At 36.0% G+C, this 72,089-nt stretch overlaps 1 protein-coding gene and 1 long non-coding RNA gene across 3 annotated transcripts; both read left to right on the forward strand.

Annotated features, from left to right (window-relative positions):
• Nucleotides 1-4,310: 4,310 nt before the first annotated feature.
• On the forward strand, nt 4,311-4,913 carry LOC124636963. Its single transcript, XR_006985168.1, has 2 exons — nt 4,311-4,524; nt 4,626-4,913. It is a non-coding gene; the product is annotated as an uncharacterized LOC124636963 (long non-coding RNA).
• Nucleotides 4,914-5,540: 627 nt separating this feature from the next.
• On the forward strand, nt 5,541-9,156 carry LOC124636961. 2 transcript variants are annotated; one of them, XM_047173260.1, is made up of 2 exons: nt 5,541-7,794; nt 8,086-9,156. In XM_047173260.1, exons 1-2 carry the CDS (start codon nt 5,579-5,581, stop codon nt 8,864-8,866), a joined length of 2,997 nt encoding a protein of 998 aa, XP_047029216.1. In that variant the 5' UTR covers nt 5,541-5,578; the 3' UTR covers nt 8,867-9,156. The 2 variants fall into 2 exon arrangements, with proteins under 2 accessions (XP_047029216.1, XP_047029217.1); XM_047173261.1 differs by having other exon boundaries at nt 6,351-6,435; nt 7,365-9,156.
• Nucleotides 9,157-72,089: the final 62,933 nt, after the last annotated feature.

Below are 72,089 nucleotides of genomic sequence, written 5' to 3' on the forward strand. Positions count from 1 at the left end.
TAGTTTTAGATAGTTCGTGTGATCATAGTGCTCTAAAACTAAAACTTTTTTGTCGAAATTCTATACAATTACAAAGAGATTTATGTACTTTAATAAAAACAAGGGCCCATACGAGAAATATTGAACTTTATCGATATTTGTTTTAGTGGTATTTAGGAATTTCAGTATTCTAATGTTCCGCTATACGTTATGGTTATTTAATTCATTTTAGGCGATAGTCCCAATGTAGACCTCAGTACAGCCCGATAGCCCAAAAGTCTGATAAGTAAGTAGAAGTAGATAAGTATATTAGTAGTTTAAATCCTGTATGGTTCGCTACGAACACGGTAGGTAGGTTTGTACTGTATCAACACAATATGATACACACACTCTGGTCCATCTCTAGTCCATGTTCCGTCGTGGTGGTTTTTTATTAGTCCAACATCGCCAACTCTTATAAAAAAAGTGAGCAGAAAAAAATAAAAAATCCACGAACTTCATACTTAATACTCAAAGCTTCGATAGTGTTTCAACCAAACGCTAGGCCAGACAACCATCAAAAATAAATGTATCAAAACCTACATAAAATCTACGCTAAAAATAACTGAAGCATATTTTATAAATACAGCATTCATTTTAATATCGCCATTAAGGCAATTAAGTCTGCACCCATAAAAAAACTTAATTGCAATAATTGGTCATCTATCTAACATTAAATAATGATAAAAGTGTAGCCAAGAGGTGAAAGCCATACTTTACTAAATGTACTGCAACATCTGGCGAATATAATGGATGTAGTCGTTAATAATGAAACAATCAAAAATGAAAAATTACCATACTTAAGGTGTTTGATAGGCCTGTACGTTGCTTAAAGAAAAAAGATTATTTTGAATTTATTTTTAACTAGCTTCTGCCCGCGACTTCGTACGCGGATCCTGTCCCTTATGCCAGCGACTACGGGGTCAGCAAAATCAAAGATCTGAATAGTCTGATATTTAATTTTAAGGGCCCGTTGACTTGAAAACAACGGAATACGCATAACCATTAGAAACGTTCCATATATTTAATTTTTGTACTTTAACGGCAAAAGCACAGCAGACTAAACAAAACGCTGAGAACTGAACCGCAATAGACGTGCCCATATGTATGGATAAAAGTAGTGATTCTAATTAGTCCGCGTAAAAAAACATTAAATAGATGACAAAGTCGTGGTGGTTTAGTGGGTAGAGAACCAATCTCTCAAGTATGAGCGTGCGTCTTTGATTCCAGGTCTGGCAAGTGCCTGCCAATGCAACTTTTCTAAGTTCGTATGTACTTTCTACGTATATTTTGGATACCAATGACCGTTATTTGGAGGGGATGTTAAACTGTAAGTTCCGGCTGTCATTGAACATTCTTGGCAGTCGTTATGGGTAGTCAGAAGCCAGTAAGTTTTACCAAGGGGTGTTGGGTTGAGCGGGTAACCGGTTTGTGGACGTCAGATAGGCAGTCGCTCCTTGTAAATACTGGTACTCAGTTGCATCGTGACTGGAAGTCGACCCTAACATAATTGGGACAAAGGCTCTTGAGATAATAACGACAATAATAATGAGATATAGGCACTGCAGGACATCTGAGGCTGATGACGGGGAGTAGCGACCCCGCGGGGCTATATATACTGAGTTCTCCAGGGAGAGTATACTGTCCCCCATCTCCGGCCGGTCGGAGTGAACTATGACGGGGGTAGGTCTCACGCCTCTGGCTTGGCTTGGCCGTCCAGAGTGGAGTCGCTAGAGCAGGATTAGTAGCCCTGCTCGGAGGGTAGGTGCCTCATGGTAAGCACAGGGAGCGCGTAATCTGCGTTTAAAGTCCGCCGAGGTGTCCTCACCCTTCAGCCGCTCATGTCCCTGTTGCCCTCTTGTTGCTATTCAGTGACTGGTTCCCGGGGGCCCAGTAAGTGAGGTGGCGAGTCTCCACCTGCCATTTTTACATGTACCTAATACATTGTCATCCACTAATATCCCATCACAATAGCCCAAGTAGTTTTCCTCCATAGTTAGCAATAGTTTAGCACAGTACCGGGGATTGTCTTTTTTTTTAACGACGTCCACCGGGGATTGTCCTTGGGTTCATTTTTATAGTGTTTAAAGGGATAATCGTCGGTTTTGTCATTTGTGTCACCATTTCATTAAAGTTGTCTCAAAAGGGCTTCAGCGTGTTGGCTTCGGCCCCACGTTTGCCTCCCAAAAATTCGGAACTTTGTAGTCCCGAGGTCTGGAAGAGACATACAAAATAATAATGAGATATAATAATGTTGTTGTATCTTCGTTATTATTTGTTTGTGAGAGAGAGAAAAAAAATACGTGTCCATTATTTTAGGGTTATCTTAAAGACGGACTAATTACTTTTTTTGATTCACCATACCTATTTCATAACATTCATTTCTATACATTTCAAGTGTAGTATTGCTCTTGAAGTTCCACATCAGGTGTTCCAGATCTTCGATGTTTATATGTACGTCAATAGAGAGTGCTTATCAGATTGAACCACTTTTGCTAAAACGTCATATCTTCATATGCTATAGTCTAGCTGGGCTCCTGGAGTTCCACATCAGGTGTTTTAGAGAGTGCTTATCAGATTGAACAACTTTTGCTAAAACGTCATACCTCTATATGCTATAGTCTAGCTGGGCCCCTGGAGTTCCACATCAGGTGTTTTAGATCTTCAATTTATATAAGTCAATAGAAAGTGCTTATCAAATTGAACAACTTTTGCTAAAACGTCATACCTGTATATGGTACAGAGAAGCTGGGCTCTTGGGGTGCCACATCAGGTGTTCCAGATCTTAAAATTTATTATCTCAACTGAAAATGCTCATCACATGAAACAATTTTTGCCATGGCACCATTTTTGTATCTCTTATAGTTTTGTTGGTCTGTTGGTGTTCTGCATCAGGTCTTCAAGTTTCGAAGATAAATTATAGCCTATATGTTGACCAGGCTTAATACTGATACAACAAAGAAAAAATCATTGAAATCCGTCCAGTAGTTCCGAAGATTAGCGTGTACAAACAAACAGACATACAGACATACAGACATACAGACATACAGACATACAGACAGAATTTTTTTTTTGGATTTGTGCTCCATCACTGTTTCTAAACCCCACTCAATTATTATTTTTTTAATATATTCAATGTACAGACACAGTTTTTTTACAGATTTATTATATGTATAGATGTAAGCAAGAGTTTCTTAAAAAAATAATTTAGTATTCTCGTCTATTCTTGAAGTCTGTATTTTTGCATAGGTATTTCATAATATTCTAGGCTCTTAATGTTGTTTCACCGCACAATAACGTTATTCAAAGTAGATAGTAACCGATTCTTGTTAAGTTTTGAAAATAAAAGGATCACATCAATACCTACGGTCAAATATAATGTTCAAATTGTCCCCATTCTATCCCAAAAATAATACCTATTTACGTAATCTTAACAATAGGTACATACTTTATTTATAGTTCAGAATTTAGGCTAATCTTATACAGAGTGTGTCAAATACCGAAGTGGTCGCATTTGAACGCATTTTTCCGCTGTATATCGTCTGAAAGTAAACTGAGAGACATTGGAATGCGGAACGTTGTCCCACCGCGTGCTTTATTCCGTTCCATTCTAAGTTATACACTACTAGCTTCTACTGTGGTTTTGTCTGGTTCACGATTAATTTTACTACAAGCTACCTACTGTTAATGATGACGATATCCTCCTAAACGTTTCCGTCAACTGCGACAGGCTGGCATATACCGGTAGTTTGGTTTGGTCCATAGGCTTCGATATGACTCGCAAAACCAAATATCTCAGTAAAATTGCCCTTGCGCATTGTAGGAGTAGGTAATTATACTAGCTACTACCTACTACTGGCTGTTTTCCGCGGTTTCACACCCGTCTCGTGGAAACTACTTACTTCCAAAATATGGCCTATGCCACTAGAGCATACTGTAGCTTCCCAACAGAGAAAGAATCCCGTAGCCGGAGAAAATATAGTCTATTTTGCTCGGGGATATTCTAGCTTCCGAATAGAGAAAGAATTTTCCAAATTGGTTTTGTAGATTATAGGCCGTATGTTTTATTTAAAAAATGCAGTATGGTAGTTTTTTCTTTCGAGTTGTGTTTCCTGGAGTTATATGTCGAAAAAAAAGTTTGTCAAGATTTTAAATATACTTCTGGGTATCGCGTTTGCTTTTGACTTGGGACAAGCGTCTAAGCTTGCATGACCCACTAACAAGAGTAAATTCACAAACTATTTGGACTCTTTAAAAACAATTTCCTCAAGAAAATTCTATATGCTAATGTTAACGCGCACACTGTGCAGGCGCGCCAAACCGATCCACCGTGCAGCACGAGAAGGGGATGCGGGACGCGCGGGAGGAGGGCCGCTGGCCGCGTCGCTTCGCCGGGGCCGCGCGCCGGTCTCTTTCGCCATCGGCACCGGACGAGTGCACACGTCGTGATTAACCTAATATTTTTGTATAACGCCAATCGCCACACGTCGTAACTATGAAACCTATGTAACTAATTACTTTCTTAAGAATATATGCAGTTTGTACCAGAGGCACGCGTCGTTTCATTCATTTGGCGACCGTCTATGACAATATTTTCTAACCCGAAGAACCTACAATCTACGCCGAGCGGCGCGCAGCGGGCTAAGTGAGGACGGCGGCAACACGTGCAGCCAACGTGTCTCCGCGGACCACGCCGTACCACCACCACGAGTTCTACGAAGACGCAGACTACAACAGCAGGCGGCATCAGACGGCGGAGGTCTAACCCGAGGGAAGTTGCTCGTTTCCTATTATTTCCTATCCTTTTCCTAGTGTTTATTTGTGTGAATAGCCTAGCGGGCTTAGGTACTATTCGTTAATTAGCTTGCCTATATTCAAAATGGTACAAATTTTGCTTTTCTAGCCTACGACGCTATAGTGGGCGAGTCCATTATTTTTGTGCCGCGTTTTCTAACCTACGACGCTATAGTGGGCGAGTCCATTTTGTGCCGCGTGTGTGAAATTGCATAGCCTAAACTTAATTTCATTTAAATCGTGCATCCTAAACTACGTGTACGCCTAATTAATCTAAAAGCATCTATATTAATGCACCTAATAATTATTTATTGTACACACTAAAAGTGTACCTACGCCTAATGCACTATAAGCATATCTACCTAAGCATATTAATTTTGCAAATTGAGGTTTTGGTTCTAAGTATTTACCAAAATACATGCCTATTGCCTAATAAAAAGTAAATTCCTAACTAGCGCAACAATTAATACAGTTATTATACCAAAGCTTGCCGACTATTTCAGTTGCGGTGAATGTGCATGTGCTTCGCTCAACCAACTGCTAGCTACCTGCAGCCTGTCTACTAATAGCAGCGCAGGTGCCTGGTGAGTGCTGCCTACTTCGTGCTGTCACAGCTTCAAAAGGTTACCGTGAGTTAGCGGCTTGGAGTTTCTATTGTAATCTGTGCCTACCCATTCATTGTTGCCTCTAAAGTGTTAGGTAGTTTATTCTTTTAACTAAATTTGTACCTAATTACAAAAAACATTGTGTTAGTGAGTTATTCAAAATGAGTGAAAGTGAAAAGTCAGAGATTCAAGTTCCTATTAGAAAACGTAGTGCCATCAAAGGCCAAGTTACAAAATTCTACAACTATTTACAAGAGATATCTAAAAATACTCCAATTAGTAGCTTGCAGTCTAAAGAAATTGTTTTAAAAATAGAGAAATGTCAAACTTTATTAAGTACATTTGATACCTTGCAAACTGAAATTGAATTGAATTGCTCAGATTTAGAGGAACAGTTAGCTGAGAGAGAATTAATTGAAGAAAATTTTCATAAGTGTATCGCATTGGCTCAAGAAATAAATGAATCAGCGAGTGTTTCAAAAACTGAACATCAAAAGCATGAGTCAGAATATGGTAGTGTAAATAATAGTCAATGTAGTCATAGGTTTAGTTCAGTAAAATTGCCCACAATAAAATTGCCATCTTTTGATGGAAATTACCTTAAATGGCTGGAATTTAGAGACACTTTTGACAGTTTAATTAATAGTAATGAAAATATTCCTAACATAAACAAGTTTCATTATTTAAGGTCATCCTTAGAAGGAGGAGCACTAGTAGTTATCAAATCAATAGAATTCACATCTAACAATTATAAAGTAGCATGGGATTTAGTTTGTCAAAGATATAATAATAAAAATTTACTTATAAATAATCATTTAAAAGCATTATTTAATATAGAAGCCTTAACAAGAGAATCTCACAAAGCTTTAAGATTCTTAATTGATTTAGTTTCAAAAAACTTAAGAGCACTAAATACTTTAGGGCAGCCAACAGATAAATGGGATGCTTTAATTATTTATATGGTGTCCACAAAGCTAGATAGCACCACTAGTAGAAAGTGGGAAGAATTAAAAAATGGGTTACCAGAATTACCTACTTTAGAGCAATTCAATGATTTCTTGCGTAACAGGGCAGATGTTTTAGAAACAACACAAGTTCAAAATATAAGTAGGAATGATAATTATAAATCACAAGGTCCTAGGGAGCAAAAGTATTCTAATTCTAAGTCTTTTGTTAGTTCAATGAGTAACAACAATTCTTACAAAAAGTCATGTGATATTTGTCATGAAAGTCATCATTTGCATGCATGTTCAAAGTTTAATGATATGTCAACTGAAGCTAGGTTAGATACAGCCTTAAAGTTGAAATTATGTCTCAACTGTTTGCGAAGTGGACATACTGCAAAACATTGCTTCCTAAAAGGTTCCTGTAAATATTGTAATAAGAAACATAACTCTTTGTTGCATAAAGATTCTACTGTAGGATGTAGTAGTAGTAGTTCAAATACAAATAATAATAACTTACCTCCAAATACTTTACCCACAACACTTTCAGCAGTCTCTGCAAGTCAGGTACTATTATGTACAGCTATAGTGGAAATTGTAAATCCTGAAAATAATATTTCTTACCGTGCTCGAGCTCTCCTTGACACAGGTAGTCAATCATCGTTTATTACAAATAAATTCAAAATAAAGCTAGGTCTACAGACACAATGTTCAAACCCAATACGTATCGCTGGCATTGGTAATGTGCAGTGTGACATTACAGAGAGGTGTAGTTTGAAATTATTTTCATGTATTGATAAATCATTTAACTTAGAAATGATGTGTTTAGTAGTACCACAAATAACTAGTAGTTTACCAACACTAAAAGTTGATGTTAAAAGTTTAGGGCTGCCGGCTAACATAATCCTTGCAGACCCTGAGTTCCATTGTCCCTCCGATATTGATATGTTATTGGGGGCAGACGTTTTTTGGGAAATAGTAGGTACCCAACAAATAGGATTGGGTAGACATCGGCCTATATTACAAAGCTCTAAGTTAGGCTGGCTAGTAACTGGCCCTATAGGAATAGGACAGTCTAATTTGTCACATGAAAATTCATATATTAATGTTTTAAATTGTAGTATTATAAAGGATGATATTCATGATTCATTACAAAGATTTTGGGAGGTAGAAGAATTGCCTTCAAATAAAATATCTTACACGCTTGAAGAACAAGCATGTGAAAACAGTTTTAAACAAAATACAAGTCGCTTGCCAAGTGGTAGGTTTTTAGTTAAAATGCCACTGAAAGAATCACCAGAGGAAGCATTAGGTGATTCATATAATATTGCCAAAAGGCGTTTTTTTAGTTTAGAAAACAAGTTAGATAAGAATCCTAATATTAAGAAACAATATGTAGATTTTATTAAAGAATATTTAGATTTAGGTCATTTGGAAGAAATAGAGCGTCCAAGGTTCGGTAATTATTTACCTCATCATGCAGTATTGCGTGAAAAAAGCGAAACAACAAAGTTAAGGGTAGTTTTTGATGCCTCAGTAAAAACAACCTCTGGAAAATCACTAAATGATATCCAGATGATAGGTCCAGTAATACAAAATGATTTATTTAATATTATGGTAAGGTTTCGTACTCACAAATTTGTTTTAACCGGTGACATAGAGAAAATGTATAGACAAATTTCTATTGATGAGTCACAACGTCATTTACAATTAATTTTGTGGAGGGAAGATACATCTCTACCACTTAAAGTTTTACAATTAAACACTGTAACATATGGTACAGCTTCAGCACCTTTCCTAAGTACTAGATGTCTATTGCAATTAGCTGAAGAATGTACAGATATGTCTATTGCTAATATAATTAAGAATGATTTTTATTATGATGACCTAAGTACTGAAGGCATTAGATTTAAATTTAGCCCTGCATATTCACCTCATTTTGGGGGTATTTGGGAAGCTGGGGTTAAATCATCCAAACATCATCTTAAGAGAATAGCTGGCAACGCAGCCTTAACATTTGAGGAACTTGCAACGTTGTTCACACAAATAGAGGCTATCCTAAATTCCCGTCCCCTATCTCCTCTCTCATCCGACCCAACCGATCTCCTACCCTTAACCCCTGGGCACTTCCTAATCGGGCGGCCACTCAAGTCGGTGCCGTCCTTGCTAATTGAAAAGTCTAGAGCTAACAGATACGAGCGTATAGAGCAGCTGCGGCAACAGTTTTGGGAGCGATGGCGCCGAGAGTACCTCGCCGAACTCCAACAGAGGACCAAGTGGCGGAGACCAGACCGGGAACTCAAAGTAGGCGACTTGGTCATCCTCAAAGAAGACAACCTACCTCCATTATGCTGGCGACTAGGCCGCATAACCAAACTTTACCAAGGACCAGATGGCGTCAGCAGAGTCGCCGACGTCCTCACATCGAGAGGGACTGTCAAGAGGGCAGTCCACAAGTTTTGCATCATACCTGGAGATGACATCGACCCAAATTCAACTGCTTGATAGCTGTGCTATCAAGGCCCGGGAGGATGTTAACGCGCACACTGTGCAGGCGCGCCAAACCGATCCACCGTGCAGCACGAGAAGGGGATGCGGGACGCGCGGGAGGAGGGCCGCTGGCCGCGTCGCTTCGCCGGGGCCGCGCGCCGGTCTCTTTCGCCATCGGCACCGGACGAGTGCACACGTCGTGATTAACCTAATATTTTTGTATAACGCCAATCGCCACACGTCGTAACTATGAAACCTATGTAACTAATTACTTTCTTAAGAATATAAGCAGTTTGTACCAGAGGCACGCGTCGTTTCATTCAGCTAACATATTTACAGTTATAGCATATATACAGTTTACTTGGGTGTGAAAATGTAGAAGAACTACTGCAGTATAATGAATACTTATTATTTTTTCTGACAGTAAATTGTTATAGTGACCTAAAAAAACCGCATCAGGTATTCGAACTACTTTTCATAATATGGTCTTTGAGCTTAGACGTTAAATATAATTTTTTGAACAAAAAAGCTCGTGATGAATCGAATCGAATCGTGAGAATAACCAACTTGGTGAATATTTACATCATAACGTTTATCGTTCATTTCACTAAAACTATTTTCCACGAAACCATAATTTATTTAAAATATACTTTAAAAGCTTACGTTATCAGTTATGTGGCCATAAAAATGTTATTGCATTGACTGGTAATCAAATTTATAACCTTTGAACCCTATAAAGGGCTAAAAGTATTTTAAATAAAAGCAATTTAACTTATCGGCGCAATAACTGCTAAAATATGAAAATGAACAGTAAAAATTCCACAATGTCATAAAACTAAAAAGCTAATTTAGCTCAATATTTATTCATAAAACTTTAATAATGCCTAGAAATCTACATAAACTTATTTTCATAATAAAACAACAATAGCGTAATACAAAACATTTTTTTCATAAACATATCTTGTCGTCAAAATGGCGGGCGCACAAAATGGCCGCCTAACAAAAGCATAGACAAAAGAATAAAGGTCTGGCTCTCGTCGTGGCCTTTAATGAGGGTTTTGGTCATTTTACGCTCATTTCGATGCAAATTCAAGGGTTTCATGATATTTAGAGGGCTATGCAAATAGGACCGAAAGATTTTGATTAAAATTTATCAAGATACTAGTTGTGTTGCACTGGTTTGTTTGCTCGATTTGTTCCAGGGAAGACGATGTTTTTAAAACAGTATAATTTACTGAGTGAGAAAAGATCAGGGAAAAATTTTGAAAGGACATTGTTCCGGCTCCATACATGTTCTGCCTAAGAACCGTTCGAATGGAAAGTGACTTCTATAAACTCTTAAAATTATATGGAATCCCATGAAATAAGTTTTCACGAACGGACACTTCAGGAAATTAAAATAATTACGAAAAAAGTTAATATTTTGAGGTTATAAATAAAAAATAACCAAGCTTGCGTGAAATATCAGAGTAGTATTATCAAACTACACTATACAAAATATCAACAATACTATATGTTCTCTTCTAGATCTAGGAAAAGACTACTCTACTTGATACTAGGAAAAGAGAAAGTACCTAGTCAAGTGTAAGATAATTCTTTAACAATTATCATTTTATAAAGTTGCATTTTCTGTCTGTCCCTATGAATGCTTAGACCTTTAAAACTACGCAATGGATTTGGGTGTGATTGGAGAGTAGGTCAAGAGGAAGGTTTACACCAAGGTTTTACATTGCCACCGTGCGAAGACGGGGCGTGTGGCTAGTTTTCATAAATGCTTAGAATTTGTATGAAAAACAACTACCTAAACGCTTTTGCTTTCAACGTTACGTTTCTTAATATATGTATAGTGAATCCACTTTGGATTTGTGATAAAACGCATAAGTATCCAAAATGGAAGAGTTCCATTCACCACAATTCATAAAATATCGATATTATTACGATAGAGAATTATTTATTTAAATGATTGTTAACTACTTTTATATTAGACAGTTACCTAGCTATCTACATGCCGTAAGGCGGGAATCGAACCCGCGGTCTATTACCAAGAAGGCACAGACCATACTAAAATGTCATTACTACACAAAATAATTTAACAGTTAAAGTAAGGTTTACCAATAACAATGAAAGAGGTTTTCGAGGATGTGCAATAAAAACAATATTTATATTCAATTAAAGGTTTTTAATCATCAATATTTCTCAATAGTATATTATCTAAGAACTGAGCAGGGGGTTCAATTGAATTTTGGTATCTCGCCCAGCTTAAGTACCAGATAATAGTCATTATGTGGGCACAACAGCCCACTGTTCTACGCCCAACGATACAATTGCAACAGTAATGCCTGATGGTAGGAGCTTCTTACAAAGTACACAATTGCGTCCAACAGTGCATTGCATCTCATTATGCTCGACTGCTTCAGACCAACACGTCGTACATACATATAAGGTCATGAGCTTCAACCTGTAATAAATAAATACAATAAAACATTAGTAAATGTCAAGTAACTTGCAATTGTGGCAATTGATTTGAAAACCGAGAAATTGTGTGCTTATGAAAACATAAGTAGGTAGTACATTCTTATCAAAATTAGAAAAACACTTTCGTAGACCACTTACCATACGGGGAACAGTCCATTGTTGTATGCAACGAAGTATATCTTCGTTTTCTAATACCAAAGAACCTCCAGCAGATCCACAATTTACACAATATAAACTATATTCTGCATCCATTGTTGTAATTATAATACAACTAAATTCGATCACAGACAGAGCAATATCCGAAAATTCCAGGAAAATCCAGTCCTTTACACACAGCCGAGTCTACCAAGTACGCAATATAATCGGAGTCCGTAATCAAGCCAAAGTTGTTAGAATAAAACCATGAAACGCATAGAAAATCACAAAAGAAACGATAGTCGCGAAGCAATCAAACTGACTTCTAGCAAACTGACTGAAGTACACCAATGTTGCCAATTACGAAAACTATAATACTCGAATGCCAAGCATATGCCAAGCTAGAAATTCGCGATTTCGCTTAAAAAATATAGAATACTAGTTTTTTTCTAGCTAGTCAGTTTAGGTATTTAAATGAATAAAATAATGTTACCAACTAGTTTTAATAACCGACTTCGGAAAGGAGGTTGTCAGTTCGATCCGTATTTACCGAAATCGCAAAAACTTCCGAAACTGGCAGCACTGGCTGACGGAAACATTTTATAAGGCATCAATAATTGTGACCCAACTTTTTATTTGGAATTTATTTATTTGAAGTGTCCGTGGAAAACTAAAATATGTTTCAAACAATATAAAAATAAATGAAAATTATAGTATAATTTATATTCACATCGGTTCTTAGGCCAAAATTGAACAATGTCCTTTTTGATGAAAAGATAAATGAGTGTATTAGGAGATTTTCTAAAGAGAGTTAGTGTAAGATACTGTGTTATTACTTATAAGTTCCAAAGAAATACTACGCTAAAATTACATACGAAAATTCCGCATTTTCCGACTGACTTAGAAACCAGTTTTACACTGTAAAACACATTATGTTAAACTGAGCTAGAACAAAGGGAACATATACAGCTGTTAGTACATTTATTAAGCAGAAAATTAATAGTGGTGTGACCATACTAATGTGCTTAGTACCAAACTGTATATTTTACAGGATCTAAACAATATATGGGAAGTATTAAGTGTACTATTAAAAGCTTTTAGTAAGATTTAATATTCTAAACTTGAGAATGAAAATGTAGTTACGGCCGGTTCACACATGTCTCCGTTTTACTGTCCCGTTTTATCGTGTACGTTTTTTTTTTCGTCGATGGCGTATGTAGTTGTATACAGAATACTGTGCCATGTGTGAAGTCACTCATACAACTACATACGCCATCGACGAAAAAAAAACGTACACGATAAAACGGAACAGTAAAACGGAGACATGTGTGAACCGGCCGTAACTGTAAGCTAGAACAATGATCGTGTAAGATACCAAACATTAACTTAAAAACAAAATAAATTATGCCTTTGATGTCACTTTGGAAGAAGTCGCTCTTTCTGTAAGCAAAAATTTTCAGACAACAGTCTTTTTTTTTATTTTTTTTTTCGGGACACTTTTTCACACACGGTCGGTTAGCCCCATGGTAAGTTGTAACAGCACTAAATTGAACAATTTATTTTTCACAAAAACACTTTATTGTTTTCATACATAGATACCTAATTATCAAGCCAAGATTTCTATCATATAAAAAATATTAAAAAATTACCTCATGAAAGCTGGGGTTACAAGCTAGTATCCAATATAAAGCTGGCCGCTGTCTATCCCAGTTCCCTACGTTATAGACTTCGGTAAGCCATAGAAGCGGCTTGTCATACGTATCAACGTATCTATGACAGTCGTCGGGTTGGACCCTCGAAAATCTGACGTTCTGTCGATTCGTAGGATATCGGTTTTCCTCAGTAATTGGGTTGTGCTATGAAGATAGTGATTGCGAGTTCCGAAAAATGTTGCGTTTTATAGAGTAGCGGGTTATTCTTCAGTGTAGTTATATGTATCCTCTATACATATAATGTTTAAAATATGTTTGTGTGTGTTGTTGTTTAGAAAAAATGTTTTAAATATTCTTATATTGGGTACCTATTAGAGATTTATTGTAAAACTAGCCGTTTTCCCGCGGTTTCACCCGCGTCCCGTGGTAACTACTGCCCGTACCGGGATAAAATATAGCCTATGTTACTCGTGAATAATGTAGCTTTCGAATGGTGAAAGAATTTTTAAAAACGGTCCAGTAGTTTTTGAGCCTATTCATTACAACCAAACAAACAAACAAAGTTTTCCTCTTTACAATATTAGTATAGATACATGTGCAATCATTTTACATAGGTAAATGTTTTATAATAATTGAAGGATGGGCATTTTTGGGCAATAGCTAACATAGCTAATAATTAACGATTAATATTGTGATTGGTACTACTACGTAGCTAGTTTTACAAACACTTTATTTAAATACGGCGAAGCAAGGATAATACGTTTCGTCTACAACAATCATAGTACCTAACAAAGTCTAACCATAGTTTTTCTCATTCAACTAAAGTAAAAGTTTCATCAACGCGCTGCCAACATTGTTGCTAGCAATATTATTATTTTTATCACCCCATTCTCTTAACACAACGAACAAACTTGGAAGTTAAGATTAACTCCGGCAAAGTATCTCCGATGGTGTAAAACTGAATGCTCCGTTATTTTGATGTAAACCCATTATTATACATTATTATCTATATGTATACTAATATTATAAAGACGAAAACTTTGTTTGTTTGTTTGTCTGTTTGTTTGTAATGGATAAACTCAAAAACTACTACACCGATTTAAAAAAATATTTCACCATTAGAAAGCTTCATTATCTGCAAGTAACATAGGCTATATTTTATCCCAGTACGAGCAGTAGTTACCACGGGACGCGGGTGAAACCGCGGGAAAACGGCTAGTTTATTTATATAGTGTCGTTTGAGGTTTTATTTGTTTATTTTTGGTTTTGAATTATTGTGTTTTGGCTGTTTACCGCGGTTTTATTTGTGTCCCTGGGGAGCTGTTACACGCAATCGAGTAAATATTTATGGAAAAGCACTGTTATTATCTATCTCGGTAAACAACTATTGATTAAACCAAAATTCGTTCGTTTGTTTAAATTTTATCGAAATAGTTTTATTAAGGATTATATGTTACTTATCGTATTTTAGCTGTTTTTCATGTTTTCACTCGCTCTCGGGTACTCTCCTATCTCGGGTCTCTTTCCGTACCCAGAGGAAATGCAGCCTGAGTCACTTAGGGATAGCGTAGAATCAAAACAGTATAATTAATTGTTTCCAAGCCTTTGGGATACAAAGACAAAAAAACCGGCCAAGTGCGAGTCGGACTCGCGCACGTAGGGTTTCGTAGCATCCAAACTAATATTCTATATATATGTCGCAGGGATATGATAAAAACGGGGATTTGATCAATTCCCTAAGGGATTTGATCAAATCACGGAGGATGTTAAAATAACAACACGATTTTATCTTTTCCCTAAACAAATCTAGTGAATTGAACAAATCCCTAAATTGGTTCAGTGAAATGACAAAAAACATGTCAGGTTCTTGTTTGGGTCGCGCTTGCAAACACTAGGCAAGCCGTAGGTGTCTGTCACGCACGATGCAAAACGAATAGATGTGCCTGTAAGAAAAATAATAAAATAATGTATTATGTAATTCACGATGCCACAAATCATGTCAAATCATCACATGTTTTAATAAGTTATTATTACAAAATAGGCATATCTTACGCAACTAAAATTAAAAAAAAAAATTTTTGTTCATTCTTTAAAAAAATATATTGTTCTGAGTAATGGTGATTTTTTATATCAATATTTCCGTGCATTGCACACACCTGATTATAGTGATTTTCATAATTATGTAGGTATATCTTACCAAATAAACCTTTAAAATATCAAAGCAAAATTATTTTTGTCATTTCACTGAACCAATTTAGGGATTTGTTCAATTCACTAGATTTGTTTAGGGAAAAGATAAAATCGTGTTGTAATTTTAACATCCTCCGTGATTTGATCAAATCCCTTAGGGAATTGATCAAATCCCCGTTTTTATCATATCCCTGCGACATATATATTTATGGATATCGAGCAAAAATGAGCAAAAAAATCACGTTTGTTGTATGGGGGCCACCCGAAATATTTATTTTATTCTAGTTTTCAGTATTTGTTACTATAGCGGCAATAGAAATACATCATCTGTGAAAATTTTAACTCTCTTACTATCACGGTTCATGAGATACGCCTGGTGACAGACGGACAGACGGACAGACGGACGGACGGACAGAGGAGCGAAAACAATAGGGTCCCGTTTTATCCTTTGGGTACGGAACCCTAAAAACGCGAATGAATCGATGTAAAATGAGTAGGTATAGAGATGGTAGAAGAACTTGAGAAAGGACATAGGTTAACTTTTCATCCCGACGTCAAAAACGGGTGTAACCAAGGTATCTACATTTTGTCCTGTATATAAAAAACAAGATAATTCCCGATATCGAGTGGGCATAACGCTGAAAGTAGATGCTTCACAGCTAATGTTTCAGATAAAACGAATCGCCTCCGTAGCCTTTGCTAGAAATTGCTCTGTAATTTCTACATTTAGTACGTACTTAGTTTGAGTGGGCCTAAAACGTAGCTGCGTGGTTATTTATTTTTTTGTTGATTTTAGGTGTTGTTTTTTTTTCTGTTTTGGTGATTTATGTAACTTTAGATTTTTGTTGCTCAATTGTTTATTCGTCAGGGCCGTAGACATTTCATTGAACAAACCTTTGTGTTCTTTTTAGAAACCATTTTAAACTTAGAAATTTTTTAAAATAAACTTGTAAGTTTATTTTGATTCAGAAAGAAAAAAAAAAACGCTTATAATTGTCTTAGAACATCAAATAAAGTTAAACCGCTTATCCTAAAATTATTATCTTAATGAAACCATTTATATTTAGCTTTCGACATTTAAATATTCAATCGTCATTTCTATAACTGAAACTCAATAAGAACAAAGCGCCATTTTAAGAGCCCAAGACTAATGATGATGATGATGTCCTCCTAGCCGATTATCGGCTACGGCGGCTGTTCTCATGTAAGGAGATTAGCCAACTACGCAAGACATATTATAGTGCACGAGCATTTGCGCAGACACAGGTGCACTCCCTATTCCTACACTCTCATAGCCCGATGGGACGGCAATCCGACACGACCGGAAAGAGATCAGGCGCAGGACCGACATTCACGTGCTCTCCGATGCACGGGTGAATCAATCACCACCTTCCAGGCTCCGGGCTGCTATGTGAAAGTCTTCTAAAACCCACAAAGCGATTTCGGCCCGACTCGGGAATCGAACCCGAGACCTCGGGTTCAGCAGCCGCACTTGCGACAGCTAGACCAACGAGGCAGTTAAAGACTAATAATAATTCCCAAGACTAATAATCATGGGGCAAGGTCCAACCCCTTTTCACCCCGGATTTATATTAAATTCCTTAGTCCAAATTTGCCGAAACAATCCCTATGGGGCTACCTAGCTGCGATTTTATTATTTCTTATCCCTATTTGTATATCTAGAGATATATAGGGGGAGAAATTCTATTAGACTGTTTTATTGCTCGTCCCGGAATTTTCATCTTCGAAACCTAGGATTTTTGTACTATAAATATTCAAATTGAGGATAAGAGTAGGTTTTTATTTGAATAGGCGTAGTGTGGTAGAGATCTTGCTTTATTTTTTCTACTTATTTTTTCTGGCCAAAACCAAATAAAAAAAGCTGACTTTATCAAGGACATAATATAGTAGACGAATACAGCAAAATCAAAATAAAAATACTAAACAGGGCCTATAATATTCAAATACATAAAAATACACATTATAACCAAAACATTTATTATTGAACAAAATTCGTTCTCACGGCCACAAAAAAGGGACAATCCACAGTAAAATTGTCATAACTGAAGGCTAGACCAAAGACGAGAAATATTGAATTTTATATACAAACCGCTATTTAGTCAAAATATTCCGTTTTGTTTTGTTTGTGGCCGAATATAAAATGTATGAGTTGTAAGCCCACGGCCGAAAGGCCACACGTTAATAATAAAATGATCGTACTTCGTGAATGATAGGGCTGTTAACAAAAATTTTGAAATACGAAGTAAGTAAATAGTGTTCAATAATAAAAAAAAAAACAACTGAAGTCCGATTGCAATTGTTCTTTGACCTTTTTTTCTTAACGACGCTAAAAATCATCAAATGACTCCTCCCGTTGTGGGTTGACAGCAGTGAGGGAGTGTCAGACTCTTACTGACTAAAAACCATCGTGTTCCGTCATAGGCCTTTTATGTACCAGGGCCGCGGTAACTCTTTCGAACAATCCCGCAATTGTTCTCTAGACTTCATCTTTACTTTCAAAAGATATGTTAAAACTTTAGGATGTGTATTTAAACCTATTTAAGTATGAACATTCATGTTTCGATTACAAATCAAATCACTAAAAAAGTTACTAATACAAAACCAGTAAACTCCAGAAAGTAAATCGATAGATTAATGAAGTAATAATGTGCATCATGTAATTTTTTGTAAATAATAAGTAATTTATAGTCAACTTAAAATCCCCACACTATAAAGAAGAAAACTCACGAACTGCAACAAATTATCATTTCATAAAAGTATCAATGTTCCAAATCAAGAGACAGCCCTAGTTAGGTATCATGATTACATGTAAAGTCCAGTTACATTATTCTAGAAATTTCACTTAAATATTTCAGAGGTTTTCAGAAAATTCGCCGCCGTAATATTGTCAAGTAGGTCACCGCAGGATCGAATGTATTTTCAGTTACGAAAAATACCTACGTTTAACATGGAGAAAATAGTTTTCACATTTTATGTAAAACTACCTAGTTTTATGTAGATAATGTAGGTATTTCATATCTTATATTGTGTTAAGTATTTATATACAACTTTTTATTTCAGAGTCATATTATAATATTAATGGGATTCTTTCACAATTGTACCTATTTTGTAATTAACTAGTCGTTTTCCCGCGGTTTCTTCTGCATCCCTTGGAAACTACTGACCGTACCGATAAAATATAGTCAATGTTACACGGAAAGAGTGTATAGTTTTCCAAAAAAAACTTTTGTAGCCTTTAGGGCAAACAAAAAATAATCTACTTTATTATATTATTGACTGAAATGCAGATTCCTATCATGAAAAAAATTGCTATGTTGGCAGACAATAGGTATAGTTTTCTTCATTTTTACAAGCTTTAATTTTTATTTTTTCGTATTTATTTTTAAGAATCAAGTCTGAATAATAAAGGAATGACTAAAGAAAATCAATGGCGTAAGGGAAGCCAAGTTTATCAGGTAATATAAATAAACAATGAAGTTTTCCTGTCACGTCCCACGTTTATGGGGTAACAAATTACTAAGTAAACATAAAATTATATTAATTTGGCTGAGTAAGAATTAGTGTTTGTTTGAGTTTTGACAAATAAGTGCTTTTGTCAGATAATATTATAACAATAAGTAAGTGCCTTGTCAGCCTCATATTTAATGTACTATTTATTAAAATAAAAATACATAGATGCCTAAGTAATAGGTACACTCTAAAATCAAGAGGCTAAATAAAAAAATCTTGCATTGACATGAAACATAAGTACTATAATATAAACAAATGTTAACCCCATGAAAACGCATTTTAATTAAGATTTTCTACCACAATATAAAAACGACGAGAATCTAAGCTTCCTAAGAAGCAAGAACTTACCAAGTTACATCCCGCAACTCTTTCACAAAATCTCTAGATTAAAGAAAATTGAAGTGGCAAACAAATGGCGTAGCTTCAAAAAATCTAGCTTAAATATCAGTCTTTTATCTCAGGTAATAGTGCCAAAAAGTGACCGTTAATTCCTTGAAATCACGGTTACACGAGAAAAAGAGGAAACTCCGGGCCATGGAGAAGAAAATAACTAGCGGAGGTGCCATAACGGAAATTCTCCTAAGAAAGTAGCGCGCCAAAATGTGGGTGTGCGGGAGAGGAGGAACGTTGCTGTCTTTGCCCTTTTGCACCTTTAGACCTGACCATTTTTTGGAGTACCAAAAAATTTTAACAGTTGTCTCAAAGAACCCGAAAGACCCGTTAGCTCCCTCGTAACTGAGCGTTTTGGTGATGCCCAAAGCATATATTTGACCCAGAAGAAGGCGCTTGATCTACCTGCTTTATGGCATCTCCTATCATCTTTCTTTACTCCGTGCTCCGGGCTTATTAGGACGTAGCATCCACATTTCAACGTGGATTTGAGCGGGTCCGTAATTTGGGGAAAAACCGGACTGTCCGGGTGTCCCGGTGTCCGGGATGTTCTCAGAGTACGTCCTACGGGATCAGGGAGGGGACATGTCTAGAGATTTGCTCGGAACAGGTTGATGAATGACGTTCTATGTAATAGGTTGGTTTTCGAAATGGAGGAAATTTTATTTGGAAATTTTTAAGGAGTTAGGAGCTGCTTGAAGATATGTGTCTTGAATAGCTTGTATTTTTTACTAGCTTCGGTTGTTGGCTTAGTGGTTAAATGGGCTATCTAATAGTGAAAGATTTTTTCAAATAAGTCCCTGAGATAAGCATGTCAGTATCATCCAAGATGCCGAGATGAAGATGTTGCGGTGGATGTGTGGAGTAACGAGGCTCGATCAGATCCGCAACGAGTACGTACGCGGTAGCCTTGGAGTACGCGATGTTGCCGACAAAATACAAGAAAAACGGCTGGGATGGTACGGACATGTAAAAAGGAGACCACCTGAATACATCGGCAAAACGACACTCAATCTCGATATACCCGGTCAAAGGCGCAGAGGCAGGCCAAAACTGCGGTGGTTGAGTGTCGTAAAGAAAGATATGATAAGCTGCGAACTCGAAGAGGAAGATGTCCAGGATAGAGCGAAGTGGAAGAAGAATACGGAAAGCGACCCCGTCACAAGACGGGATAAACGCTAAGAAGAAGAAGAAGAAGAAGAATAAGAAGAAGAAGTCCCTGAGATAAGCAGGTTGAAGCAAACAAACTCTTCAGTTTTTAAATACCGAAAATAGTTTTGATTTTTTCATGCACTTATCTGGAAATAGATTTTATTTTTATTTGTCAGACCTACACTTAAAGGAGATGGCCAAAAAAACTCCCAGAGTCGACAAAAACTTCATATGTACGATTGGATTCAGTATAATGTAAGGATTAAAAAAAGTATTTCATATCATCTAAAAACCATGGGGTTCTCTTTTTATAACGTTTTTTCGATCATGATTTTAGTTCACAGAAAAGTTTACTTTTACTGTTTCATGTTCATTAGAAGTTGAACCGTTTCATGATTGGACCGTTTTGCATCGCTAAGTCATTTGTTACATTTGACAATGTCACATGGCGCGATTTTCAAAGACAATTTTTAAAAAGACGTTTCATAGCCAGTTGTGAAGGTTGCATATAACTGCGAAACCTCTCCAAGTATGTAAGGTCGGTGCTTTCGTGTTTGGAGTGGTTAAATATAAGACCTTTTAATCACCAGGCAATCTCAGTAACTATGGGGATATTACTGTTGGCTAGTATAATCTTAGTGTACATAGATTTTTTTTTATGTTCCTTGATGTAAATGATCTTTAAAATCAATATAAATTCAACGACCTATTTTTGTGAAAATATGATATAGCTCCTATACCCCATGGATTTCAGGCTGGAGTTTTTGGCACCATCAAAGGTCTATCATAATGAACCTATTGGTAAGCATTTCATTGCTGTCGATTCTGGGTTTTTTTACTATGAAAATTTGGCCATCTCCTTTGGCCATCTCCTTTCGAGATATTTTTCTTCCAGCAAATAATGAGTCCCCTTTGATTGTGCTTTCTGCGAAATGGCAATTACATAACAGCTTTCTAAATAAGTAAAATAACATTTATTATTGGAAATAAAACCTATTTTTAGCAACACCAAATAAAATGGGCGAAATAAGAACAAACGCGACCACAGTTCAAGGCTTGAACGTGATTCGAATAAGTGGAATTGTTTTAAATAATGTACCAAGAAAAGTACGTATTAGAGTACTCTTATTTATACTGTTTTATTAGAATTACCGTTCATGTTTTAAAGATATGTTTTAATGGAGTTTGTAGTTTTTTTTTTTTTTTTTTTTTTTTCTTTGTAATAAGGAAGTATTAGTAAGTTATGGAAGATGTAGAGATAGAGATGTAGATATATCCCAATTCTGTTTAAAAAGTAGAATAAAATTTTTAAATCAAGGATAAGCCATGTGTGGCACCACAAAAATAAAAGGAAACCAAATGGAGATACGAAACTCTGAGGCACGAGCATAAATAAGTAGTAGGTATTGCTAAAAATAAAGTTTCTGAGGCCCATCATCCGAGCAAAAACCTTTAATCTTTACTTCAAAAGCGGAAAACTCCAAAAACTTCCTCGTTAATAGAATAGGGTAATAACTTTTCAGGGGTATAGCCTAACCCTTTAAGATGTAGGTACAGTCGTAGGCAGTTAACTTTCCTCTTTACAACTTCAAAAGCCATGTTTTTAATTTCCAAACGACTGAGCACGTGGCGAAGTTGAGGCACTTTTCTAACTGATTGTACATACTGGTGTTGAGGTTGACCAGCTTAAGTATAATATTTGCATAGGTACTTTTATATATGCTGGTCCACCGACACTTGGCAGTTATTGATAGGTAGGTAGATGGAATATGTGACAATTAGGTATGTGCAGAAAACATGATTTTTTAAAAGCTTACAAAAAAAAGCTACTTGTAAAAACAATTAACAGTGTTTCGGAAGGCACGATAAACTGCTGAGTTGTCCTTTGAACATGTTTGGCAGTCGTTAGGTTGCCCGGGGAATTAGATGGTGAGGGTTAGATTAACAGTCGCTCCGTGTAAAACGTTGGTACTCAGCTGCATCCGGTTAGACTGAAAGTCGATCCCAACCAATTTAGGAAAAGACTAGGTAGATAATACCTAGTGGTTTATGTTGCCAATATACTTGGAACTTAGCACGTCATTCTTCAGACCCGTATGTATAAATGTAAACTCAGTGTAAAAGTTGGCGCGTGTGCTATTAGTGCGGGTACATATTAAAAGTTTGTAGTACTTACATCAAGATGCTCTCGCTGCCTCCCTGTTTACTTAACATTCAAATAAATGTAGTGTGGAGTTAACTTGTATGAATTGCTATAGTTTTATTCGTGGACTTGTATATGCCAGTTGGTTACAGCGAAAATATTATTATACAGCTTATGACACAAGAACATGGAATTCTATTGGTACAAGAATTTTCAAAGTAGATCCTGAGATTGCCCCCTACAAACTCACGAACATACTTTTAACTTTATCTTTACCTAATATTAGTGTACCTACAGTACAGATAGTCGTGTTTTTAGAATAATTTTAGATTATACATATCTTAAATAATCACGACACACTTCTAAATTCAAATCAGGTATTCTACAATAAAATCCTTCAACGTCTGAAAAGAGTATTAAAGTTTGTGATAAAGGACCAATATGAGGGGATGCAAACTGCGAAAACATAACTGTGGCAAATAGCTCGCACATACTCGAATAGCCCGCGGCGTTACTCGACGTGTTAATGAGGAGCCGCGAAAACCGCGAGTAATTCCGGCAACTAGTTTGTGAATGAGTTTAATTTTGAATCAAGTAAGGATAAGTTTTTACATTAAATAAAATAAGAATTGAAATATGTGAAAGGCATGATAAAGTTTATGGTGGTGAAGTCCTGACTGTTATTTCAGAATATTTGGCAGCAGTCAAAGTAGTTCGGGCAGTCAGAAGTCAGAAAGTTGAGGAGGTCACATAGGCATTCGGTCTATATCAATCTAAAATACTGGCTCATATGTATCTGGTTAGGCTGGTAGCCGACGCTAAAATACTTTGTAAAAAGCTATACAAATTAAATAAAAAATCTAATGCATAATTTGTGCACAAATTATTAAAAACTCATCTGCCTTATAAGCATTACTTAAACTCTAATTAAGATTGGTAAAAACTGGTAAATTACTCTAAAATCGCTTCTTAACCGTTTCAGCACCACTCCAAGATGTAAACTAGCTACCATAGTTTTTGCTCGCCGTTTCCGAAGCCACACAATCCTTACCATATAAATCAAACGTGAGCAATGGTCCTATCGCCCGCTACAGATGGTGTAAGCTCAGACTATGAAGAACAAAATGACTAGCGGAGGTGCCATAAGGAAAACTACGAAAATCATCATCTTCCGAGCTTTTTCCCAACTATGTTGGGGTCGGCTTCTAGTCTTACCGGATGCAGCTGACTACCAGTGTTTTGTAAGGAGCGACTGCCAATCTGACCTCCTCAACCCAGTTAAGATGTAAGACTGGTGAATCTCCTAAGAAAGTAGAGCGCCAAAATGCAGGTGTTCGGGGGACGAGGAACGTTACTGTTTCTGCTCTTATATGCCTTCTTTGGATCGTTGACAGAAGTCTCAAAGAACCCAAACGCTTCGTTAGTTCACTCGTAACTGATGGTTTTGGTAATTTCTACCCTAACCCAGAACAAGGCGCCTGACCAACCTGCACTATGACATCCGCTCATATTTCCTTACTCCTTGGTTCAGACGCAGTTCCAAAACTTTTTAGTAAACGCTTCAGTTCCTTGATTTTCTCACTAACCGTACTTGGAAGTTTATGTTCAGCTCATTAGGGGCTTTCAAAAATGTTTTGTTCAACACTTTGGAACTAATTAGTGAGAAAGTGACGGGTAGAGTGCCGATGACTTGCGGAAAAGATATTTCGAAGTTGCGGTCGAGAACTGAATAGTTTTCTGAGATGTTGACTGCCGCAGTATTTGCAGTATTGGGAGTACCTAGTATTTTTCAATCGACTTTATTCGCTCTTATCATATCCGCTTTTTATGAATAAACTACGACAATTTACACCATTTATTGGAGAAAAGACAAGATAAAGTCGCAAATAATAGTTATATTGTTTTTAGGAGTCGGTTTTATTTTCTTGTAAAATGTATCACCCTATAAATATGGCAGTGCACTTGCAGATATGTACCGACAGGTGCAATCACTGTAATGTAGGTAAATCTCTTCACTTTTATAATGCAGCAGTACGATAATAGCGGAACGATGTTAAGTACCAACAGCTAGATAGGTTTATTAAGGCATAAAACAACCCTTACCTATCCACTGGCCGATCTCATACGCGTAAAACCGCTATAACTTCGCATTTTGTCTTTGCAGTAATTAACAAAACCAACTCATATTAAAAAGCTTCTGGGGATTGTTTCAAACTTACCATTTCAAAAGCTTGAGTAAAATTCAAAGACTAAAATCTCCATATTCCTAGACAAGTTAAATCTTAGGAAGATCTTGAAAGCCTGAAGTGGGAACAACGATCAAAAGGCATCAGTCTGACAGCTGCGGACACATACATGACACACGTTTCATACCAAAACACTCCGTATTTCATGTCTGTAGCAGTGGTAAGCGACCATTTTAAAAAGAAATATGCTAAAATAAAATATGGAAGGAACCAAGGTCGTCTAAACTTGGTCGGGTAAACTTGAAGACATGTATCGCCCACAGCGGACAAACCCCCTTTGTCTGTTGAAAGAAACAAAAAGTGAGAGATTGTTTCCCGCGCTTTTTGATGTGTTCCATTTTTGAATTTGATGTTTTTGTTCCTCTTTTTGGTGACCAGTGTGTCAAGGGAAAGAAAAGGTTTGTTTCAAGAAATGTGTAATGGTGGGTTCACACGATACTGAAGCACACAAAAAACTTTTTTATAAATATTTCTAAGGACTTATTATTTTAGTACAGTTCGATTTAAGCATATTATTTCACACAAATCTTTAGTGTGACTTCTATGTGATCATTTTTCTGAATAAGTAGCCCTTAGACCTATCAGACAAGACAACAGTTTTAAATCCTTTTACCAGGACAATCTATTTCAGCCTCAATTTCAAAAACGGTCCAAAAATCGTCCTATTTTAACCAAGAAAATCGCCGCCAACATTCCCCTAAAACTTGATTCTTCAATCTAAACATTCATAAATCCTTTGATTACTATTGAGGGCAGACGTATGGCAAGTAATTAGTAAGTGCCCATTAGGGCGCTATGGCCCGTGCTAACATGCCCAACTAATGGGTTATTGTGTGTGGCCCATAAATACTTATTACAGCCTGTTGGAGAAAAGGGGGATGGAAGGTGATTTTGTTTGAGGTTCTGTAGGCTTTGATTTTTTACTTATTAAAAAAAATAGGTAGATAATAATTATCTAACAGAGTCTTTCACATACAGTGAAAGATTGAACGTAAATCACCATGATGGCTCAATGTGGTGATGTTTTCACTTTTGAGGTAATAGTCCAGGCTGCTTCATGATGTTTCCGTTCACTTTTGATCAGTCATTGGAGTTTGTACATATTATGGAATGTATAAATTGAGTCAAAGATACAATTTACTAAAACTGTAAGACACAATTAGAAAATACATATAACTAAGAAAAGTTATATTGGTACTTGCCTAACCTAGAATTGAAACCACACACTTCTTATACTTGATTGGCAGTACACTCTAACTAGTATACCTTCACGCCTTTTTAAACATTTGCTTGATAATCATAAGTTAAATATTTTTTTAATGTGTTTTATGTTTTATTTATATTTAATCTTTCAAAATATACTAAATATGTACCTATGTAAATAAATGAACTTAATAAATAGTTCAATAAAAACAACAGTTTTCTTAACAGCTACAACCACTGAGTGCACATTGAACAGGGAACTCCAAGAGGGCTCCTACAAACGATGGATTGTAATGTCGTCTTCACAGCGAGTTTTATGAGCACCACTAGCGTGTGCAAGCACCCTTAACGCGTTATACTGGATACATCTCATTGTGTTCAGATATTAATAAGGGCTTTTTATGTGAAATGGGGTAGGCAGTGCACTTAGTAGCATTGTGCGGAAATGTGACGGAACTCGGCGCTTGACTTGTTTTTGTTGAACTGTATGATGCTGTATACATACTTATACATGTTAACATTTATCTTCCGTTTACCTAAACGTCTTTGGTCTGGTAATGTATGCAACAATGTTTTTCGCTTGCTTTATCACATTGCTACCTGTTCAGCTCATTCAAGGCTTCACAAAGTGAAATTATTTATTTAAACCCCGAGAATAAAAGTAAGTTGTATGGTCGGTCCATGTTTGAAAGGAACTTTTTACGTCAGATGAAACGGTAATTGTAATCTAGCTATATTTTAGACAGAAGGGACCCATTTCAAGTAACTACTAGACAGAAATCTCGACAAACAAACATCAGTACATACACATAACTAGTACAGTCGAACTTCAGTTGTTTCAACCAAATGTTCCATATAATGAACCATCTCCGAAGGTTGCATGGAGAAATAAATGACGAGCGGAGATGTCATAACGCAAAACTTCCTATGAACGTAGCGCGACAACAAGCGACTGTTCGAGGGATGAGGAACTTACTATTTCCACCCTTACATGCCTTTTATGTAACCCACCAATTATTTTCAAAATAAAATCACCAATCAATCAGACCAATCTTTGAAAGATTACTTTTGATTCTAGTAACTGATAACGCCAACCATACGTTGCTTGACCTACATGAAGGTGCCTGATCTACCTCCCTCATGGAATCTCCGCTATCTTTCTTTCCTCCGTGAAATGAACCGTCTTCGAACGTTGTCTGTTTGTCAAAAAGTTTTCAGTTTTACAAGTCGAAAAGTTGTGCTTTGAAGCAGTATTGTTTTTGTGGGTGTGATTTATTGTTTGGTCTCGTGGAGTTGTGGGTAACAGAATTCTCGTTCATCCTACGTATAAATCTTAGAATCAAACGGTGTCGTGTGTGTGTTGACATTTTCTTTCTTTGAAATATTTTTAACACTATGCCTACGCTGATTCGGAGGGTCGATATTGTCTATTAAAATGGCTACATACGAGTAATTCTTTGCTGAAATTGTGTTTACCAGATAACTTATTTTCTAATACCAAGTATGTTTTGGTAAATAACACAAAGAAGGCTTATCACCCACATAACAATATTATAACCAACTCATTATTTCCTTCCCATTTAATTAAGATAATCCATAATCACTTGTTTACATGAATAGGTTTATTATAAGTACCTTGCGACCTTTACGACGAAATAAATTAATACCGTCGATAACCACTTACGGGCAGTCGGTAAATTATTAAAGAAATAATATATGGGATCGGGGGAAATGCTCCGAAAATTACAAAAGAAAATAATAACCGACGTTACACAAAAGCAATCGTATTTATTCCAGTATTACGTCTAAATAAATATATGTGCCAGTTACGGTTAGAATGCGATATTATTGTATTGGGATAATGTCTAGAAAAGTTAAGCTTGCATTGATTTAGGTATTACTGGCATCTTCTTGTTTTCTCTAAATAGAGAATTTGGTATTATAAAGAAAAAGAGTTCTTGCTTGATCATAGAAATCTTTAAATATCGCCGAGGAAAATTTAATGCAATAATCAACGGAGGAAAATAAACATAAGGCCAAAAAAATCTAAAAGTAGATTAAAAAAATGGCTAACTGTGGATAACGGACAATAACACGAACATACAAATTAAAATAATCCCAAATCAAACCAAACATCAAGAAAATCAGACATTCAACAAGGTCACACCCTATCATTAACCATCCCAAAGCCATTAAAAAGCCGGACAACATTTTAATAAGACCTTATTCAAGCCAGATATTTCATTAATGTTCTGAAATCACAGTTCCACCGCTACACGTACCTAATAACATTGGTTGAGGCAATAATAATGTCCAATAACGCCCTTTTATGATTTACTTTTGTGGGCGAACATATGAAATAAAATTGTATGTGATATTTCCTTCGTGTAACGTAAACTATGGTGATGGGGAGTCGTGATAACTGGTAATGGTGAATTTACTTGTATCTGTGTTGCGCAAATGTTATGGTGTATTGGGAAATGGGACCGATATCTTTGGTGTGATCTGTGTGCTATGTTATGGCAGTAGTATTCCCCGTAAATAATATAAGTAAGAAACAGACAAATCCTACTTAAGCATCAACATTAATGGGGACCAAAAGATAATAATTGATAAAATTATGCGAAAATAAAAAGCTTAGTAATGCTGACTACAACTTAAAAGAGAAACAAATTGCTATTATGTTACAAACTATTCGAGTATCAATATTTAATAAGGATACTCTCAAAATCTATCCAATTATACACAAACACGTTCAATGAAAACGTAACTAAAATATTTACGAACTTTCACACCGAAAAGGGTATCTATATAGCCGAAGATTTAAACATTGTTTTACTATACCGTTTTCCCTAACCTTTGATCATGGTGTGATAAATTTTTCACGGTACACTTCTCCCGTATTCATAATGAGCGTGGTTACACCAATGTTTATGGCAAAACGATTGTTTACGAAGTAAAATTTAAATTTATTTCGATTTTATAGTATTTTAATGATGGAAATTTTCATCCTCGTGCTCATTTTTCGTTGAAAAGCGGTGTTTTGTTTTACGATTTGCAAAATCTGTTTGCGCAGGCCTTCGAAGAATTGGTGTTGAGGAAAACAACTTTTTCTGGATAAGTGATAAAAATTCGTTAAAGTAGAAAAGTCATTCATAGTAGGGGAAGTAAGGATTATTGAGAATTAGAAGAAACGATTTCATTTGTAGTTGGAATTCAAAGATTTGATTAGTTTGAGACTGAAAACATACTTCATCTAAACCGCAGCACGCAATAAAATTCTAACACAATAAAAATACATTTAAAACAAACAACAGTAAAAAAAATCCAATAACGGGGTATAACATAAAACTTGGTTGGGTCTCACCTCTAGTGAATCGAATCGGCGTGCAGCAAATCGACTTAATTCTACCTTTTATCGGATTAGGAGCCGATATCTGCCGATTACAGAGCGAACGGCCGGGTTTTGTCCTTACCCCGCTCTTACCCGTAATTCTTCGCATAGCATCGTTAATTTAAAACTAAATGCTGCAAGCGAAACAATAGATTGTCACATAAATAACTTTAAAGGAAAAAAGGGGGAATCCAAGAGGGGCGAAGAAATTTATACTCTACGTAACTTTGCCAGAAATTTCGGGGCATTTCGGGGCCAAAAACTCGAAATTCGAGTTGAATTCTCCCGATTGGTAATTCATGAGGATTATACAGCTCTCTCGTAATTCAGGAGTTTATACGTTGATTAGTTGGGAAGATCTACATGAAAAAATGTTGAATTATTCATTACTGTTAAGAATAGATTTGGGTTCGGGTAATCTCGAAATTGAATGTTGCTTAATAAAATGCTGGAATTACATAAAGTAACCTGTATTAGTGAAAAGGTAGCCTTTTTGTACCTGAGCTCTTTTTATATGGATAACATTTTGTTTAATAAAATACATGTTGGTACTGCGTACCTATTGGTTCTCGTTGTATCATTTTGTACAATATTTTTACTTTCATCAGTAGGTAATAAAGAAGGCTAAATAGGATGGTTTAAGTATTCCGTTTAAGTATTCAAAAGATTGAGTATATAAAAAAATACGATGCAGAATAGAAGCATTTCAGAAAAGAAAAACAGAATAATTTACATGAAATAATAATAAAAAACTTTACCGAATTCACACTCGTAAATTACTTTGACCCAAAAAAATCTTACTTTAACTTGTTTACAGATCTATACGATACAAAATGCAGAATTCGTGACAACTATTGAGATTGGAAGCTGGTTCATTACACGGTACATTGGCGTGCACAAACAACCTCTTGAAGTCGAAGTCGGTTCGAAGTCGGTAGAAGTCGGATTTGGCAATACGCCGCGCATAACGAGCGATAGCGAATGGTGACAGAAAATTCACAACTACTTGAGAATTTTCTATTGTATCTTTTTTATGTGTTGTTGTGGTTCCAAAATATTTGGTAGGTATTTAGTTTTTTAGCGTCTGCTACACTAATATTAATGGAAAAGACTCAGATTTCGTAAGTTTGGTGATGGTCTTAAACTTACGATATTTTTGTACGTAGAATTTTTCAATGTGCGTACCTACATAGGCACAGTTGCGGACATTTTTGGTAAAGCCATTTTATTTTTAATTCAATGTTATATTTGGTCTGATGTATCAATAATTGTGTTTCTTTCTTTCTTTCTAATATCCGTGACTTTGCCTTCATCGATGAAAAATCAACCCACTCATGTGTGGGTAACTATGCCTACATAGACAATAAATACAAACGTCCTAACACCACCCAAGAAATTACCAATCAATTCCGAATCGGGGTTCCGCAAGAAATCCTCAATCCAAAAACCGCAAGGCGCTAAAATGTCGCAACGAAATAAACAAGGGTTCCGTCTATGGCTAATTGATTAATCGTCGGCTCTGACGTATGTCAGTGGTCAGTTTACAAAACTTTTACTCAAAGGGTACTCCTATTCGGTTGTTCACGAGCTCTGTGCTAGTTTGGCGGACATTTATTTTATAATAGTAGCCTAGGTATGGAAATAAAGTGTTCTAGTTTACCAGTTTTCGGGTGTGTAATGAACTTAGTTGTGGTATTTATTTTGAGATTTTACTAGGGTTCTATTTTATTGCTGAGCCTTTTTGAATTGCTTGTTTGCTTTAGTGGTAAACGTTAAAGGATACATAAAGATACCTAGAATTGTAACTTAAAGGTTCGGTAAGCATCATCAGCCTTTTTAATGTCCCACTGCTGGAATGCAGAGAAGGAATGAGCATGGTCAAGGCAACCGGAAATTTCAGAATTTAAAATCTGGACGTTTTCCTTCATCTTTAATCGGTTCTTGATGTCCAAGACACACTTCAAAAAGTTATGTTGGTACTGGAATCAATCAAGCACTAGTAATGGTTGATACGGTAGAAAAATACCATATTGAATAACATACAACTTTAGATTTAAAAAACAAAACTCTTTTCCTTTCATTTCCTTTTACTTAAAGAGATAAATGGTTGGAAAATAATTGTGTTTCCATCATATAAATAAACTTGGATCTGAACTTTTCTGAGTAATTTCTGCTCGAGTCTCCTCGAAGCGTCCGACTTTTAATTATTAATGAGTAACCCTCATTAAATAAGTTTGAAGACAAATTCTCGCATACTTTTCATGTTGATGTTTCTATATGTAAATATAATCTTTATTTAAATGGCCTATTACTTTTTGTTAAGTTAAACGTGGGGAAGGGTTTAAGGATTATGATTATGAGTATCTTTACATTATAATCTGTCTGTATTGATGTAGAACTCGATTTCTAATGACAGAAAAGGAGGTAATCCTTACTAATGCTTTAAATGTGTAACTCTGTGTCCAGCTCTAACTCCAAAACTACTATACCAATTTGAATGGGTAGACAGACGACACTCCAAAATTTTAACGCAGTAGCCGATGGCATAAAAATAATAGACAAAAGTTCTCTTTGCCTCCTGGGGTCACCAGTACTGGAAGAGTCATTTTCGGATTTTATTGAGAACAAAATTCAAAATTTCAATGATATTTCGGAAAGGTTATTCAAAATTAATATACATTCAGCCATCACCATCCTACGATACTGCTGCTTTGGCCCCAAATTAACCTACATCTTGCGTGCTTCTCATTTATGGAAGCACATCAACCTTTTGGATCAAATTGATAAAATAATTCGACATACACTTTCATCAATTTTAAATGTGGCCTTGGACGACAAAGCTTGGTCTCAAGCTACACTTCCCATCCGTATGGGAGGGCTTGGCGTCCGCAAAATTTCCAGTATTAGTTTACCGGCATTTATTTCCTCCGTTCATGGCACTGACAAATTGATCAGGAAAATACTACCTATTACACTGATCAATTTTGAGGTGCCATGCCTGGCGGAGGCTATTAATGCTTGGAAAGTCACATGCCCGAATACCGATCTACCCGCCAACCCATCCTCCCAGAGACAGTGGGATGAGCCGCTCTGCAGAGTAATACGGAAAAATCTCATTGATACGTCAATTACTTCTGCGGAGCGAGCACGCCTACTGGCTGTGGGTGAATGGGAGTCAGGTCTTTGGCTTCACGCATTTCCGTCGGCAAACATAGGCACCATGTTTGACGACACCACTTTCAGACTCGCTGTCTGCCTGCGTCTGGGTGCTTCGTGCTGCACTCCTCACCGCTGCCACTGCGGGGAAGCTGTCAACAGCCTCGGTCACCACGGCCTGTCGTGCAGTCGGAGTGCGGGCCGCATACCACGACATGCGAATATCAACGACGTGATCCGTCGGGCTCTTGTTGCCGTCGGCGTGCCAGCCGTACTTGAACCAAATGGTTTGGCACGCGACGATGGCAAGAGACCAGACGGCATGTCGCTATTTCCGTGGAAGATGGGTAGGACTTTAGTGTGGGACGCGACCTGCGTCGACACTCTTGCGCCATCCCATCTTCCTAGAACTGCGTGTTGTGTTGGCTCCGCCGCTTCACAAGCAGAGGACCTCAAACGGCGCAAATATAGTAGCCTTATCGGGAATTACATGTTTGAGCCGTTTGGGGTTGAAACTCTCGGGCCGTGGGGTCCGAGTGCCCACGCGCTTGCGAAGGAAATTTCTAAGCGCCTTGTTGACACTTCTCGTGACCCAAGGGCTGGCTTTTATTTCGCACAGAGGTTGAGCATTGCCATCCAACGTGGCAATGCTGCCAGCCTTCTGGGTACATTACCCAGTGACAGCGATGAGGAGCAATTTTTTGATGCAATGTATTAGTTTTAAGTTGTATATATAAGTTTATTTTTAATTTATAAAATTAATGTAAATATTTTGTAAATATTATGTAAACATGAAAAAAAAATTTGAATGGGGAACTGAGTTCGCGCTTGATAATCAGCATCATTTTAACTGGGTGCAGAAAGCTTGAACCACATTTTTTATTCTTTCTTCTCCATTTTCATTTTACACCTGCTTCTGCTAAAAGATCTGCATTATGCATATTTCATAGCAACACATATAACATTAGTCCTACCAACAATATTTTGTAACTAAGTGACATTATTATTTAGTATGCAGCCACGTGAGTCAATACTCAATATTCCGGCTCACAGTGCTACGTGAAAGATTTACAAACACCGTGATTGCGGAGTGCCCCTTTGTGTCCCGTTTTCGGCGGCCGTGACAGGACAAAACTGGTTTAGTCCAGTTATAGAATTGGCGGGAACACGCTGTATTTTTTGGACAAGTGATTTTTTTTTCGTAACGTAAAAGTATTAGCGTCTATTTTGTAGCTGACTGTACTGGCAGGTTTTGGCATGTTAAAAAATATTGGACGCGACAAAATAAGAGAATGACAGTATATCATAAACAAGTTATACAATAGTGGTTGTTTCCCGCAGTTTTATCCATGTTCTGTATCCTATATGTTGGCTTGATTTGTCATCATAAAGATTTGTTCCAATCTAGCTATTAGGTACGGTATAGTTATGGGCATGAATCTTGAGCTCTGACCTTCACCTGCGCAGAAGTTATAATTTATTGGGTTTCTTTTGTGGTATGAAGTGAGGCGCGGGGGCGGACTAAAGCGGTGATTGGCCCGCAGTGCATCGCGTCATAGCCGTCACTCGGCATTGGTTCTTTGCAAATAAATCACTTCTGCGCAGATGTAGGTCAGAGCTCAAGATTCGTGCCGATAACTATACATAAGTTTTTATGTGAAAGAGTAGGTAAGAAACATCCACAGATCCGAACTTCTAAGTTTATAATATCAATGTTAAATTATTGGTCACATTCTACTGACTCTTAATAGTAAGCTTCATTATTATTTAGTGCAGTAAGCAGTAAGCTGCATGACTACCATTTTGCGGGTTACGTTTTCGACAGCCGTGACGGCACAAAAGCGGTTTAAGCGATATTGGCGTCGCGTCGGCCAAATGTATGGGCATTTTAGTTAGGTATGCATTATTGATTATGTACGGAAGTTAGCTTATTTGGGAAGATTTTGAGCTGCATTTTGTAGTAATTTTAAAGAAATTTTGTAATCAACTGATATTTTAAAAAACTTTAAAAAATCGGGCCTTTAATAATTAGTTTTTGTACCTTTGTATTTGGTTCATTTCGTGGTTTTTCCGCTTGCTGTGTCCTTTTGGGTCATATTTTTTACTATTTAATATTATAGAATTCAATGACCTGTTGAAAATGGCGCGTAATGTTGTTTAGGAAGTTTAACAGAAAACAAAAACAATCTAAGTAGGATGCCAAATATGAAGACTACACATTTTTATACGCAAGTAAATAAGAAAAAAAATATTAGGTAACACATTTTCTTTAAACAAAAACATAAAAAGTACCAACAATAATAAAAAAAATGGCTGAATTTCATCAAAATGTTCCTGTTATTATTTCAGTAGTATTTCCATTACTCTTAGATTTGTTTGACGACTTTCCTAAATGTCATGTCCCTTATGACAAAACTCTATTAGCTTTATTACTTACCTGAGAAAATAAGAAACAATTTTTCTTAACTTCCATCGGATTTTATTAAGATTATTTTCTAAGTTGAAAACAATTCGAGATTTGTAAGACTTTTTGCTCTAAGTATAATTACGTTTTTTAAATAATCTAAATAATGACGACAATGTGCTTTTGAAAATGGATGTTGTCGGGTAATATGTCCAAAGTTGCCGTTTACATATTGTATAGCAATGCTCATATATGTATTGTCCAAATGACAAAAATATAACCCTTCTTGGTAGTTGGGTAATAAGGTGGTCAATTGTTACAACCAAACATGATCAGTGCCTTTTTTTTGTTTCAGCTGAGGAGAATGCCTGACGCATACCTACACACACCGCCCGGGGAGACGGTGAGGTTATGTGGGGCTTGCACCCACTAAAAACCTCAGCTTTTGTGCCGTCTTCTGCCTTTTAGAGAGGGGCCACGAGGACCAAAGACGACTTTCGTGACACATGATCAGTGCCTGGGTGATGTTAGATAACTTGGTCCATATTTCAGATTTACTAATGAAAAACTTATTTAATAGGTAGTTAGTATAGTAATATAACGTTTTATTAGAATGTGCTTGCTAAAATTATTTTACAAAAACTGGAAGCTATTTTAATAAAAGACGAAATACATACAACAAATTCTACCTTGTTATTCTATAACTATCATTTTTAATGGATTTTCAGTCGTTTCAATTATTTCGATAGACTTCTTTTGTCTTTCATTGAAGTGAAGATTATTTAATGAATACTACGATCACAGAGTAAAGTAAAAAAACTTGCTGTGCTAATTAGCTCATCATAACACATAACACTCTTTTCCACACATGGGTAAAACCGCCTCCATGCAACAACAGCCTATCTTGTATGCATCTTATTTTGTCACTGTGTTTCGTTTTACGACGGCAAGACAAAACAATTTGTCTCAAGTGACGATTGAAATGTGAATAGAAACGTATGTGTTTCTTATTGATCAATTGATGGCCCTTTAACACTGTCTCGGTATTCGAGTTTGAATTTGGAATATGTTTATTGTCTGTGCTTGTCTTTTGTTTTAGTTGCAAATTGTTACTCATATTTAAGCGCTAAAGAGTTTATTTGTTACATTTACTACGGTAATTGCAGGAATACAATGGAACCTACTGTTCCATTGTGAAACCTTTTTTGTGAAGTCCAGTGGTTTTGTAGTTCACGGTGTCCCTTGGAAACTATTGAAATATAAAGCCTATATCCTTGATAAACGGGCAACAAAATCTAAAAATTATTTATGACATACATACCTACATAACAAACATGGATAAATATGTTCCTTCTTAATGTTTAATCGTCTAAAGTCCAAATATACAAATAATAATGTAGGCCGACTACTTTCTACGCATTCACCACCATCAAACATACACCCAACTTCGCAACCGTACATTTAAGTAAGTATAAGTAGTAAGTACATTAAAAGTACGCGATCACGTACATTCACCACTTAACTCAGTACGTGGCCACAAGACTAACTGTTAGTACTACGGGTATAGCGTTTTTCTAACCCTCCGAACGGTTTCATTTGATAATGCTGTTTAAACATTAATAACATTGTGGGTTTACGTTCGAGTGGGGAGAAAAAGTATAAAAAATATAATCTAAGTATAGGTTCTAATAATAACGCTAAAAAAATGTTTGATTTGATACAACGTTTCTTTTAGAAGGCTAGTTTTTGTTCATGTGTCAAAGTTGGGACGCATGAGACGCCTATGGAAGGCCCATGAGGCGCCCATGGTATGCGGGTGCATATTTTAAACGGTAATGTAAGTTTGTTTATTACTGAACAAATTAATATTAATATTCTATTATTATATACTAGACTAGCCGTTGGAGCTAATGCCCGCACCGGGATAAAATATAGCCTATGTTACTTGCAGATCGTATAGCTTTCTAATAGTGAAATAATATTTAAAATCGGTCCAGTAGTTTTTGAGTTTCATCCATTACAACCAAACAAACAAAGTTTTCATCTTTTCAATTATGGTGGTTATAGATTTGATTTTGTTAAGGTTGGTAGGTCTAGAAGTTCCCTTGGTACGCGAGTAAAACTGTTGGTAACAGCTAGTTTATGATATTCGGTTGGCCCATCTTTTTTATTATGTTTAAATCCTCATGGGTTAGATTCGTTATTGGAGTATCAATTTTCAATTTAAGTTTAGTCAACTGTGCCTAAAGAGTAAAATATATTGCAGTGATAAGAAACGAATCCAACGAATTGCTTTATATTATGATTAATAGTTTTTGTCTTTATTTAAAAAGAAAAATGTGTGAAATTGCGAGTTGTTCTTAATAAAAAGGTGTGTCAGAGTGAATGATTCCAGGGTTTTCGATTGCATGAAAACTAGAAAAGGTTCTTCAACGGAATAATTAACTACTAAATCACTTGAAGAATGTGGTAAAATAGATAAACTACAAAAAATAACCCATCTTTTGTGCAGTCAGGTAATAATGATGCCTCGTAAGTTTCAATGCCTTTTATTGGACTTTTTTGAAAGATTTTAGAAGCACCCTTCAAAAACTACGTGATGCAACAATACATAATATCAAAATCGAGGTTATTTTCACTTTCAACAAAAAGACAAACAGCAGATTTCCATCAATACAACCAAGATATTTCTAGTACGAAGTTCACGAACCCATTCAATACTCGTGTCATCTTCCAAAGATCACATGTAATATGTAGGTACACATGATCAATGGTCCTTAAAGACTGCATTGTTTCAGTACGTGACTCGACAAGAGCTCTCAAGTAATCAGTGTTTAATGGAAAATGTATTAAGTATATGAGAATAGCTCTGGACTGTAGTACCTTTAGTTATAAATGTCCTTTTCGTGCAGAGCTTTATGTGTAGCTAAAAGCGAGAATCTAACGTTGGAAATAGACGCATATAAATATTTTCTTCTGATCTGTTTGCTTTAGCAGTAATTTTAATAAAGGACGATGGGCGTTTTGGTACCCTGTTCAACAGTGTTGATTCTAGTACCATTGCGTAGGTCTTGGCAAGGCAAAAAATGTTTACTATGACGACCAGTCCCAAATCCTTGTCCATTTCGCGTGACATCGACTAATAGAATGTGTAATGTTCATAAATCATCAACGTAGATGTAGTTCATAAATCTAACTGTATTGAATACAAACTGTTAAAGTTACAAAAAAAAAACAAGAATTTGGCCTTCATAGAAAGTTTGCCTGCCCACTGCTTTAAAAAAAGACTGTGGAAACCTTTGCAGTTCACGCAGAACTAGCTTATGTATTTGATGAAAGTCTTTCAGTATTTACAATCAATTAAGTTTGAAAAGTCAGGAGACGATGTTAATCTAAATTATATAATAATTATATATTTTATTAATCTTGCTCCTCAAGAGGTGCTGAGATAATGATGAATTTCTTCTTATAAAAAGATGAATAGAAATGTTTTGAACTTTTGTCAAATCAGATGACGATTGTGTTTCCGTAGTATGACTCCATAGACTATTACAACCTTTACATTATAATAGAGTGTATCTCAAACAATGTATGATGTCTATTAACTAAGTTTAAAATTATTACACTGACGACGTATGCCTCTTAATGAATTCGCATATATGGATGACATACTTGTTTCTATGTCGATTCCATTTTTATCATTACTCGGATCGGACAGCTAATTGAGGCAAGCCCCCTAGTTTTTGTTATTCTTCACGCAAATACCTTTCTAATGATATATCATACGTTACTGTTGGAGCGGGTACCAAATCCCATACAAAGTGCCCATTGTCCTTTACGCTGTATCGTAACCTTTACACCCAAATTATACGCTAGCTGTGTACTCGTGCCAACGTGTAGATACACAGTTTTTATTAGCGATCAAAATTCTTTGTTTATTGCAAAGCAAATCTTCCTCTGTCATACTTCTCTCAATGTCTTATTTTGTTCGTTCACATTCAAAAAAGACAGTAAAGCATAGAAGAGGAATACGTGCTTTGCAATACCCAAGAAATATTTCAGTTGTTAAAGGGGGATGATGACCATGACACCCATTAAGTATAAACTACTAGGCTACGCTTGTTTCAGCAAAATGTTCCGAAGTTAACAAATTATTAAAAATAACATCAAATTAAAGAAAAAAATCCTTCCATTTTGTTAATATATACATCTTTTACAACAATAATTCACACCTAATAATCTCACCACGGTCTATCTTGTACTTAGATTTAAAATTTTGTAAAGAACTATATTTTCGTTTAAGTTTCTAAGTCATTATTTCACCGTCTAGACCATTTTAGAGTTGAGTTATTGCTCAAAGAGCCATCCTGAGACATTATATAGACTTAGAACTTCAATAAAAAGGATTATTACTAGGTTATTGTTCTTTAAATGTTGAAGATATTGTTAGAGGTTTAGTTAGAACATTTTGTAGTTTTCAAACATTTTGATAAAATAATGAGGTAAGTTCTATTCTATTGAATTGTAATACTATATCTAAACCATTCTTAATTTGAAGCAGCTCAGTTGTTTTTTCGCCGTGATAAACAAATACATGGCTAAGTATATTTGTTATTAAAAAAAAATATTAGGGATTGGAGTCCTCAAAAAAAAATACAGTTGAATTTAAAGCACCTTCTTTTTTTGAAATAGGATAACGCCATCTAGACACACGGCAGTGTGTCCGCCAAGTTCGAGCAAAAAAGGCGACACACCGGCCGTGGGTTATATTACACGAACCATTTCGGGCCAAATTCGACCCCCCTGTAACTCAAAATCTATTTTATTTACGCACATCAAATTTCTAGTATCTGTTGAGACCCCCTCACTTATCTAAAATACAAAATTTCATTAATATACCTATTGTAGGTCTTGAGATATTGACGTCAGAAAATCGCTATTTTTACTATACACTCACTGACTGATTCACTTATTCACTTATTCACTGATTCACTGACTCACTCATCAAAAACCTAGACCACTTCCAATGGTCGTATTGACTTGAAATTTGGCATGGAGGTAGGTCTTTATGTCAAGGTAAAGGGAAAAATCTGAAAATGGCCAAGTGTGAGTCGGTTTCAAAATAATGAAGGTGTTTTATACCCGGTGTAAATTTATACCCCTAAGGAACTAAAACGAACTAAATTTATCTATATTTATATAATATATCTTCGAATGGTACAAAGGTTTGTATTTAGTCAAAGTAAAGTAAAAATCTGAAAACGGCCAAGTGTGAATCACTTTCGAAAATAACGAATGTGTAACTTTGATCCACGAACATAATATATGATAACATGTCATGTCAGTCAGTTGGTAAATCTAGTCATAGTTAATCTAGTTCATTTCTTTGTAAGAAACATAGTGCATATTAAAAAATCTAAAAGATAGTATAAATGAGACATTTCTTTAACTAACTTCATCATAAGAAAAAAATAAAATAAACAACCTTACAAAAATAAATGAAATCCCACCCAAAACAAAAATGTGAAAGACTGCCAAGTTCGATAATATGGGAATGCTTCGCCTATAAAAGAAGTGAGATCTGAATAAGTACCAAGTTCCATACACATACCTCAGTTAAAAATAGTTACTTTTTAATAATGTTACTTGGCAAGTTTTAATAGAAAATTAAATACTTGATTCATTGCGTTTAGTAGGTTTATAACAAGGTGTATGAAAACTTGCCAAGTAACATCATTAAAAAGTAACTATTTTTAACTGAGGTATGTGTATGGAACTTGGTACTTATTCAGATCTCACTTCTTTTATAGGCGAAGCATTCCCATATTATCGAACTTGGCAGTCTTTCACATTTTTGTTTTGGGTGGGATAAACATTTACTGGATCAAGGATGTAGTTCATCTAGCTAGCCTGTAGTAGGTAGTATGTTTCGAACCTACCTCTAACCATGCATAGTCCATGTTATTCCTATCTAATACTGGCCGAACAAAAACGACATCACTGTGACGAGCTGTGACGAGTGATTGAAATCGTGATTCCAAATCGAACAATTTAAATTGAGTGTGCTTTGTGACGCGGAGGTAGTAAGTTTAGATGAGTTCAGAGTAAATCAAGCCTTTCGAACATCGCTAGCGAATGATAGGTACCTATTGTAGGCAATGCTGATAGTTTTTTTCATATGCTATCTACAAATTATAAGGGAAAGTTATGCATGTCCTCCTGAGCACTTCGTTGGTAACTAGTAACTAATCGTTTTGGTCACGAATGTCATATGTTATTTGACCTAAAAGAACGCACCTGACGGTCTTATGGCATCTCAGCTCATTTTTCGACCCCTGATTATTTACAAATCATCAAAAGTTTAAAAGTAGAAAATACTGGCCCTAAAATACACACGCAAGAAATGAAACAAAACTTCTTTAACCAATCAAACTAACACATTTCAAAATTCGAACCACAACATTTTAAAAACAAAATCGAATCAACTCATCATGGAAATCAATTCGTTCACCATTGGCTAGATCGGAGCCAACTGACGTTTATTCCGGCGTTGGCACATCATTTACACTTGAGCGCTCGCCGGCGTCGGCCGTCGAAAACGTCATTCCGACGAATAAGGACGTCGGTTAGGACATATTGCTGAGCTTACTACGGTGAAATCCGAATGGCTGATGACGTGCGATTTGATCGAGTTGTCGTCACGTAATTGGTGGAACTTGAGATCGTGTAATCAGGTGAAGGGTTTGGGTATATGGAAAATAGGAAGTTTTTTGGTATTATGTTCACGAAATACGTGTTATGTCGCTTATATAAGGAGGAACTTATTCAACTCTGCATTAAAATTAAAAGTTGCTTGTAATGGTCCCTAGGCCATCTGTAATCGGACTACCTTCAAGCAAAATCGGTTTCCCCTATTAGCGTGGAAGGATAATAAACAAACTCGATTTCCATGTAGTTAGGTATTGTACTGCAGCAAATTAAACATAAGCAAACAATTAAGGATTTGGATTTTCGATGATTTCATCAATCTTGTTAGTTTGTTACCAGTACAGTTGCAGTTTGTAATGTAATAAAATCGAGTTCCATATTTTGCATAAGTACAGGACCGTTCACAACCAACAAATTCCCATTAAATTCAATTTCCTCGACCCTTTCCCAGAACAACTGTAACAACAGCCCGCAAGAGAATATCGTTACAAATCTTAACAGTCTGTTAACTTTTCTAAAAAACCATTACCGAAGTATTGAGTTGAATCATTCCCATGATGCGTTCCGCCATAACTTCTCCGCTTTCAAGGGACTGCTAAAACAATGACACTTTCATAGTTCGTGACTTTTGTGCAAAGTTTACCGTGCAGCTGATCACGCCCTTATCTTAAGGAGATAGAGTCTATTTTTGTTTGTGAAGGTGTTCGGTAACTTTGTCAGAATTAATAAGAGATTAGCCTTGGGTCGGCGTTAACTATGAAGGTTGCTATAATATTGGTAAGTTACTAAGTGGTTTTGGGCGTTAAAAGACATCATCAAGGGTCGATCAGGCCTGCAGATGTTGAAGCACTTCATATTGGATGTCTCGTGTCCTTTTTGTTCCATTAGTGTATTGGTTCGATACACGTTAAACATATTGGGCCTTACTACAAAAACTTTAAACCCTGTTTTACACTTGTCTAATAAAATGTTGGTTGCAAAATGAACCATATGTCAACGTCATAATTTGACATTTTTTTAGACAAGGCATAAACTGACGTTTAAAAGTTTTTGTGGTAAGACGGATTATATTGACATTACTGAAATTGGAAACCTTTATGCTGTAATTCTGCACTTTCTTTGGTTTTAACTTTTGTTACGAAATAACAGTCAATTATATATTTTATTTTTTGTATCTCACATAATATGCGAAAATCATAAGTACTGAATTCAGTTTATGACTTTAATATTTTCATTAGTAAAACTTTTACTCTTGTATGAAAACATGAGCTTTAGACAAAGCTCCTCATCAAAGTAAAAAAAAAACACCACATCATTACAAAAAGCCGTTTTAAAAAACGAATCCGTGTAACTCATTAATTTTGTAGAACATTTCTTCAGCAAAAATGTGGTCTTCAAAGTTGAGAAGATCTGAAAGAATTTAATACATTTTCTCATTACATTTTCAGCAGTTTTTCTCCTAATTCTGCGGTGAACTCATTACTACGGAATGAGTGAAGTATAAGTTGAGCAGATAATACATTTGGAGTAGCAAAGTACCCAATTTGTGAGATTACAAGGTCGTTTTCATTTTGTCTCCATTACACGGTCGGACGGTCATTGTACCAGGTCTTCTGACGAATTCTAATAAACTTCTAACTATTGCCGGAGGATTTTTGACGACTTTAGCCCAGTTAACGATGCTTAAATGAGATTGTCTTTTGTTTTTATTACGACCCGCCTATTGATCTAGGTTTGTATGTGTGTGTGTGTAGTTAATGTTCTGTATTTGTAATGCGTTTCATTTTTATTAAAGTTTATATCTGGCTGGTATCAACATTATTAGAAACTATCGGATCTAAACGCCAGCGCCTATTAAGCTTACAAAATTTGCTCCTAATTTAATCTTTTGATACTGTGACACATTCCTGTAGTCGGTATTAGTCTGATACTTACAGCACAAAGGAATAATTGAATAACTGAAGTATAAAAGTAACTAAGGCTTGTAACACCTAAGAAAGCAATTTTTACATCTATATTTCTATTGTATTTAAAGAAGCGCCTATTGCATTTATAACGCATTTTAAAAGACTTTCAACACTAATGATTAAACGGATTTTTTATATATCTATTTATGTCTTCATGGGACACATACAAATCAGTCTAGACTAGACTATAATGCATTTAAAAAAATCTAAAAGCTCATAACCCATGTTTCACAAACAACCCATGTTACATATGTATAGATATTCTATAGTGCCACATGGTACCCGTAAGTGCTGCAGTCACATCGTATTTAGTGTTCGGCCTCCACTATCACTAGTCATTAGTGGTTTACTGACATAGTGAACATTTTGAAGAATATATCCATGATGGTGATTGAATTTGTGTTGTTAATTGAACTGCTTCTATTCAGTTATGAATTTTGTGAGGTGAAAGGGTTTTAGAAGTGTGTGTAAAAATATTTGTATCTGTTCAGCTAGTATCTGTTTAATAGGTCTTTATTACTATTACTAGCTAGTTTTTGCTAGCAGGTGCTAGCGTTTGCTAGTGGATTTACCCGCTAGCAAAAGTTACCTAGTAATTAAAGACTTATTACATAGATACTAGTTGAACAGATTTAAATATTTTGGACAGAAAAAGCGTATAGGTAATGCTATCTATTATTGTGGTATGTGAGCTAAGTCAGATCGTATTTAGTGTTCGGCCTCTACTGTCACTAGTCATTAGTGGTTTACTGACATAGTGAACATTTTAAAGAATATCGGCATGATGGTGATTGAATTTGTGCTGTTAATTGGACTGTTTCCTTTCGATTATGAGCTTTTTGAGGTTTCAAAGGAGTTTGGAAGTGTGTATAAAAATTGTGAATGTGTTCTGCAATTTGTATACTTATGTGGGATAAAATTATTTTAATGACTTACTATAGCAGGTGGGCTATGCTATGTTAGGCTAATTGTTGAAAAAAAAAATCATTATACCTTGGCTAGGCGGATTGTACAGACAAAGGGCGTCAGAATGAACAGGTTTGGAGATATATTATTTAATGATATTTGCAATAATCATCATAAAAGCCCTTTAATTTAACATATGTTTAACACTCTGCGTTTGTAATAACATATCTACTGTATTTTTCATACATCAATACTCAATAGATACAAAAGCAAATACAAACAGACACAAACCCAAATACAGATCAAGGTAGAATATTATCAAAGGAGATGTTAAATGTTCCTTTTTACTCCAAAGTATTCCATAATTCGACCGGAGCCCCATAATTTCTGTGGATAAAGAATTTTTCTCTGTGAAACTCGAAAAAACCCGTGTTAGTCCCGATTCGTTGTGAAATAAAATGCAACGTTCGGAAACTTGGTGTTTCCTTCATTTTGAATTTTAGTATTTTTACTTTGATTTGTCTGTTGAATTGCTTTGAATTTACGACTTCTTAATAGACGTCCTATAGAATGTTCCGAGTTGAAGACTTTTTGTCCAATTAAAGATATTACTGCAATAATTGCTCGTTAACTTTATTTTTGAACTTTGATTTACCTGTATTCATATTTGTAATAATTTGAGGAATTTCGCAAAAGAATACTTAAAATTACACCGGTTTTGTGACAGACGCATTTTTTTTAGTAATAACTATAGATTTAATAAAACTAAATGATAAGTACTGCAAACCTCTCCTACCTCTTTATGCTGTGCCTTACGGGGTCCATATTGTTTCTAATATATTGTTTAAACTTTATAAAAATACCACCTGTATTACATATGGAACGCAAATAAAGATTTGAATTTGAATTTGACGCTCCAAGTCACAAAAGCGATTATCTTACACATTGATTTTGCTCAATGAGCACAATCTTTAATGCAACTTGACAATTAAAGAAAGTCATTCAATCAAAAATTCATGGCAAAATTAGTTACTTACCTTACAATTGGTGCGTTCTGTTTACTGATGAAATATACGACATTCATTGCCAGAGTTCATACAGTCGAAAAACATGTCAAAAACAACTGACGAACTAAAAACGAGTATTTCAACAGTCCATTAATAGTAGATGTAACTGATTCCTCCTAATGTATTGAACGAAATTGAATACAGCTCAAAGTTGAGCTCGCCTGTATTGTACGATACGAGTAAATTTTTGCATTGTTCCACAAAACTCTATAGATTGAAGTTATTGTTGCAGCTACAGATTGGAACATTTGAAAAACTGTATGGAACTCATCCAATTTAGCGTATTTTTGATTTTATTCCAGCTTTGTTTGCAGTTTTTTATAAATGTATTTCAATTTTTGTCGTGAAATGAAATGTTATTTTGCTAAATAAAGACAAGTTAATTAAATTAATCGCAATCACAGTAAAATATAGCGAAATGTAAAATGAAGTTAAAACCGTCCTCGACCAGGAGATCAAACGTCACCCGAGTCGTTTTGCAGTAAAAAATATTTCCCCATCTAAAATAGGAAACGCATACAAAATGAGAGGATATTGCAGCTTTCCCTGGCATCTTTTTAAATATGCAAATTTAAATACGATTACGGTGAGGGAGACAGCGGTATGTTTAAAATTCTTTAAACTATCGCTAGTGGGAAAGGGATGGATGTAAGTTCTGCGTTGCGACTCAATTTTAAAAATGGTTAGCCTGGATGCATAATTTATATACCCTTTGGGTTATTAGAGATTAAATTCGCGGCAAAGGTAATGGAATTATGAAGGTTTCCGTAGGTTCGCTTGATATCAGTGTCGCAAATGAAGGAATAAGGATGCGGAATTTTAAAACAAAGAAAATTGAGAATGCACGTGAAATGCATTGCTTCGGAATACACGGGGGCAAGATTTTATTCAAGTAAATGCAACTTTTAGGTGTTGCTCACAAAAATAACCAGATCAAAAAGCATTCAGAAAGAATCTGGAGTAAGTAAGTAATAGACACAACAATTACCTACTGGACCAGCTCCTATAATTTTTACTTGGTGGTCCACTCTCACCGATATTAATAAGTAGGTATATAATAATTCTATATATTGAATAAAATATTATATTACAACAAAATCATTAGGGACAGCAAAAGGAGCAATATAGAACAACCTCAGTTTGCAATTCCTAGAAGTAAACGTAAATATTTCGTACTAGAATCTAATTAATTTAAATTAATTTTTTTCTAGGTAATTATAAGTAAAATGCGACGTATGAACTTATTTACCTTTTGACGTTACTTTTCAGAATAATTTTCGTAAATTATCCAATAAATTATTTTGCAAAAAAATATTATCCAATTTCGGATTGGTAGGAATTTGATTAAACATACACAGGTGATCCGTAAAAATCAAAATGCTTTGGTGTCTAATATAATTTGTCAAGTGCAAACGCAATAAGGAGAGCCCTCGTCATGCGCGACGGAATTAAATATTTCATGATTCCATAGAGTTGCGAAGGAAGAAAGATAAAAAATCACTTAAAGTAGGCTGAATATCCGCACTTTTTGAAAATCAAGCCCCACTTCCTATGTGCTTTTGCTGGGAAGAAGAAATGGTAGGACAAATACCCCAGCAAAACAATTCCGTCTGTGTAAAAGATGTCAATTATTGTGAACTACGATTCAGAAAAAAATCAGCACCGAAATCCCCCAAAGAGATAGAAAAGTTCGCCATTCATTGTCAAATACAGATTAGCAAAACACCAAGCCAAAAAACAATTATAGATTGATCTAACAAATAACACAAAAAAACTACATTTAACGTCCACAAGCAAATTAATTAGAAAACAAAACACTGTGCTCAGTTCAAGCACAGAAATAAACAAAGAAATACCGTATCCAAATGTAGGTGGATCTGTTACCAACGGTATGACGTCTCTTGGGAAATCAGGGATCACGGAGCACTGGGCGTTAAGTCTCATGATGGGTGTGTCTGAACACTCGGTTTTCCCTGGATTCTGCTCTAGGAATTGTTTGTTAGCATCATATTTGGATATGTGGATAGAAGTTGGTATTTGAGTTTCTATATATAATTGGAAAGTTTGTTAAATAAGTTGAAGAAAAGTCTATTCCAAGTACATTTTAGTTTGTTTTTTTCAAACTCAAAGGATTTATTCGCATATGAATACATGAAAGGTGTTACAAAATTTTAATTAGCGCAGTATTTAGCCATAACATTATATGACATGTTCCTTAATAAAAGATGGATAGATGTATTATTTATTATGTATACCAATTAAAATACAACAAAAAAACTAACCTAAAGATTTTAAAGACCTAAACACAATAGACGGTCTTATCGCTAAAAGCGCTAAATGTTTAAGTTGCATTGGATCTTTAGCGTTTCGCAAACTTACATTTTTAAAATTCTCTTATATTATATAGTCCACCATCAGTACTTTTAATAATATAATGATGTTGAAATGTACCTTATTTCCATAACTGTGATAAAAACTGCAAACCTAAGGAAAGGAACATCTTATGAGGTTGTAATAGAAACAAAGTAAAATAAGGAATGCAAATAAAATTATATACATATGAAAGACAAAAGATATACAGAAGTGGAATAGAGCGAAAACCTTTAGCCCATGGGGAAAAAGTAATGAGATTGATAATATTATCTTGTATGTCTCTGACCGACCACGGGACTACAGAGTCCCGGATTTTTGGAAGGCGAACGTGGGGCCGAAGCCAACACGCTGAAGCCCTTTTGAGACAACTTTAATGAAATGGCGACACAAAACCGACGATTATCCCCGTATACACTATAGAAATGTACCCAAGGACAATCCCCGGTTCTGTGCTAAACTATTGCTAACTATGGATGAAAATACTTGGGCTATTGTGATGGGATGCTAATGGACTAGGAATGGGGAAACTACGGGAACTATGGCACCTGCCGATGACAATGTATTAAATACATGTTAAAATGGCAGGTGGAGACTCGCCAACTCACTTACTGGGCCCCCGGGAATCAGTCACTGAAAAGCAACAAGAGGGCAACAGGGACATGAGCGACTGAGAAGGGTGAGGATACCTCGGCGGACTTTAAACGCAGATCACGCGCTCCCTGTGGGTCCAGCATCACCGGCCCACTCGCCACTTACCACGAGGCACCTACCCTCCGAGCAGGACTAACCTTGCTCTAGCGACTCTTATTATAATTCTGATACATAAATTCATAATAAAACTGCGTAAGGAAAACCCACAAATTGTTGTGAGCTTCTGATATTTTTAACTATATAGGTTCTGCCAGCGGTTTCACTCGCTTTTTGAGAGAGTACTTCCCAGTACTAGATAAGTGTAACTTATAAGCTATTTTGATTTTTAAGTTAACATTTTATGAAAATCCATTCAGTAATTTTTGCATCAACGTGGAACAATTACCATTCATCTTTCTCTCCATCCATAACTACCTATTATATCCATACCTATTTAAACAAACTTTTTCATTCATATATCTATGTATTTTAAAGTACATACATCGGTATATAGAAACTTTCTCATTTATATGCCCATGTATTTTAAAGTATTTTTTAATTAAGTATTTCGTGAAAAGAGCTACGTTGCAAGCGATGACCGCGGAGAATTTCAGTTAAAAAGTCAACATTAATTAAGAATTCAACTGCCAGGATTTATCTTTCAGTGAATTGAGAGTTTTAAATATAAGTTAAGTATTTAAAATTAGTGACGAACGAATTATTTGTGTGTGATATAACAGTTGTTGAACTAAATCAAACAGGGACCCCGATTCTCCTAATTTTACTTAAGCGTCATACGATTCACGTTCGACTCGATTCGACTGATATCCAATCCCGACTCGATTACAATTGAAGCGTATGTGGCATTCCGCTATTTTTTCTTTGAAATAAACGTTTTTATCCTTTTCTGTCGTTCAATAATGAATAATTTTGTCTGCAAATGATTTACGATTGCAAAATGATTGTACAGCAAACTACCGTATAGACCAAAATCACCAAAATAGCAGACCAATCGCACACCAATCAAATGTCAATCGAAGACGATTGGTCTTTTATTAGTAGCAGAATGCCCGATATGGTTAAAACTGCTATTACGATCATATTGCGATTCGATTTCTATTCGATTTTGACATTATTAACTTAGGAGAATCGGGCCCCAGTTGTTTTGATTTTAACATCGGGTCACGTATGCATCTATGTATAGCATCACAGTTTTTTTTTTCAAATAAAATGTCTTATCTAGTAACTAAGCATACTTAAGCGAATATGACTCATGTGACACCTGAAAATAGTATCTGTAAGTATATCTCCAAGCCGCCACAAAGTTTAGCGAGAACTATTTATCAACCATATACTGTATACCTATTTACAAATTAATAATTTGTTATACTTATCTTATTTGTTTGTTCATGGTCATAAAATCTCCAAATACCGTAGAAAGAATGGAACAAAACAAAACCAAAACACAACCTTAAATTCATAACGTGTATTAATTATTTTCTTTTATTTCTTTAATTTGAAGACGAAATTAATTATTACACGACTGTTAAACAGTTTTATCTTCGTACAAATAGCCTTAACGTTCGTTATCTCAAATTAGTTTTTTATTAATTAAAGCAAATTAATTGCATTTTAAGTACTCACTGTTAATTTATTTAAGTACCATTCCATTATTTTATTTACCAACGAAATTAAAATCTTTTATTTGCGAATGAAAATTAGAAACAAAGAACATGAATGACTTGAAGGTTTTAATCGCAATTTAATCAAATATGTATATCACAGGTACAATGATTAATCAAAAGAATCAATTAAATGAATCCATTTTAAATATTGGATATACATACTTACCCACACAATATATGATTTAACAGATTTTAACCTAAAGTATACCTACATGTTTGCTACCTAAGGTATTCGATTTTATTTTTTTTTTTTTTTACCGTGTCCTCGGGGCTGTCCGCACAATGGTGACACCCGGGCGCCTCCTCACGACCGATGCGGTGCAGGTACCTCCCGAAACAACCGTGTCCGGTGAGGACCTGCGTCATGCGGTACGTGAGGGCGCCGTGACTCCTCCCGAGCCACTCCTCAAAGAGGGGACTTACCGCCACGATGGTGGCGTGCCCTGCACTGGGTTGCGACAGTCGCTCCCTCCAGGCCACCATGAGATCGCGCCGGAGCTCCGCCCGCTGCGCGACAACTTGCCGCGGCAAGGACGAGGACACGGTGGACCACACAGTCCAGGTGTGCCCCGCATGGGAGGGGCACCGCCGGGTCCTCGTTGAGGCTTTGGGCGGCGGCGACCTCTCGCGTCCGGCCCTGGTTCAGGCCATGGTCCGGGGCGAGAGGGAATGGGATGCCGTCGCCTACTTCTGCGAAGCGGTCATGCTCGAGAAGGAGGAGGCGGAACGCCAGAGAGTTCGCACCTCTCATCCCGGCCGCCGCGCTGGACCAGGTGGACACCATGGGCGCCGGGTGTCGCGAGATGACTCCCGGCCACCGTAGGCGTGGGTCTGTGGGCGGTGAGTTCGGGTGGCTCATCGTCCCTCTGTCTTTCTAGACGACAGACCCGTGTCGACGGCGCGCGTTGTTCCACGCGCTCCTCAAAGAGATGTCAGCAACCCCAGCGGGGCCCAGCAGGGCCAAGGCCTGCCGGGGCTGCGGGTTGTTCGAAAGAGATACCGCGGCCCTGGTACATAAAAGGCCTATGACGGAACACGACGATTTTAGTCAGTAAGAGTCTGACACTCCCTCACCGCTGCTAACCCACAGCGGGAGGGGTCATTTGATGATTTTACGTCGATAAAAAAAAAAAAAAAAAAAAAAAGGTATTCGATTTTAAATTATGTACCTATCTTTTATTTTTGGAAGCCACACTTGTAACAGGCTAAATTACAATTACCTTTTTTTATCTAAATGAAGTTTCGCCTCTGAGACTTACATGACCTCCAACCAACGAATACTTACATAAACTCTAAAGAAACGAATTCTCGTCGTCTCGTCTCCAAACACCGATTCCATTGCATTGATTTCATCAAATGCAATGTGCGGTAACCGTTCACGTAATGAATTAGTCGGGGCCGGTAATTACCGACGTCGAGCGTCACCGCAATGCGGTCCAAAGGACCAGAGATCGCAAACACTTTTTTATAATTCACCGTTTTCCAGATGGTGCACGGTTGAGCACTGTGCAAGTTGGTCATTTTGTACGAGTTCGTGTTGATAGTGTAATGTTTGTGTTGGGTTTGATTGGGGTTTTTTTATTGAGTATTTTGAATGCGGAATTTCGTCTTTTAAAAATAATCCCAACTAATATTAAAAATGCGAAAGTAACTCTGTCTGTCTGTCTGTTACGCTTTCGCGTCTAAACCTGAACTGAACTGATTTTAATAAAATTTGGTAAAGAGATAGAGTTGACCTTGAGAAAGAACATACGATAGTTTTTATTCCGGACTTTTGAAGAGTTCTCTTGGAAACGCGATATAATCGAACTATACGCGGGCGAAACCGCGGGCGGAAGCTAGTTTTAATATATGTTTAAAACACGTAAGTTCTTTTTTCAAATACATAGGTAAGCTTAAATTTTACGTGTACCTACTAATTAAAAATCATAACATTAGTAAATTAATAGGTGATTCACGTAATGAATTAGTCCAAAGGACCAGGGATCGCAAACACTTTTTTATAATTCACCGTTTTCTAGATGTTGCTCAGTTGAGCACTGTGCTAGTTGGTCCTTTTGTACTAGTTCGTGCTGATAGTGTAATGTTTATGTTAGTTGATGAGTTGGGTTCGATAGGGGTTTTGTAGTTGAGAAGCATTTTTAAATCTTGAATTTGGAATGAAGACTTTTTAATGTTTAAAATATTTAAATTTAAAAACTTAAAATTCACTAAGTATGTATGTGACGTTTTTTTTATATTTAATTTTTGTTCAAATAATAATATAATGAAAGCTCTTTTGAACAGTCAAGCTAGTTGCATGGTAAGTTTTTACAAATTAACTTGAATGATAGTATTAGTAAATCAATGAGTAATATATAGACATAACCACTGGAATAACTAAAAAAACACCTTTTTACCCGACTGAAAAGAAGGGTTACGTTTGTAACAAATGCAGTCGTACACATACTTTCAGTAGCCATAAATTACATTCCGCAATACACGACAAAAGTTAGCATTACCAAAAATATAATTCATGTTTGACAAAAACACACTTTGAAAGTTTCCAAAGGTGACAGATATCGCGTAAATCATAGTTCAATCGGCAAAACTTACCGAATAGTTAAAACTACAGTACCTAGTGAACTTTGAGCATATTGTTAAAACTTTTCTAATAAATAAAATTGTTCTAAACTTTTACTACATCGCGGAAAACTTATTTCATTATGAATTTTGCATTTCGTTTTCTTGTAAAGCGATGAATATTTTTTGAAGCTTCGGAAAAGTTTAAGTCTTTTCTAATTTAGGTAACGGCTCTGATTCTAATTTAGTAAGTTCTAAGCTTCCTAGAAATATATAATTAATTAGGTATTTAATTCATTTAATGGATATTTTTCAGTAAATCCGGTTGTTATGACAAATGTTATTTTTAAAGTGTGGGTTTTTACCATGAAAAGACACACCCACTGCTGTCGGGTGTTAATTTCTGCGTATGTTTGACTTTTCTCCGAATGAATAAATAAAACTTGAAATGTAATGGTTGGGCCGCATGTTCATTGCAAGATTGCAAGTAGCAGACTTCCAGTCAACACAAAAGACAAATCGAAAACCCAAAATTAAAATACCACCATCCAATTTTACACCTCAGCAAACGACCCGAAAAACACTATGGGCGAGCTTTATCTACAATTGCTCCGAGTAAGTGCACTAACTCTTACAGGGGATTAATGGTTCATTACCCACGGAACCTTACCGTAGCGAGAGCCGGTGAGTCTTTACGATGGTTTTACAACTGGCACGGTGCTTGCGAACCCGCCAAAGTTATGGTCCTGAGTCTTCAAACGGTCTTATGTAATTGTGTTCTGCGAATATAATGGGGTATGTTTGAGGTCGGTTTAAGCAGGTAAGGAGTTAATTTTTGGTATTGCCCGTGACTCCGTTTTATTGGTGTGCCTGTCTTATTAGCACGAATTGCGTTAGTAAAATTTTCTGTGTCAGACTTGTGTGTATTACATATTCATACAAAGAAGAGCATGGATTTAAATGACCCATTTAACTCAGACTTTTCGCTCCATCGTCCAAAATAAAACCAGAAAGTTTCAGCTGATATCGCAATCAACATCAGTATAACTGTTCCTCAAAGAAAAGGTGTCCCCAAATTGCCCAAAAGACCCCACAAAAAAGAAACATCGCTAATCGTTCCCTTAAAATCGAACTTCACATGACAAGTCAAAGATTACAGCGCCCACAGGGTTAGATAAACACCGAAACAATAGATGGGACTTGACAAAAAGCTTGATTGATTGACTAGGGACTGGCAGTGACAGCCGTGATCAATCAACAGCGATTACAGGTTGTTATGTGGTGATAAATCTACGGGTATATGAGCTGCGCGAAGGTTAAGTATGTGTTAACGTTTAGAATTGTTCGGGTTATATTGACAAGTTTTAAGTTCATTTTGATATTCATTAAATTGATGGTATAGACTTTAATTATTTTCCTGTGCTCCACAGTGTATAATAAAAAAACATGATGAACGTTGAGTAGGTACATCATCTCTCGAGCCTTTTCTAAACTAGGTTGGGGTCGGCTTCCAGTGTAACCGAGTGCAGCTGAGTACCAGTGTTTTACAAGGACTGCCTATATGACCTCCTCAACCCAGCCGACCCAATATCCCTTGGTGAAACTAAACTGTTGTCTGAGTTTTTGGTTCTGACTACCCGTAATAAATGCCAAAGATGTTCAAATGAAAACCGATGATGAACTATGAGTACAGACAAACTCGAAGAACATCGAGTACACTATAAATTAATTCGATATGCGTTTTTTTTAAATACTTTTCTTTACTTTTCAACCCAGCGATATGTTATGACAAACCTACGTATATAAACAGTTTAGCAAAAATATATTAAACACATTCAAACTTCATTCATAAATAAAAAATACTTCTTAATCAACATTATTAACAGCTCTCAGTCTGATTATATGCACACAGTTAAGCTAAACGAGAACAGTAAGATTTAAACGTTTTGCGGCTAGAAGCCCCGGCTGTATCGCTCATAGCTTAATACTGACCGTCTTCTGTGTATTTAGCTTTATAGCAGAATATTATATTAAGCTGTTAATGGTTTGAATAAGGGTTGGTTTTTATATGAATGTTTTCAGGCACTAGCTATTCCTTATTTGTTGTTCCTGCTGTGGCGGAAAGATTTCGCTTCTTCTTTTGTTATAAATAATCAACTGCTTGAAATGGCAAACATAGTAATTATATTAATGTAGGTATATAAGCTACTTAGGCCAAGTTTTGAGAATTTTCTTTTTGCTAGACGGCAGTCCAAACATCTTCAAAGCAACAAGAAAAAAAGTAATAACACTTTTCATACCAACAAAAATCATAACAAACGAATAACGAAAAACATTCGTTACCAATGTGTTGCCAATTCTAATAAAATAGAAGTACAATCATTTTCGAATTCTTGTCAAAAAAAAAACCAAGAAAAACTTCTAATAATAAAATACCAATAAGCGTTATTAGGGATAGAATTCTTTCTAGCAAAAATTACCAACCACGATGTGGGCCGTGCACGGAGAACAAAATGACTAGCGGAGATGTCATAACGCAAAATCTTCTAAGAAAGAAGCGTGTCAAAATAAGGGTCTTCGGGGGACGAGGAACCCGCCTATTATTTTCAAAATAAAATCACCAAACTTTGACAATTTTGTCAGGTTTTGACAAGTCAAGACCAGGAACCTGAACGCATCGTTAGTTTTATACTAACTGATAACGCCTAACGTACGTTAGTTTGACCTACAAGAAGACTCCGACCTATCTTCATTATGGTATCTCCGCTAGTTTTCTTTCCTCCGTGCTTGGGTCGTGATATTAAATTTTATCATTATAGTGGCCGTACGAAATATCTTTGTTTAACAGAGCGTGAGAGAATTGCCCGTGTAGTTTTTCAGCCAGAATTTATTGTTCAGGAGCAAGGACGCTGTACGAACGCATATTACGTTTTAATAATGAGGTTTTAATTTATTGATGGTACAGGTGGTAATGTTATAATACTGGCTGAAAAAAAGAATTTTTGACTATGTGTAGGCAACGGTTATTTGGTTTCACCAGAAGGCATAAAATTAGGAAAATAGGTTTTTCAGGCTGCCTGAATTTTGAAATAAATATTTCTTTATTGAACATACATATTAAAAAAAAAAAACAAGTGAAATAAAATACTCAAATGAAATTATAATTGATTTATGTTGACAGAACAGTGCACTAAAATATTGAAACCAGTCAAAATTAAATTAGTTGGATTTAAATTCATTCTGCTTAACTTTTAGTCCGCAGTTTCTAAAGTTAGAGTTTTCCACGTCAAATATTGTTGAACAATTGTCTAGACAAATCGTTAGCTATAATACCGCTTAAAACTAAGTATATAATGATATTAGTATCGTTGACTTATTTATTGAGCTGTAGACCGAATTATATTAATCCTCGTTCTAGTATTTTTTTTTGCTATACATTATGGCAACTAGAGTTCACGTGAGTTTCATTTCACGAAAGCGGGTGAGTCAGACTTGTATGAGTAAATGTATACATTGATGAACATTGTTTTAGTATGAATCGGCCAATACTGCGCCCTCCTGAGCTTACGAGTACAAGGCCAATGTGCCTGGTATCTATACTTACGCACAAGTACGGCTACCCCGCTTCATCATCATCATCATCTCAGCCATAGGACGTCCACTGCTGAACATAGGCCTCCCCCTTAGATCTCCACAGATACAGGTTGGAAGCGACCTGCATCCAGCGTCTTCCAGCGGCCTTTATAAGGTCGTCTACTCCGCTTACATGATATAAAACATCCATACAAGTTTTGATTTATTATTTTAAGTTGATGTAACAGGTTCGATCCATGGTGCAACTGAATTTTCAAATATAACCATTTACCAGCATTCTCTAAAATAACTGTCTTCAACCACACTCTTAAGCTCTATATTTATTACTAGCCGTTTTCCCGCGGTTTCACCCGCGTCCCGTGGCAACTACTGCCAAACAAACAAACAAACATAGTTTTCCTCTTTATAATATTACTATATACAAGATTATGATACTATTTGACAAATAACCTAACTATAAACTATTACCATAGCCACTAAAATGTCTCAGGCTAAGTGATTCCAACACTAAGATTGTGTATGAATATTTTAGCGAGCCATCTCACTTAGCTTTAACATCACGCGTGAGATGTAGCCAGATGCTCTCAACTGGGTGATTAATGCGGCTGATATTCTGTAGTTGACTTTTGTATAATATTTTGTAATTATTATTTGTAAGGTCTTGTTGAAGGTATTAATGGTTTGATGTCAGTTTTTTAAAGTTTGCTATATATGGTTTACAAACGTTTTGAATTCGGCGCTAGGCGGGAGTCAGTAAGTGACCGCTTGTATGTCGGTAATTATAAGTCAGTAGAAAATCTATTTCCTTGCACACATGCACTTGCGTTAAAGGCTGTCAGACCGACTTATCGTTCCTGAGTTCGTACATCTTGGGGTAGGCGATTATACGAAGATTTTAATTCTTGGTATGTATGGACAAAGCTTTACTTTTGTTAAACAACTGTTGTAAGCACGAATCGCTGTCGAAAATTATTTGTAAGTTAACAGATGTTGTAATAGTTTTCTGCAGTATTATTTATTGAAATTCAGAATAGAAATTAATCTTGAATTGCTTAAATTAAAAATACATTTTCATTTTGCCTAATGTTTTGGGGTTGGCTTAATTGGATGCAGTTGAGTGCTAGTGTAGGACGTCCTCAGGCACGGTGGAGTGATGACTTGCGCAAGACGGCTGGCAGGAGCTGGATGCGAGAAGCTGAAAATCGATCTCAGTGGCGTGCACTTGGAGAGGCCTATGTCCAGCAGTGGACTGCGATAGGCTGATGATGATGATGATGATGATGATGATGATGAGTGCTAGTGTTTACATGGAGTGACTGGCAATTAGACTTTTGTAACCCCTTGATAAGACTGGTTGTCAGACTTTTTAGTTACTGACTACCCGTATCGACTGCCAAAAAGTATCATCTATACTTATAATAAATCTGTAGAGAGGTCAATTCTGTATATTGAATATATTTCCAAAATAACTATTAGGGGGTGATTAGCTATCGATACTGATGCCAAAAATGCAATCAGTAAAATTTTTGTCTGTCTGTCTGTATGTATGTTCGTTATGGAAACAAAAACTACTGGACAGATTTTAATGAAACTTGGCACAAATATTCTTCATACTCCTGGGCAGGTTATAGAATACTTTTCATCACGCTACAATCAATAGGAGCAGAGCAGTGAAGGTAAATGTTGGGAAAACGGGAGAAGTTACTCCATTTTTTAAGCTTCCGTCGCGTGTGCAGCCTTAATGGTTACAGCTACACAGAAACCATGTACGACGGAAATGTTCTTCATAAAATTATGTAAAAAATATCCCGTGGCAGCATATGTCTATCTTTTATAGTTGACTCACAATAACACGTAAAACTCTCGGTAGCTTAGCAGTTCGGAGCTTACTGATTATATTTGTCTACTATTTCGTTTATAACACTCTCACTCATACTAATTAAAAATAGTTAACAGTATTTCCTATTCATTAAAAAAAGAATGATTTAAATCGGTAAAGAAACACCAAAGTTATACATGAAAAACGGTAATAAGCCATCGCGCGTGAATACTGAATCACGCTATACGGATCATTTTTGTGCAACGGTCGCCGCGCTCGGCGCGACTCGCAGCGCGGTCGCTGCGCGAGCTTCATACAATTTTGGCTGTTGATGCGAATAGACGTTCAGAGCGTTCAACCTTATTGCGCGACTTTTAGGTTTTAAATAATTTATTTTTAACTTTCTTTTGTTGTTATTTTATAAAATACGTTGGTACCTATTAGTTATTTTTGTGTTTAAATATTCGTTCAAATTACAAATTATTAATAGTTTACATTTTATTACTTAAAGTAGCAGTAAGTATGCATAGATTTAGATAATTGCAGGGGCTGGTGTTTATTATTTCTTCCTCTCTTTGCACAAAGTCCGACTCTAACGCGGACGAAGTCGCTGGCAGAAGCTAGTATAGGATATATCAATACAATCTCAAAACACATTTCCCAAACGGTGCTAATTGTCAAGCGATCCGAACGACCCCGAAAGTTGCAAAATGGCAAAATCAAAAATTACAGCAAAATTTCCCCAGCCTTGGCCGAAGCCGACATGAAAATTCAATTCCCAATTACGTGATAAAATGCTGGACTGGCGTTTAGGCAGACTGTGGCTTTTATCCTGTGACCTTTAGCGAGGTCATTATAATATTTTATAAGCGGCCTAGGAAGGTAATTGATGCATACTTTCAATTAGGGCGAAAAGATTCAATAACTTTGTTGAAGAGCTATTTACATAGGTACATATTAATTCAAATGTATTCTATAGTAAAACAGGAGTTTCATAAACTGAAATAATTGGAAAGATTTTCGTATTTTCACAGATCCAAAATTATTACGGAGTAACATAGATTTAGTTCAGATTCAAATCCAGTTAGTAATATTTGAGTATAACTGTAGAATCTGCAAGAATTTAAGGTTCGTTAGAAATAATTACATAAAGAGAACCCTGGAACAATCATTATCATTAATCTTACAAGGAAATCTACTTTAGAGCCTGAATTCAAACGGGGTTAGACTGAAAACGCCACATTCGTAGGCCTGAAATATTGAGAGTAAATAATGTAGTCCCCCTCTGTCTAGACGAATGCCATACTTAATGAATGGAATCTGGAATTTCGGCCATTTTGTTTTCAAATGGGGGGAGGGGGAGGTATTGCAATCGATGAGTGGATGTTTTAGGGAAGTATTTTTTTTTTAATAAATATAGGTAGGTATGAGGGGGAGAGGAAGTAATGATGACGTATGTCAAGAGAAACTATGAGTGAATATATCGTATTAAGAAAATTGAAACATAAATAAAGGTGTATTCATTGATATTGCAATATCTTCTGAAGCCATGATAAGATTTACAAAATATAATGTAAGTTTGCCCTAAGTAAATTAAAAAATACGTGCTGGTTGAATTGGAAAGAAGTACATACGTAAGTAGCATTATCTCTATAAATCTAAAGGCAATATACCTACCTAAATACCGTATTGACTATGAAACAACAACATAAGTAAAACACATTTAAGCAAAAACAGCAACTGCACTTGCTTTTAATTTTTCGAAACGCAGTCAGCTTTGAGCGTCGACCGGCATCTAATTAAACCACACATTCGCTCAAAAGAGAAAATTACATTCACAAGGAAACACCACTTTTATAGAAAAGCCAATATGAAAACAGAAATGTAAACATTGTTTATGGGAATATACACTTTAATGTCTTAAACACTAAGTTGGTTTTAGAATAACAAAACACTGTTGAAAACGTCTTAACACGATTATACTCACAATGGAAAATGAACTTTAAATATTTGCAGTTACAGTTGCTAATACCAAAGCATTTTCATTTCAGAAATATACGTGATACAGATATAGAAAAATACTGTAGTGTTAATAGAATTAATGCTAGAAGTCGGTGGCTAATTTAATGATTAGGTGGTAAAATTCTTTTGTGAAATTCAAATTAACATAAAGTATTATTTTAACCGGGGCGAATTGAAAGGAATGCAGTGGTTTTTACAAATGTACAATATTAATAATGCATATTAAAGGACAATGCTATTCTTTGTATGGAAGTTGGGCTCAAGAGTTGCCCACAGTAACTGCATAGTGTATTATGTTCCATAGGCTCATAGTAGGTCCCCGACCGAAATATTTCGAAATCTGTCCCAGGAGTCCTGAGAAAAACTGGTTTGACTCTTATTCAATATTACGAAAAATATGCTTACGAACTCTTAACTATTCCACTTTTATTACCTTAATTGAAATGCATTATAATATTAATCGACAAATACGAGGTATTGAACGAGAAATTTTTTTACCGACTTCAAAAAATGGAGGAGTTTTTCAGTTCGTTTGTATTCTTTTTACGTAAGTACGTGCATAACTCCGTCGTCTACCAACCGATTTAAACAACCATTTTATTGTTTAAAAGGATTTACTTTCCAAATAGTTCCAGGGTCCAGGGTCTGGTGATAGAAACCTTAAAACAATAGGGAACTCTCGGAAATTGTAAGCACATATCGAATAAAAACTTGTCATTCGCGTATATGTCTCCGACACCACAAAGCTGTGGAGGTTGAGACCTGACCTGACGATGGAGACGACAGTGAGACGAGGGAACTCCTCAACGGTATCTATTTACTACCTCGTGTTTGAGCTTATTTTATTCGTCTTGATAAGATTTTTCCATTGCCATTACGGATATTAATTGCATGACGCTACTCGAACTTAGGACTGATTGTGGTAGATAGAGACTGAAAAGCAAGAGAAACAACAATTACCTTTAAACGTCTATTTCTGTTTTTTTATCCTGTTAACAGTGAAACCACTAACTATCTGAATGTTATTTCAAGAAAAGAGGTTGTTAGGTTTGTGGCTGCTTAAAATGGCTTGCTAACAATGGCTGGCTAACATTAGAACCGGTTTTTCTCGGGACCTCTGGGACCGATTTCCAAAATATTTAGATTTCGTGTTAACAGTGCAGTAAAGAACCTATTTCGACCACTTTCACTACTGGGCAAATGGCTCAGGCTTTGTTAAGTGACTATCTATGGAGAACATTTGAACCGGTTTTTCTCGGGACCTCTGAGACCGATTTCCAAAATATTTGGATTTCGTGTTACCAGTGGAGTAAAGAACCTATTTCGACCACTTTCACTACTGGGCAAATGGCTCAGGCTTTGTTAAGTGACTATCTATGGAGAACATTTGAACCGGTTTTTCTCGGGACCTCTGGGACCGATTTCAAAAATATTTGGATTTCGTGTTACCAGTGGAGTAAAAAACCTATTTCGACCACTTTCACTACTAGGCAAATGGCTCAGGCTTTGTTAAGTGACTATCTATGGAGAATATTTGAACCGGTTTTTCTCGGGACCTCTGGGACCGATTTCAAAAATATTTGGATTTCGGGTTCAGAGTGCACTATGGAACCAGCTGGAACTACTCCCACTGCTGGGCAAACTTTGAGCCCACACCCTGGCATTGTCCTTTATACCTAATACTAGAGGTAATATTATGAAGCCGAATAGTATGTTTGCTTCAACGCTTTTATCTCAGGACCTAGTTGTAAAATTTGATTTTTTTTCCGTGTTAGATTTATTGAGAACCTTCTTATCGACAAAAGCTAGGCTTCTTTTCATCTAGGTACGAGTAGTTCCCAAAGGACGTAGGTTAAACTACCTACACATTTCTCTGTCTTAAGATTAACTTTGGTATGATATTTCAACAATCTAGAATGAATGCTATTTATATGTGTAATAATATTTATGAACATCTATTTTGTCTTTTATTATTTTTCAATTAATTAATATACCTACCATATTGTCTCTACAATCACCCTAAGGTTGACTAGAGACAATACCTGTGGCATTAAGTCCGCCTGTGTAATCAAGTTTGCATAAAGTTATTTTATTATTATTATTTTTTTTTATTTATTATTTCAAAAATGTACAATTTTAAAATAAACATTTTCCCACAAAACCGGTTTAGCGGTTTGACTGTGGGTGATGAGCCGCATTGCCTTACATAAACTTATATATATAAACATTTATAATTTTTAAACTACTAGAATATGTAATGGTATTACACTACTCAATTATTTTATAAAAGTACTTTTTTAACTTAACTTTAAAGAGTTTTCTATTATTTTCTTGTCTGATGTCTGCCGGTAAACTGTTGAGCACATATGGTACACGCTTCTTTAAAGTTCTATCACCAAAATAATTATGAACCCTTGGAACATTATATTTACCGGCAGGCATAGACCGTGTATTGTATGTATTTGATACAATAGATAAGTCATACGTAATAAATAAATGTTTTTCTAACAATCACAGTTATAGTCCAGGCAGAATTATCCTCAATTTGTTTTTTAACTGTCAAACTATTATTTGTTTTACTTAAAAGAATTGGACCTTTACCTACGAAGTAATCATTCCGATATACTTACTTAATAGCCCGGTCAAAATAGACATAAAAGTAGTGGTCAAATAACAAAAATTCCCACAGAGCTGATTTTTGGTGGAGAGCTAGATTTGATCATTATAAATAAAATACTAAAAGTCCCTATCGATCCCATGTGTGCGTCAAAAGTTATTCGAGGTCAAATGTCAAAATTTTTGGTTTTTTGTGTTTTTTTCGAAAACGGTAAGTTTTATCAAAAAAATACATCAGACTAAAATTGTAGATTATACAATTTTATACAAAAATGGCATTAGCAGTTTTCTCCTAAATGTTACCATTCCTGAGATATCGCGCTTCAAAGTATATTCCATACATGACATGCACACATTTCCACGCCACCTGTGAGGTAGTATACTCGGCGCGTTTTTTTTATCGTGGTTTCCCCTGTAGACCTACTCCACTAACTGTCATGACAATTTTAGGATAGTTTAAGGGAATAATTGCCGTCAAGTTCTAATATGATGTCATTATTGATATTAACTATTGGGTTAACTATTATTGTGATTGTTTTAGATTTATCAGATTCATACAAAAACTCGTGGTGGCCTAGTGGGTAAAGAACCAACCTCTCAAGTATGAGTGGGTTCGATTCCAGGTCAGACAAGTACCAATGAAACTTTTCTAAGTTTGTATGTACTTCCTAAGCATATCTTGGACACCAATGACTGTGTTTCTGATGGCACGTTAAACTGTAGGTTCTGGCTGTCATTGAACATTCTTGGCAGTCGTTATGGGTAGTCAGAAGCCAGTAAGTCTGACACCAGTCTAACCAAGGAGTATTGGGTTGCCCGGGTAACTGGGTTAAGGGGGTCAGATAGGGCAGTCGCTCCTTGTAAAGGACTACTTAGCTACATCCGGTTAAACTGGAAGCCGACCTCAAAATAGTTGGGAAAAGGGCTTGGAGGATGATTTGATACTACAATCATTTTTGCAATTGCAAAAAATAATGTCAGGAGTTTTTCTGGAGCAGGTGGGAGTAAAGTTTTAATAGGGTCCAGATATTATGTATCAATTTCCAACCCCAGTCTTCTGGATAAAAATGGAAATGTCGAAGGAAAATTAGCATGCGATAATTTTTTACACTTTAAAGCGGATTGTGCGCGACTTCAGCGGTTGAAAAAATTTTGTTCTGTGTTTAGTAATGCAGAACCATGCCTTAGGACTGCAGTACGCTGATATTTAGGATTTAAAAGTGGGCAATCTAGCCTTAGCGACAAGCCACGTGAAGGTAATTCAAAACCCCATATGACCCAAGATAATATCGAGGCTATGCGGCAGTTAATTGTCGCAGACCAACATGTAACATACCGTGACATGGATCCGTGGGCATTACGATTGTTTTACATTCCCCAAAATTAAGTAAAGTCTTCGTGGTAAACGTTTCAGCACACCTGAAAAAGCTGTTGACTCATACAAATCGGCCAATTTGACTACCCCCACTTCAGAATGGAATAAATATTTCAAGAACTGGGTTTAATGCATGCAAAAGTGCATTAAATATTGCGGAGAATTCTCTGAAAAACAATAAATGGTATTAACCTATTAGATTGTCTATACTTATTTCAAACGACAAAACTTAAAGGCAGCCGTCGTACATACGTGGCTTGTATGTGCATATCATGTGTAGTGTGACTTTTTGAATCGCGATATCTCAGGAATGGTAAGATTTATGAGAAAACTGTTAATGCCATTCTTGTAGAAAATTTAAAGATCTACAACTTTGGTCTGGTGTCTTTTTTTGATAAAACTTACCGTTTTCGAAAAAAACACAAAAAACCAAAAATTTTGACATTTGACCTCGAATAACTTTTGACGCACACATGGGATCGATGGGGACTTTTAGTATTTTATTTATAATGATCAAATCTAGCTCTCCACCAAAAACCAGCTTTGTGGGAATTTTTGTTATTTCAAATGTCTATTTTGACCGGGCTATAAGTATTATTAGCAAACCGTAATATGTATCATCATCATCTTCCGAGCCTGTTCCCAACTATGTTGGGGTCAGCTTCCAGTCTAACCGGATTCAGCTGAGTACCAGTGCTTTACAAGGAGCAAACCATAATATGTATAGTATATGTAGTTAAAAACACATTAAAAAATAAACTTATTTTATCTACCTTACTTTTTACAATTAGATTATTTTTACCATAATATCTACATCAATATTCACTACCAAACATACAAACACCATTCATACATCATATAAGTCATTGACCTCACTTACCTTAACTAAGATCGCAGAATGCATTCAGGGTACAAATCGCGCACGTTGCGCCAATATCTCATGTTCTATATGACAGATGGCGCCACTCGCTACGTATAGAAGTCCTACGGGCATTGCCTATACGCTTGCAGGTGTACTTAGTAAGTAGTACACTAGAGAGCAGGAAAATTGGTTGCAGTGGAGTTTAATACAAGAAAATATGGCAATTGAGTTAGCTTAATAGCAAAAAAAAAATACATCTAAGAATGTAAGTTTTAAATCATCATTTAAGGGCTAGTCGATCAGTTGACTGTTTTTTTCTAGTTGTGTAGTTTAATTTTGCCAGATTTTGTAGTAATTTTCGATGAGATGCTTATTGCTAATTCTTTATTAAGTAGGCCGCAGAACTCATTCAGGGTACAAATTGCGCACGTTGCGTCAATATCTCATGTTCTATATGACAGATGGCGGCACTTGCAACGTATAGAAGTCCTACGGGCATTGCCTATATGCTTGCAGGTGTATTTAGTAAGTAGTACACTATAGAGCAGGGAAATTGGGGCTGCGGAGTTTAATACAAGAAAATATGGAAATTGAGCTAGCTGTAGGTATAGCAAAAGAAAATTGCGACTAATGTATCATAACCAGATCAAGAACCTAAGGAATCAAATACTTAACTATGTATTTTTTTCGAAACATATATTTTGATTTTGGCAGTTTTTGAAGAAATTTTCTATGAGTTGCTTATTGCTAATTCTTTATTAAGTAGGCCGCAGAATGCATTCAGGGTACAAATCGCGCACGTTGCGCTAATATCTCATGTTCTATATGACAGATGGCGCCACTCGCTACGTATAGAAGTCCTACGGGTACTGCCTATACGCCTGCAGGTGCAGTAAGTAGTACACTAGAGAGCAGGTAAATTGGGGCAGTGGAATTTAATACAAGAAAATATGGAAATTGAGTTAGCTGTATAGCAAAAGAAAATTGGGACTAATTTATCATAATCAGATCTAAAAACTAAGCTACTTAATACTTAACTGTGTATTTTTTTCGAAACGTATATTTTGATTATGTCATTTTGTCTGATTGAAAATTCAATTTTGTTTTTCTGAATAATTGTTTTTGTTGAGGTGCTTATTGCTATTTTATATTAAGTAAGATCGTAGATTGCATTCAGGGTACAAATCGCGCACGTTGCGCCAATATCTCATGTTCTATATGACAGATGGCGCCACTCGCAACGTATAGAAGTCCTACGGGCATTGCCTATACGCTTGCAGGTGTATTTAGTAAGTACTTAGTAAACTTGAGAGCAAAGAAATTGGGTTAGCTAAACTGTTGGTTTTCATAGTCTTACCACTAAGACTGCATATAATTTATCGCCATCTCAAACTTACTGTAACTGCTTTTGTTTCATCATCATCATCATCGTCATCTCAGCCATAGGACGTCCACTGCTGAGCATAGGCCACTCCCTTAGATCTCCACAGATACCTGTTGGAGGCGACCTGCATCCAGCGTCAACCTCAAGCTCAAGCTTTTGTTTCTAGAAGCGTAATTTAATTTTGCCAGTTTCAGAAGTCGATGAGATGCGTATTGCAATGATGTATAAAATCAGACTATATATTTTGCATTTATGATTACCTCTATGCACTCATCATGCTAAACCGTCTTTCCCAACCATGTTGGGGTCATCTTCAAGTCCATCTGTATACAAACTGAGTACCAGTAACCATTAAAATATATTAGGTATGTAGATTTTAGTTAGCCCGTTTTCGTTGCTCGCCTCTGTAGTAAGTCAACTTAGGCAAAGCTCTATATCTTTGTATCTACACATATCACAAGTATGTTGTATCTAAGACCTTATCAGATTGTAGAAATACTACTTTTTTTGATAATTTTTCTACCTCTATAGTCAATCCATATAGGATCTAAGTATTTTTCCTTCTATAATTCTACAATAGCAGATTTTTCTCTCGGTTATTCCGAGCGACATCGTTTGGATTGTACCGGCGGTGTCGCACATACGAGCGACAAAAAATTGACAACTACTGATACAAAAGATGTCTGTAAACACATGACCGTTTTCTAACTGCTTTTTGCAACTTAAACAAATCTTGTGATACTCTTAGATACCCTACATTTTAAAGGCTCCCGGACGAGGCTCGAAATCCCATCGGCTATAAAACATACAACACAAACTATTGTATTGCCAACTTACTGTACGCAACCTCCTTACTCGGCAAACTGTCTGTATTTATCGTACTCACGGAGTAACGAAAGATGAGCGGAGATGCCAATGCACGTACGTCAGACGCTGTCTTCTAGATCAAATTCGTACGGTGGGCATGACCAAAACGATCAGTTACGGGGGAACTTACTAGGGGTTCAAGTTCTTTGAAACATCTAGTGTCGATTTTTGGTATTACTAAAAATGGTCGTGTCCAAAGAAGGCGAAAACAGAAACGTTCCTCGTCCCCCGTTCACCCGCATTTTGGCGCGCTACTTCCTTAGTTGATTTTCTGTTATGGCACCTCCGCTAGTCATTTTGTTCTCGATGATGGTACTAGGGTAGCCATCTTGGATTTAAAGATAACACTCAAATTATGACGTCATAACATTTTATTCGCACACATTGATAGTGCTTATTTATGATTATGTGTGGGTGATATTTGTGAGTTATTGAAGATTTTATTATGAATCATTTATGGAATATCGGTATTTTTGTTGCAGTACTGATAAATTGAAGTTAGTTTTTTTACGTTGGCTGTACAAAAGAATGGTTGACATACATTTATAATAGGTTTCTTACTGTGGAAAATCTTACTATTCTAATTTAAGCTGTATGCACTAACTTTTCAGCTGCAACAAAAAATATCTTAATATTGAATGCTTAGTCAATTAATCGGTTTAACATTATTGATTGCATCATTAAAAAAAAACATTATTAACAGCCATAGCAGCTCATCAATGAACTCCATAACTAGCCTCTAACACATATCATACTTTCACAAAAGTATAATTACCTCTTACTACATCCAATTAAACAGTACCATCTTCGTGGTAACCCTAATTCTGAGCAAAGCGTTCAGCGAGCGAATTTGCTAGCAATGTCGACGAACTCCAAAATAAATAAGGGCCGTCGTTTGTCACAAACACAAACAAAACAGTGGCAGAATTCCCTACCTATATGGCCTATAGATAGTTAATTTTATGGTGGATTGATAGCTTAAGTTATAGCCCTCTGGTTTATAGCACCAATGACTGTAAAGGGATACAGCCCCTTCGATGTCTTGGTTTTTCTCTAAGCGACCGTTTTATTATTGCGATTATTTTTAGGGTTATACGCATTACTTTAAGGTCGATTGTCATTTTTTTTATTTGTGTCGTGAAGAGATTTTTGATGTTATGGCTATAGATTCAATTGCAAGTATATATAGCAAATTGATAAAATCAATTTGCTGTTACGTAGACAGTGATCCAAAAATTAAATGTATCGTAGTTTTTGTTAGTCTTGAGTGAAGCATAAAATTAAGATATTATTACAACGATGTTTTAAAAGGAAGAAGTATTTGCACCGGTGTGTATATACATTATTTTTAAATCTTCTAATTAATAAAAAAGTTGTCAAATATCCAATTACGCCCAGCTCATCCTTAGTTGAGTCCGAATTCCTAGAGCTTGTTAAATGAGAAGCACAAAAATAAGGATCAAAAAACTTTCCCCGAAAAAAGGGAAAACCGTCAAACCTGTCAACACAAATCCCAAACACCCATTTCAAAGCGAATGATTTTCTAAACCAGCACACATTTACAAAACATCCCCTTTTCTTCAGGTTTTTGAAAGAAGCAAGTAAAGATGAGCGGAGATACCATAATGCAGGTAGGTCAGGCGCCTTCTTCGTGGTCAAATTCGTACGGTGGGCATGACCAAAACGATCAGTTACGAGTGAACTAACGAGGCTTTTGGATTCTTTGACATCTGAGACAACAGATATCTGTCAACGATTTTTGGTATTACAAAAAAGTGGTCGTGTCCAAAGAAAGCGTGGTAGGGTGGAGCTAGTAACATCCTTCATACCTTGTACACTTTCTTAGGGATTTTCCGTTTTAGCACCTCCGATATTCATTTCATTCTCCATGGGTTTTTGATATTCATACGTCATTCGGGTCTCGAATTTTGGGTGTTCCAACCGTGTGTGATTATAGCGCCAATTAGGCTGTTGTCCATCTACCGTGCAATCCGGCTGTCAGGCTGTTTATCTACGCCAATTATCAGTGGAATGGCCCGATATCGTCATTGGCGTTCGTCTTGGGTACGTATTGAGCCGGAATATTTAATGGTCTGTTCAGCCAAATTGCTTTATTGGTGATGTTGAGATGAATATTTATACCAGATGGTAGGAAGATAATGTTGGTTGAGGGTTTGTAGGTTAAAGTAGCACTTTAGTTAATACTCATATATACTAATATTATAAAAATTAATAGTTTATTTGCTTGAATGTGTCCGCTAATTTCAGGTCCTACAGGATTGATACGAAAAAGTCTTTCAGCGGCATAAAGCCCTTATTAATCAAGGAATGCTTATAGGCTACTTTTTATTCAGACACGCGGAGTATTTTTTACGGAATGCGAAAGGATATTGAATAATATTGTTAGTATATATTGGACCTTGTTTTCAGGCTGTGATTTATATTATGGAAATAGTCTATCTCAATTGTTTTAAATGCTATAATGACTTTATGTAATTAAACTCGATAAAAGTGTTAAGAAGAAAATTACAAATCAACTCTAACACCTAATTACTCCTAAAAACCTGAACTTTCCTACCAGAAAATGTAAGGGAGGGTCCAAGATTAAATTCCTAGTTTACATTTTCTAGCTTGGCGAGAGAAGTCTCGCAAAAACGACGTAAGAGGCTTAAGTGAGGCTGTGAATGGAACATTCTGGATTATTGAGGCAAACTTTGGTTTTAGAAATTGGCATTTCTTAACACCGACGCTGCTGTGAAGTGTTTAAGCCCTTTTCAAAAGTTTTGTTTACGTACGTTCATTTTTTTGTGGGAACTAGTTGATTTTGAGTAGCTTAATTAGATTTTTCGTGGCGTTAGTTTAGACTACACATATACTAATTTGTTTCGGGGTTATTAATATATTCTACGTAACTGTGATATTTATTATGAGAGCGATAGAAGAAAAATCAGCATCCAAATGTACTGTAACTCATTGCTGATGATTGTTGTGCTTACTTCCTAAAATTATAAGCTAATTTTATTGTGTTTTATTATTTTCCAAGAGAAGTAGAAATGTCTGTTTTCCAAAATTAAAAAGTGAATAAAATTACCTACATCTAAACCATTCTTTCATTCACAAAATATAGCGCACGGATTTCCAGAAGCGGTCAAATAATAAATGCACGATAGCAGAATTTTGCGAGCTAAATCTAAAGTTGCGAGTCATCACTCCCTCCTCCTTACAAATAGGGGGAAATCACTGAAACTAGCAGTGCAAAATGGGATAGAAATCATGAAATATGCATAACATGAGTGAAAATATTTACTCTTATTTAGTTTAAAGTGTTCTAGTGTTATTAAATTGTGTTAAGTGAATGAGATGTAACAATGTTGTATCTATTACTATGTGTAGTTTATCAAACAATAAGGACATTGATGACCTCAATAAAGAACATAATGATTTATTTACTGTGTCCTTTTCTTAACTATCCGGTGACCCCCCACCTTTCCCTAAGGCCTACAAGTATTTTTATATATGACAGTTTCCGTATGTAAAACAAAGGAATAACTGTGTATTTGCCTTGAATAATGATGATATCGTCAAACGTATGTTTTGATTAAAACGTTCACTTTGACAAATGCTGTAGGTAACTAAGTAAAATTTTCCTCTAATTTGTTAAAAATACTCCTTAAGATAATATGTTATTGTGCATGGCTGATTAAGAATAAATTATAAACATAAAGCGTATACTTACTTACATGAACAAGAAAAACAAGCACACTAGTTTTTCCTAGAGTTCCTCATAATATACTCCTTTCAAAAAATAGCAAAGAAATTCCCAATAACTTCCAAACAGACAGTAAGAATACAGACAGAATTTATTCGAAAATAAATCTTTAGCATCTAGACGAGCCATTTGTGGAAACGTAACGAAATGATGTGAGTTTCTATTTAGAGTTGGACAATCAAATTTACTGCTTGAATAATGTAGTGCCAACGAACATCGTATGCTATTTTGTTCGCAACACATACAAGTATATAATGGTAGGAGTGATGAAGGAAGGATAAAAATGGACAAGGCGGTTTGGTGGCTTTAGTGTGCTCAGATTGGATGTGATAAGATTGTTTCGGACAAAGATACTGCCATACATGTTGACTAAACAAAGTTTGGATGCAGATCTACGCAGTTTGATCAAGAGTGTGGGCCCCTAATATATAATACATAGACGTAGCCAAAGCTACAATATTCGTGCCTTTCCACTTACATTTGGTATGCATTAATAGATAATGTTGTAATAATGTTAATAGATAATGTTGGTCAATGATAGTTCATAAAAGAAGGTATCTGACAGTCCTAAACTTCTTTAGTGTTTGTACATGTTTAATTGAATATACATCAATTTTCTCTCTCCTTTATTTATTTACTATCAACCACATTATTTTTGCCAATTTTACATACCGCATCCACTTCCCTCACAGTTCCGAGCAAACCAACGGAGGCAGCTGCGTATTTCGCTTGGTGGACCGTCAATTTACACAACGTTGATTTATACAGATAGCGTGCACCGTAACGCGTATCTCATACTCTATGTATACGTACAATTTTGCGCCATTATGACTGTTTGTGTACGTACTATGTCGCTGCTGTGGTTTTGTGCTGTGTATTATTTGTTAGCCTTTTTTTAAACAAAGTATTTTTTGACAGTTTCAAACGAGTGCCGTGGGAACAACTTCGCGTGTCTGGATAA

The sequence above is a fragment of the Helicoverpa zea genome, chromosome 15 (genome assembly GCF_022581195.2).
Source record: "Helicoverpa zea isolate HzStark_Cry1AcR chromosome 15, ilHelZeax1.1, whole genome shotgun sequence".
In the NCBI taxonomy this organism is placed as follows: domain Eukaryota; kingdom Metazoa; phylum Arthropoda; class Insecta; order Lepidoptera; family Noctuidae; genus Helicoverpa; species Helicoverpa zea.

What these genes read in the sequence shown, in the direction of transcription:
- LOC124636961 (XM_047173260.1), top strand. Translation starts at nt 5,579, where the DNA reads ATGAGTGAAAGTGAAAAGTCAGAGATTCAAGTTCCTATTAGAAAACGT. An exon ending in TATTTAGATTTAGGTCATTT is followed by an intron (nt 7,795 to 8,085) that starts GGAAGAAATAGA and finishes AATTTTGTGGAG; the next exon opens with GGAAGATACATCTCTACCAC.